Source organism: Mixophyes fleayi, chromosome 1 (assembly GCF_038048845.1).
Source record: "Mixophyes fleayi isolate aMixFle1 chromosome 1, aMixFle1.hap1, whole genome shotgun sequence".
Taxonomy (NCBI): Eukaryota; Metazoa; Chordata; class Amphibia; order Anura; family Limnodynastidae; genus Mixophyes; species Mixophyes fleayi.
The window spans coordinates 38,439,416-38,511,504 of NC_134402.1; the positions used below are offsets into that span (position 1 = coordinate 38,439,416).

Consider the following 72,089-nt stretch of genomic DNA (forward strand, 5'->3'; position numbering starts at 1 on the left):
CTAAAGCCTTCTCAGCGTCAAGAGAGAGAGCCACCACTTCTATTTTAGAGCTTGCCACCCCTTCTAGGATATCAAGCACCCTTCTAGTATTGTCAGAGGCTTGACGCCCCAGCGCAAATCCCACCTGATCAGGGTGGGCAAGTCCCGGGAGAAGACTATTTAGTCTATTCGCTATAAGTTTGGCGTAGATTTTTATGTCTGAATTTAAAAGGGCTATTGGCCTGTAGTTAAGACACGAGGTAGGGTCCTTCCCCGGCTTAGGAATGGTAACTAACTGTGACTCCAACATCTCAGGAGGGATTGAACCTTGAGATGTGCCTTCATTGAACAATTGTTCAAGTACTGGAAGGAGGTCTTCTTGGAATGTCACATAGAAGCCATTTATATACCCATCTGGCCACGGGGCTTTATCTGAAGGGAGATTTTTAATAACTTCCTGGATTTCAGTTCGCGACCATGGAGCTGCCAGAGCTGTCCCTGTCTCTGAGTCAATTGTCGGAATATTTAGGCCATGTAAGAACCCCTCTATGTCTGCTGGGCTAGGTTGGTGGGTAGAGTCATTGACTTTTAAGTTATAGAGCTTCGAGCAATATTGTGCAAACAAGTTGGCAATGTCCCTGGGATTATAGACTTTCTTACCTGACTCATCTATCAAAAATTTGATTCTATTCTGCGTCCGTTGGCCCCTCAATTTCCTCGCTAGAAGCTTTCCTGCTCTATTCCCCGCCACATAGTAATTTTTTGAAGTCTAGTTAACGCTAATTGGGTCTTGGACAGTAGCATTTTCTGAAGTTGGGCTCTAACTAAAGTAATTTCTTTCTTCAGTTCCTTAGAGGGGCAAGTTTTATTCTGAGTGTCTAGTTTAACTAACTTTTCTTCGAGTTCTTTTTGCAGAAAAGCATTAGCCCTTTTTAACCGAGCGCCCGTCTGGATCCCCACCCCTCTCACAACTGCCTTTAGCGTACACCAGAAATAAAGATGTTTGTGTCAGAAGGAGCATTAGTTTGGCAGTATTGTTCAATAGCTTTTTTGATATCCAGTCTAGCTTCTAGTTGAGAAAAAAGATATGGAGGTAAATGTATCAATATCCTTTACAATGCAGCGCCGCTTGAAATTTAATCGCGGAAGAGGCTGAACACGCGGGTGTTGAAGAACCCGCATATTGATACATTTACCCCCTGATGGCATACGCCACGGCCTAGGGGGAGTAAAGATGTTAGTGTCCTTCCACGTCCACAGTACTCTAGCATGGTCCAACCAAGTTATCGGAAGGATCCTGACTAACTTGGTAGCCTGAAGTGACCATTTATCCGCCAAAATCAAGTCTATACGCGAATATGAATTATGGACAGGTGAGAAATATGTAAAGTCTCTGCCATTAGGATCAGCAGTTCTCCATACATCATACAAGTCAAATTCCCCCAACAACTTAGAAAAGGCTAGTGAGGGGCCCGATGAACACATTCCCACCGCAGGAGACGAAGACTGAGAGGATCTATCCAGTTTTGGATCTGCTACGACATTAAAGTCACCCATAACTATCAGTCCACCTTTTTTGTGTTTCTCTATTTCTTGAAGGACCCCCTCAAGAAAGGAACCTGTCTAGAGTTAAGGGCGTACAACGAGACTATGGTGACAAGCTTATTGTCTAGCGTGGTGGATTTATGAATGAATTCGACTTTATTGCTGAAAAGATGGCTACGCCATTCCTTTTATGAGGGCCATTAGCAGTGAAACATAGTGGGAAATGCCTATCTCTCAATACCGGGGGAACTGCAGCCTTAAAATGCGTTTCTTGTAGGGCCACTACATCCGCTGTGAGCTTATAGAATGACGAAAGGGCCAGTCTTCGTTTATTAGGGGAATTTAAACCTCTTACATTTTGTGTTAAAAACTTAACCATTTGCAATAAAAGTATGGGCTATACAAAACTCTCCACTGACTACATACTATTGACCAGCTATTCAATCTAGCAAGTACCAGACCATGGCTCGACTTGGTGCTGAAACAGCACGGGCGGCCAATTGTTTGTGTTAAAATGTACCCTGGGCAAAAAGGAAAGTAAGGGAACAGAGGTTTAAAGAGAACAATAAACACGGGGGAAAAAACCCCAAAATAACCCTAAATAGAGGGTTAGAGTGTTTGCTGGAAGGGGGAAGAAAAAACACCAGCAACATATAGATATGGGGGGCGCACTAGGACGCAAACAGGGACCATTCGACCCCCACCTCCCACCAGAACCATTAAATACCAACATATGTTAATTTTAAGCAGAATAACTCTCTCTAACTAGTCACAAAAACAAAAAATCAACATAGAACTTGTGTATATAAACATCACCGCTTGGCATGTGAAAGCTTAAAACCTCCAGTCTTTGTGCCGTCCACCGTCCCGCAGCCTGTTGATCTTCTCATGTTACATCTAGGACCTGTAGGGAGGAAGAAAACACACACGCATACGGACAGTGGGGAGATTGTATAATGAAAATTTTCCTCTTCTGTATCTTGGAATAAGACCGCCACTCCTGTCTCCACCTTCTCCCAACATAATAAGACCGAAAAGATGTATAAGGTCCTGATACAAGTTAGCAAGACTTGGGCCGTAACCCACTGTCCAGGTGTAAAAGACTGGAAAACAACAGAATCTCTAAACAACCTCCAATTACTTTGACCATTCTTGTCTAAGGCGCAGGCTTGACGTAGGAGTCGGTTCAGGCACCGGAATGTCCCAGTAGTTCAATAAAGCCAATTCTTCGGCTGCTGAGGAAGCAACATGCGAAATATTGTCTTGTCGAATAATTAGCTTGAAGGGGAAACCCCATTTGTAAGGAATGTCCCGATCTCTTAGAGCCTTGGTTATACCTTGAAATGATCTCCTCTTGGCTAAAGTAGCAAATGAAAAGTCCTGAAAGAACTGGAGGTTGTGCAAGTGCTCAGCATTATCCTGCATTCTAGCTGCTCCTAAAATCCGCTCTTTTATAGGGAAGAAGTGAATCCTCATAAGTGTCCCTAGGTGCATTCTCTGGAGCTGATCTCGGCTTAGGAAGCCTATGGATTAGATCTAGCATCAGGTCTTGCTCCGTTGCCTCAGGTAGAAGTTTGTGGAACAACTCCGTAGCGAATGAGAGCAACTCAGAAGGGGCTACTGTTTCTGGAATGCCTCTGATCCTGATATTATTTCTCCTTGATCTGTCTTCCATGTCTGTAAATTTATCACGGTGTGAGTAGACTTCATCTCGCAATTTTTCATGTTCAGTTATAAGATTGTTGTGTGAGGCCGCCAGTTCTTCCATTTTATCTTAAATATGGATGGTGCGTCCACCCAAGTGAATGACTTCTTGGTGTAATTCTTTCATGAATGCTTTAATTTCGAACAAGATTTCGGTTTTAAACAGAGCCAGCATATTCTGCATAGACTTAACCGTGAGGGGACCTTCAGGATCTCCCTCCTCTGGTTGGTTGTCGACAGTAGTTTCTTTTCGTTTCTCCGCTGCAGCACCACCGGCCGGTCTATCTTTCTTGGCATATCCTCTACTGGGAGAAATATTGTGAGACTTGAAAAATTGAACTGGTGACGCAGAGGTAGTAGCCTTCACCTTTTTAGGAGCCATTACACCGGTAACTGGACAAACGATGACTTGAAATGAAAAACAGACAGAGGATGAATAGAAGAGGACTTTCCAGAGAATATAATTGCCAAGCGCTAGGCTGTTAGATTATTCACACGCTCTTGACTAGCATTTTCACAGATTGTATAAGGACTGGGGATGGTGAGGGTATCGGGACCCTGCTGGGTTATTCCATGGTTTACATTCAGCACAATTATTATCTTCTTTAACCTATGTCCTTAGCTGTGCAAAAGGGTGGGTTTTCAGAGAGCCACAGCCCCGTCACTGATAATAAGCCGGAAGCAGAATAGCGCAGACTATTTGGCTGCTAAAATTTGGTATATCAAACAGCTCTGAAAATAGAATGAGAGGCCAAAAAGGAATTGTGGCAAAAAAATTCCCTCACAAGCAGGTCTCCTCTCCCCTTTCTTACTTGTATGATACCAGGACCCAGAGGTTGCTTAAGTGCAGCGTAGAAATCTCGGTCTCATCCTCCTCCAACCGATAACACTCCCAACTACGACTCCGGCGTGGCTGATAGAAGTGCTGATGGACTCCGTAGTTAAAGCAGCAGAGACAGCAGGTGTAAAGTGGCTAGATAGGGACAGTTCCACTTAGGGTCTCTGGGATATGCACCATAAATTCAATAACCGGAAGTCAGGCGCCGCGGGCCGGCGGTTATCCAAACTGGCGTCTACTTCACTCGATACCGCGGCTATGAAGATAGCTGTGTACCTCAAAGGATCAGAATAACATCGGTAAAGTTAAGACCTCACAGGGGGGGAGGGCAGACCTAAGAGCTGGACGCTATCTTCAGTGCCCTTATTCACCAAGACCGTCAGGCTGTGCCCAGGGATAGATGCTGTGCATCCCTGACTATCCGCTGGATGAGGTCAGCGGGGATGAGCACTCCAAATACTGCCACGTAGCTCCGCCCCTTCCGGAAGTCCTTCGTCAGCAGTGTGATATCTACTCGAGGCCGGGGCTTCCGAACCGGAAGTAGGCCTTCGATCGGACCAAGGCGGGCAGCGGTGTCCGTGGTGACCTGTCTCCGGCAAAGGCTCTCCCGCAGGTAGAATGTGTAGCGGGCGGGGGTCTGCTGCAAGGGGGGCACCCCAGCTGGGTAGAAAAGAACAAAGCTCACCGTCTCCCAAATCAGCGGGTCTGAGGAACACACCTGAGCCCAACTGTGTTCTTTCACCTCCCGGCTCTACCAGAACCCGACCTACGTGGAAAAAGAATGGGTTTTCTTGGGGGAAAAGGAGTATTTTCTAGTCAGCACGAGGAGCTCTTACAAATTGCTGAGAGCTACCATGGCATCCAAGCTACGCCCCCAATTCTCCATATTTAAAGAACTCCAACTTATTTTTTCCTGATAACTTAGATTTTTCTAACCTGGAAATTATAGAACTGACTTGTTGGTAAATTATTAAGGAAATCTGAGAGATGTATATCTGACTATATATATATATATTGCAACAGAAAAACAAGCAGGGCGCCTCTCAGTGATATATCAAATATCCAACGTGGAATAGAGCAATACCATGCGTACCGTGAGGTAAACGATGATGGGTCTTTTAGGAGATAGTGGAGTAGTCTTTGCTGTACTTGTAGTCCTCCAGATCTCCACCGATCAGTACCAAAATGTAGAAAAAACAACCATAGTATAACTCTCCAGCTCCAAGTAGATAATAGCGATCTATCTACTTGGAGCTGGAGAGTTATACTATGGTTGTTTTTTCTACATTTTGGTACTGATCGGTGGAGATCTGGAGGACTACAAGTACAGCAAAGACTACTCCACTATCTCCTAAAAGACCCATCATCGTTTACCTCACGGTACGCATGGTATTTCTCTATTTCACGTTGCATATTTGATATATCACTGAGAGGCGCCCTGCTTGTTTTTCTGTTGCAGTAATCCATTCCGTCCGGACTAACCATCTGGCGTCAGGCTATCGAGGCTGCCACTCTTACAAGAGTCAAGTGATTTTTTATATACTGTGGATACGGGACTTAAGTGTCATATATTGTATATTCATACATTTTCCATCTTACTATTTTAAATTAGTTACGCTGTGGTGATCAGCGCCAGATATATCCTTTATTTGTTTATAATATATATATATATATATATATATATATATATATATATATATATATTGTGGCAAGAGCCCGCTACTGCTGAAGCACACGCGAACAACTTCTTCCTTTTTATGTAGTTTTATTGTCAGGATGGTAGATGTTTTGACACCGTACAGATTTCACAGCAGTTCTTGGAGACCCTAAATGCTAGCTAGACATAGCTCAGCTCTCTCAAGACATGCCAGCTTTTCCAGCGTTGATCTCAGTGCACAAATGATACAAACAAGCTTTTATACCTGATACTCCACCCGCAGCCTTAGCTTGATGGACAGGTGACACACCCACCTTCTCTTTAAAAGGAAACGCCCCATCACTGCCTCTGTTTGCACTAAAGAGACACACCCTGTATGTTTGCTGAGAGGAAGGATTTCTCTGCATGTAAGTTAACCAAACTTAAACTATTGTTTGTTACACATAGGTCTTTACATTTAATCTAGGTGCATTGCTGCACAACTGTTTTACTTTACTTCCCTGCTTTCTCTGCATATTGCCACCTAAATGCCTCCTTTTGTTACATATCCCTCCCCCTAGCGTCTCCAAGTAGGGGGACGGGGACTTCGCGAGGAGCGCATATTTTCGTGACAATGCATTTGCATTTTTGTGTAGAATTCCAGGTCTATGTTCTACTGAGAACTTGAAAGGTTGCAGTGCCAAGAACCAGCGGGTTACCTTGGCATTTACCTCCCGGTTGTTCTGCATCCATCTCAATGGTGCATGGTCTGTTATTAAGGTGAACTCTCTGCCTAGGAGATAATAGCGCAGAGCTTCTGTAGCCCATTTTATGGCAAGACATTCTTTCTCCACAGTGACATATTTTTGTTCCCTTGGAAGCAACTTACGACTTAGGTACAGGACAGGATTTTCTACTCCATTCTTCTCCTGTGACAAGACTGCACCTAAGCAAACACCAGAAGCATCAGTTTGGAGGAAGAACCTCCGGGTAAAATCCAGTGCTTGTAGCACTGGGGAGGAACAAAGAGCTAACCGAAGATCAGACCAGGCAGTTTCTGCAGAGTCAGACCAGGTTAATCTATCTGGACAACTTTTTTTTAACATGTCCGTTAGTGGAGCAGCTCTAGTGGCGAAGTGGCTTACAAACCGCCTGTAGTAACCGACTAAGCCTAAAAAGGTTCTTAACTGCGACTTTTTTTCTGGTCTTGCCCAATTTTTGACTGCCTCTACTTTATCTTGCTGGGGTTTCACCCGCCCTCGACCAACAACGTACCCCAAATATTTGGTTTCTCTCATGTCTATGACACATTTCTCTGGGTTAGCTGTTAACCCTGCTGACCTTAATGAAGCTAAGACCGCCTCAACTTTGGCTAAATGTGATCCCCAGTTTGGGATATAAATCACTATATCGTCCAGGTAAGCGGCTGCATAAGCTGTGTGAGGTCGTAGCAATTTATTCATGGCCCTTTGGAAGGTGGCAGGTGCTCCATGCAACCCAAAGGGTAGGACTTTATATTGATAGAGACCATCAGGGGTGGAAAATGCAGTCTTTGGCTTGGCCGTGGAAGTCAGGGGAACTTGCCAATAACCCTTTGTTAGATCAAGGGTTGTCAAATAATTGCTACCAGCAAGATTTTCCACTAGTTCATCCACACGTGACATCGGATAGGCATCAAACTGCGACATACTGTTTAGGCGCCTAAAGTCATTGCAGAACCTAATTGTCCCATTGGGTTTCGTGGACAAGCACAATGGGACTATTCCACTCACTAGTGGACTCTTCAATCACATCTGGGAATAGGTGGCAGAGACTCTTTTGAGGGAGCTTACCTCGGACGTCTGCGCTTGATGTGGGTTCCTTGGGGGTTGGTGCTGCCGTTACGGATATTCCGGGTGTTCCAGTTCCCGTGTTTGTTAGTTGTTTTGTTGTTTCTGCCGTGGCGCAACCTGGGGTAGAGATAAAGAGGGATGCGGGAGGGTGGGAGTGGGGGGGGGGGGGGAGAGAACACAGTTGGCGGTACAGACAATATACTTAGATGCTTACGGTATTAGCAGTTGTTTATAGCTTATTTTGCAGTTCTGCGTCTATAGCTCTTTTGCCTTTTTTATAGCCCTAATGCGGTGTAAATTGTTGTGATGGTGGTACCATGCCAGTGTGGTGATTGCCTTATAGCTTTGGTGGTTAATCCGGGCGGGGTTGTTTATAGCTTTTTGTTTCCTCAGTGTTTATAGTTCTGGGGGTTATGCCAGACAGGGTTGTTTATAGCCCTTAATTTTTTCAGTGTTTAAAGCTCGCAGGATGGCAGTGATATTATTGGCTTCCTGTTTATAGCTCTCTGTGTTTAGCTTTTAGGCTTTGTGTTGGTGAGTGGTGGAGATGATAATGGGATAGTAAGTGTCTTGGAGCAGGGGTTGCCCGGATGGTAGATGATGCTATGTGTCCTATGGGCAGTCTAATGTATGTTGTGCTGGGATAAGTGGAGACTATGTTTGTGGGTGTTTGGATAGGATGGATGATATATTAGTGGGAGTAAGAGAAATGTTAAATGTTTATGCTCAAAATGGCTCTTATAAGAGCAGTTTACCGATGGGGGTGTCTTCCTGGCGGAGGTTGTGGGTAGGCTTTATACTTATCTGCAGCGGTTGCTTCCCGGGTGTTGTTTTGTTTGTTTGTTTGTAGCGTTGACCGGGCGGTCACTGTAGCTGTGGCTGAGCGGCTTCCTGCTTCCTCTGACGGCACTTGGAACGCATATGCGTTCCAAATGCCTCACTTCCGGTATTCGGATGGAACGCACAGTGCGTTCCACTGCGGAGCGGAGCGGTTCTCACTAGGGCTTAGTTTTCTGCTGTTGGTGGGTTGGTTGGGTGTCCAGATGTTGGTTTCGGCGGTTGCTTGATCAATGGAATATCGGGGAGTTCTTTTGGTCGTGCTATGCGTTGTACCAACGTGTTTCGTCCGAGGACTTCGTCAGGGATATGGCTGGTCTGTGAGTAATCCGTGCTTCTTATCCTGTGTTTTTTGTGTTTCATCCAATGGGATTTGGAGAGGGGCGGGGGAATGAATGTGTGGGCGGGGGATTTGGGCAATGATTGACATGTGATGGTACGTGTATTAATCTATGGAGTAAATTAAATGACAATGTGCTTATTTATTGTTGTTAAGTATTGGAGAATAATGGGATGTGATAAGCCTTCCTTATTTTTTTTTTTCTATGGGTAAGAGTGTTCACTTATGGGGCAGATGGATGAGTGCTGAGCTGGTAGGGGTATATAGTCTGTTTAAGAACAGTGGAAGGACCTTTGCTTATAATTTCTAAATGAACAGTCCTTTAAATGTGATTCAGTACTAAAACTTTAGTACTAGTTATTTAACTTTAGGGGGGGGGGGAAAGCGTAGTTTGAGGCAAGATGTAAGAGGAATATCTAAATGCCATGGGGATGGGGGGGTTGTTTGGGAGTTATGGTTGGCGAAGGGGTTGCATTGAGAAAAGTGGTGCGATGATGTGGGTGCATCTTAATTGTGGGGGGGAGAGGGAGGGGTTTAAGTGTTCTGGGGTGTATCAAGGGGGGATGGGGGTGTGAGTGTCGTGTACGGGATTATGGCGTGAGTATGTGTAGGGATGGTTACGGGGTTTTTTTTGGGGGGAGAAATATTTTGGGTGGGCCTAGGTGGAGGGAGTAATGCTATGCTGATTTTGTTATGCGGTGGTATATTGTTTACACGCACATATAGTATTGTATGTAATATGACCAAATTGATCGTATGGAGAATTAATTTCTGGTTGGGTTTATGGGGTGTTTAGGACTTAGTGGGCTGAGGTGTTAAAAATGGGGGGGGGGGGTCAGCAACATTTGGTTAGGATTTTTATTTTTTATTTTATTTTTATTCATATTTTATTTTTATTTTCTCGCTTTTTAGTTCTAAGGGAGGGGGAGGTTTTGGGGGGGGGTTAGGATTAATTATGAAATTGGGGGGGGCAGGGGCTGTGGCCGGATTGTGGGGTATTAATGTTGTGGAGCGGGAGGGGGGGGTTTGGGGGGGGTAAATTGAGACGGATATAGGGAGGGTGGGAGATACTTACAGGAAGGTTCCTAGTTCGAAGTCTATGTTGAGGCCTTTTGGCGCGAGGGTTCCTAGTTTGTGGATCCATCTGGCTTCTTCTTTTGATATCAGTTTGATGTAGTCGCCTCCTCTCCATGGTTTTGGAACTTGTCTGATGCCCATGAACTTCAAACCTGTGGGTCTGGATTATGGATCAGTCTGAAGTGTTCTGAGACACTATGGTTCTGTACTCCTTTCTTTATGTTTCTGATGTGTTCTGGGATTCTTGTTTTCAGGTTTCGGATTGTTCTTCCTATGTATTGTAATCCACAGGGACATTCGAGTGGGTATATTATTCCTGTGGAGTCGCAGGTCATTTTATCTTCGATTTTGTGTGTGATTCCGTTGCAGTATGAGGTGAAGTCAGTGGATAGTTTGGTGGAGCTGTGTTTTGTTGTCCTACAAGCCAGGCATCTGTTGCAGTGGTAGAAACCCTTTTTACCTTCTCTTATCCAGGTAACTTTGTTCTTCTTGTCTTTGTTGCTTGTGGGGATGAAGCTGGCCATTATCATGTTCTTCAGGTTTCTTGCCTTTCTGTACACTATTCTTGGTTTATGTGGTAGGTATTCCTTTAGTTGTTCGTCCTCAAGTAGGATGTGCCAGTGTTTGTGTAGGATGTTTTCGAGTTTTCTGTGGTTACTGTGGTAGTTCGTGATGAAGAGGGGTGTGTTTTCTTCTTTTGTTTCTTTAGGTTTGTATGTGAGGAGATCTTCTCTTTCTAGGTTCTCTGCTTTTCCAAGTTCTTTTTCCAGATGGGCATGGTCGTAGTCTCTCTCTAAAAACTTCTGTTTCATTGTTTCCGCTTGCTCTTTGAAAGATGTCATGGTGGAGCAATTTCTTCTTATCCTCCTGAATTGTCCTCCTGGGATGTTCTTTAGCCATGTCTTGTGGTGGTTACTATTTGCCGGGATGTAACTGTTGCAGTCGACTGGTTTCATGTACGTTTTGGTCTGGATGTTGTTGTTCTCAACGTAGATGGTGAGGTCCTGGAAATCTACTTTATTTTTGCTGAAGTTGGAGGTGAATTTTAGGTTGAGGTTGTTGATGTATTCTAGGAAGGTGTGGAGTTCTTTGTCATTGCCTTTCCAGATGAACAGAATATCATCTATGTATCTTTTCCATGTTGCTATGTTGTTGTGGTGGGGGTTGTTCTTCCAGATGTTGTCATCCTCCCATTTTGCCATGTAGAGGTTCGCGTAACTTGGCGCGAATTTTGTCCCCATTGCGGTGCCTGTAGTCTGCTTGTAGTAGTTGTCTTCAAACCAGAAGTAGTTGTGGTCAAGGATGAAGTTGATGGCTTCTATGATGAAGTCGGATTGGTTGATTGGTATGTCTTGGTTCATTTCTAGGTAGTGTTTGCTGTGCTCACATCCTTTCTTGTGATCAATGATGGTGTAGAGGGAGGTAACATCACATGTGACTAGAGTGTAGTTTTCTTCCCAATTTATCTCGTTCAGAGTCTTCAGGATCTGTGTCGTGTCCTTGAGGTGGCTACTTTGTGTGTTCACTAAGGGTTGTAGGAAGTGATCAATGTATTCAGAGAGGTTGCTTGTAAGTGACTCTATTCTGGATACTATGGGCCTTCCAGGTGGTTTTTCGGTATTCTTGTGGTTTTTTGGTAGGTAGTAGAACACCAGGATCCTTGGGTGTGATATGGAGATGTAGGTGTGTTCTTTCTTATTTAATATGCCTTCCCTTTAGGCCTCTGTTCAGTAGTTTCTGCAGTTCTTTGTGGTATGTGCTTGTGGGGTCGTATTCCTGTTTGCTGTATGTTGTTCCGTCGCTGAGGAGTCTCTTTGCTTCGTCTAGGTAGTCTGTTTTGTTTAGGATGACTATTCCTCCTCCCTTGTCGGCTGGTTTCAAAACGATGTCCTTATTTCTTTTGAGGTCTTTCAGGGCCTGTTTTTCCTGTGGAGAGAGGTTACCTTATTACATTTTAGTTTCTCGAGATCTTTCTCAACTAGAGCTTCGAAGCTTTTGATGTATGCTCCTTTCATGTGTTGCGGCAAGAAGTTGGACTTGGTGGTGAGGTTGGTGTGGACATATGGGGAGTCCTCCCCCTTGCCATCTTTTGGTTCTTTTTCTTTGTTGCATCTGTTGAAGAATTTTTTCAGGCACAGTTTCCTCGTAAATTTGTGGAGGTCTATATAGGTGTCGAATTTGTCGATTTGGTTTTTCGGTGCAAATTTTAAGCCTTTGTTTAGAAGTGTGGTTACGTGGTTGGTCAGGGTGAGGTCACTGAGGTTGAAAATTCCTTCTGGTTTTATCTCTTCTTTTTCTGTGCATTTCCTGGTTCTTCTTTTTGCGAGTAGTCCTCCTCTTTTTCCTCTTCTGAGTCTAGGGATATATACCTCCTCTGTATAGGGGATCGGTGTATATATATCTCCTCTGTATAGGGGATCGGTGTACAGATATCACCTCTGTATAGGGGATCAGTGTACATATATCTCATCTGTATAGGGGATCGGTGTATATATATCTCCTCTTACATCAACTATACTGGACAGTGTAGTGAGAGGAGAGCAGATCCTTGTCTACACACGCTAAATGGAGTACACTTTGTGGTTATCAGCCCGCCTGCCATCTGCTGACTTGGACCCGCCTGGGTCGCCTCGTGTCTCCCACTGCCTGGACTCGCCTGCTGTCTCCTGCCGTCTTCCCCATCCATCCTATACACGTGGCTCCTCTCTGACCGCCGCCGCCGTCTCTGGTACCGCTTCCTGCTCACCCTTATCCGTCCGCTGTCTCCTGCCGCCTGAGCTGCCTGTGTCTCCTGGTCACCGCCTGGTCACCGCCGCCTGGCCTTCCTGACAAGTTCCCCTGGACACCCACAGCCTTGGCCTGCCTTCCACGCTGCCTGCTGCCCGCTGCCGTTCCTGATCTCTGGCCCTCCTGAGGACTACAGCCACCTGTGGTAATCGGCCCTGCACTCCTCTGGACACCCGCTGCCTGAAGCTCCTGCTTCTAAGTCTCCTGGCAATCACAGACGTCACAGACTTTCTTGCAGCGACTTTGTCTCATCTCAGACTTCACAGACTTTCTCCCAGTGACTTTGTCTCATCTCCCGGGTTTGTTCTCATTCTCATTCTCCTGTTTTCACCCTAGTCCATATTGTACTGTATTTATTGTTCTCGGCTTCCTTTGTAGGCCTTATTTTTATTTTTATTCCACTTGTATTTCTTTATTTATTTCTTTATTTATTATATTTTTATATTTATTTTCTCCATTCTTTTTTTTTATTTTTCGCTCTCTGTTTTTATTGCATTTACTGTATTTATCTCTATTTGCATTTCTTATTTACTTATTTACTGTATTTAATTATTTCTATTTGCTTCTCTTATTTACTGTATTTAATTATAATTTAATTATTTCTATTTGCATTTCTTAATCTATTCCAACAGCATTTTATTTCTCCCTTGGTACTCCTCTGCTCTCCGTCTATTGGCCTTTCTTGTCTCTTTGTTCCCCGTTCACGCCTCTCTGTCTCATTTAACACGGCTTGCCTTGCCTAGCCTCTTTGCCACACCTCTCCCCACCATCATTGTCATTGTTGGCTATTACTTTATTTAACTCACTTATCTCATTTCCTCTTGTCTACCTTCTGACTCCCCCTGTCCATTGTCATTGTTGGCTATTACTTTATTTAACTCACTTATCTCATTTCCTCTTGTCTACCTTCTGACTCCCCCCTGTCCTCCTCTTCCGCGCCTCTGCTTCAGACGATTCTTTGGTCCCCCCTACTTCTTCCACTCCTCCCCCACCCCTCCCTCACTTCACCATGCCTCCCTGTTCACTTGCCATACCCATACTCTCACCTCGCCCAACTTCACGCTCCTGTCCCCGCACTCCCCCGCGCACCGCTAACCTTGCCAACCTTATCCCCATCTCCCCTCTCTCCCTTTCTCCTGTGCCCTCTGGAATGCTAGATCCGTCCGCAACAAACTCCCCTCTATCCATGACCTCTTCTTATCTAACTCTCTTAACCTTCTTGCCATTACCGAAACCTGGCTCACCGATTCCGACACTGCCTCCCCAGCCGCTCTCTCCTATGGCGGCCTCTCCTTCACCCACTCCGCCAGACCTGGAGACCGCCCAGGCGGAGGAGTGGGCATTCTCCTATCCTCCACCTGTACTTTCAGACTCATTCCTCCTGAACCCTCCCTCTCCTTCTCCTCTTTTGAAGTCCACTCTATCCGTCTCTTCTACCCCATCCATCTCCGCGTCTCTGTCATATACCGCCCCCCTGGGCCCTCCTCCCTTTTCCTTGACAACTTTGCTGCCTGGCTCCCACACCACCTCTCCTCTGACATCCCCTCCATTATCCTTGGCGACTACAATATCCCTATTGACAACCCCAGCGACCCTGCTTCCGTCAAACTCCTTGCCTTTTCTTCCTCCCTTGGCCTCTCCCAATGGACCTCCTCTTCTACACACTGCCTTGGTCACTCCCTTGACCTTGTCTTCTCCCACCGTTGCAGTCTGTCCGACTAATCTATCTCCCCCTTTCCACTCTCGGACCACCATCTCCTCTCATTCTCTCTCTCCTCTACTCCTGCACCCCTCCCCCCACCCAAATCTACCCGGTCCAGGCGCGATCTCAACACCCTTGATCCTGCTATTCTATCCTCTTCTCTCGAAACTCTCCTCTCTCCCCTTTCCACCCTGTCCTGCCCTAATCAGGCGGCCTCCCTCTATAACCAAACCCTCTCCTCCACCCTTGATGCGGTTGCCCCTGCCCAGCCCATCCACCTTCGCTGCTCCAATCCCCAACCCTGGCATTCCAAACTTACCCGTTTCCTCCAAAAATGCTCTCGTACTGCCGAACGCCACTGGAGAAAATCTCGCTCCCTGGCTGATTTCCTCCACTTCAAGTTTATCCTCTCCTCCTACAGCTCTGCCCTCTCGCTCGCTAAGCAATCCTTCTTTAAATCCCTCATCTCCTCCCAGTCCTCCAACCCCCGCCGCCTCTTCGCTACCTTTAACACTCTCCTGTCTCCCCCACCTCCCCCCCTCCCTTCCTCCTTATCTGCCACTGACTTCACCTCCTTTTTCTCCTCTAAAATCGCGGCCATCATACTTGAAATCTCCTCCTCCACCCACTCTTCCACCACCCCCCCTCTCGCCCTTCCTCCCCCCTCCACTCTCCCCCCCTCTCCCCCCAGCCACCAACTCCTTCTCTCCTTCCGTCCCACCTCGGGTGAGGAAGTCCACTCTCTCATTTCTTCTTCCCCCCCTTCTACCTGCCCCCAGGACCCCATCCCTTCTCACCTTCTTCGCTCCCTTTCCACCTCCACCTGCTCCCACTTCGCTCACCTCTTTAATCTGTCCCTCTCCACCGGCATCTTCCCCTCCGCCTTTAAACATGCTCTCGTCTCACCCATTCTCAAGAAACCCAATCTTGACCCCACCTCACTCTCTAATTACCGCCCCATTTCCCTTCTACCATTTGCCTCCAAAATACTTGAGAAACTTGTCTGCAACTGTCTCTCCACCTACCTCTCTGAACACTCCCTCCTTGACCCTCTCCAATCAGGCTTCCGCCCCCTCCATTCCACTGAAACTGCCCTGGCTCAAGTTACTAACGATCTCCTCTCGGCTAAAGCCATGGGCCACTACTCCCTCCTGATTCTCCTCGACCTCTCAGCGGCCTTTGACACTGTTGACCACCCCCTCCTGCTTCACACCCTTCAGTCCATTGGCCTCTCCGGTACCGTCCTCTCCTGGTTCACCTCTTACCTTGCCGACCGTTCCTTCTCTGTTTCCACCTCTGATTATCTCTCCCCTTCTTCCTCCCTTCCAGTCGGGGTCCCTCAGGGCTCTGTCCTTGGACCCTTACTATTCTCACTATACACCTCTTCTCTGGGTGCACTCATCAGCTCCTTCGGCCTCAAGTACCACCTTTATGCTGATGACACTCAACTCTACCTTTCCTCTCCTGATCTCTCTCCCTCCCTTCTTTCCAGGGTATCCGCATGCCTCTCTACCATCTCCTCCTGGATGTCCTCTAGATTTCTTAAACTCAATCTTGCTAAAACTGAACTCATTGTCTTTCCTCCCTCTCGTACCTCCTTCCCCTCTGGCCTCTCCATCACTGTTGACAACTCATCTATCTCCCCTGTTCCCCAACTCCGCTGCCTAGGTTTCATCCTCGACTCCTCTCTCTCCTTTGCCCCTCACATTCACTCTCTCGCCAAATTCTGCCGTTTCCAGCTTCGCAACATTGCCCGCATTCGGCCCTTCCTCTCCCAGGATGCCACCAAATCTCTCGTCCACTCTCTGATTATCTCCCGCTTGGACTACTGCAACCTTCTCCTTATCGGCCTCCCCCTCTCTCATCTCGCTCCCCTTAGATCTGTACTTAACGCCGCTGCTAGGCTTATTTTCCTCTCTCGCCGTTCCACCTCTGTATCCCCACTCTACCAAGCCCTTCACTGGCTCCCCTTCCCCTACAGAATCCTTTTCAAGCTCCTCACTCTGACTTACAAGGCCCTCGCCAACTCCACTGCTCCCTACATCTCTAACCTTATCTCTATTCACACTCCCCCCCGCTCACTGCGATCGTCCAACGATCGTCGCCTCTCTTCCCCTCTGATTATCTCCTCTCACGCACGTATCCAAGACTTCTCCCGCGCCACTCCCCTCCATTGGAACAAGCTCCCCCGCTCCATCAGAACTTCCCCTAATCTGTCCTCTTTCAAACGAACATTAAAAACCCACCTTTTCCTTAAAGCCTTCCAGTCTCATGCCTAAACTCCCACCGGTCGGCTACCTCTCTTTCTCATCCCTTCTTCCCTTCTCCCCCTTCCTCCCGTCTCTCCGTCTCATCCATGTGTCTGTCTGTCTTCCCCTCCCTTTAGATTGTTCGCTCCTTTGAGCAGGGCTCTCCTACCTTCTGTTTCCATCACTTTTAACTGCGCTCTCCAGCTACTCAGCTCACCTCCTCTCAGTCCCTCTGCCCTCTGTCTCCTCTCGCTTCTCTCCGCTCCCCTTAGTGACTCTCAACCTGTCATCCGTGCCCACCCTCTTGGGCCATAGTTACCTGCCTATACTCACTTTTCCCCTCCCTCCCTCTCTTTCATGCTGTGCCTGAGCCCCCAGAGTTATAGTGCTTACTGTTACTTGTACTGTGCTGTTTCACCTTGTACTGTGCCATTGTTTGTCCTTGTACGGCGCTACGGATACTTTGTGGCGCCCTATAAATAAAAATTAATAATAATAATAATAATAATAGGGATATTGTTTTCCTTTTTAGGGCTGGTGTGTTCGGTAGTTGGTATGGTGTGTCTGGTTGCTTTTGGAGAAATTCTAAAAAATGCTCCAGGCTTTCTTCTACTTCTGTGTCTTGGTTTTGGCTTGTGTGGATAGTGAGGTTCATGTCTTGGATTGTGTTCATTATCTTCTCTTGTTCTGATTGTAGGAAGTTTTCGTGGGTTTTCTTTCCTTCCCTGTATTGGTGTCTTGCTGTTTGATGGTTTCGGGTTCCGTATGTGAAGTTTCTTGCGTTTGGTGGTGGATATGTTCTTTTCTGGTTGTTGTTTCTTGGTAGTGTTGCGATGAGTGGTGGTCTTGGTTGTTTTCCGGTTTTCGGGAGAGGTGGGCGAGGTGTTGCGGTGGGTGGTGGTGTCGCTCTTTGGTATCTTTTGATGTTTTGGGTTTTTCCGTGTGTGTTTCCTTCTTGGTAGTCTGTATAATCTCTGTAGAACTTCCTCTGTTTTGTTATGATGATATTGTCTTGCAGTTTGTTGAGTTTGCTCTGGGTGATTCTTTCTAGTTGTTTGTAGTCTTCTAGGTTCTCCAGGGGTTGAAATTCTTCCTGTATTTTCTCTATCTCTTCTTCTGTCTTTTTTAGGGATGCCTGTCTGTCCTTTATGATGAGTTCTATCAGGTTTCTTGAACATGTATCCAGGATTTCATTCCATTCTGTTTCAAAGTTTTTGTTGCAAGGTGTGAAGGTGGGTGCTTTCTGTATTCTTAGGCCTCTTGGTATTCTTTTTTGTTCTAGGTACTTGTTTAAAGTTGACTGGTCCCACCATAGTTTGATTTCGGTTGTGAGTTTTTCTAGTCTCAAGAATTTGGTGCAGAAATTGTCTTCTATTGGGGTTTCTATGGGGTGTCTTGTGGTGTGCTGTGTTCAGTTTCTGTGTTCTCAGGAGTCTTGCGTGTTCCATGTTCCAACTGCAAAATAAGCTATAAACAACTGCTAATACCGTAAGCATCTAAGTACATTGTCTTTACCGCCAACTGTGTTCTCTCCCCCCCCCCCACTCCAACCCTCCCGCATCCCTCTTCAATAACATCTAACTGGAGCGTCTTCTCGACCTCCTTTCTCATGTCCACCCATCTGGCTTCGGGAATACGATACGGCTTCTGCTTTACAATGACTCCTGGCGCAGTGACAATGTCGTGTTCAATTAAGGTAGTGCTCCCAGGAATGAAAGAGAAGACATCCCTGTTCTGGCAAATTATTTCTTCAGTCTGTTGTCTCTGCTGAATGGACAAAGCTGGCTCTATGGGCACTTCAGACTTTTCAATGGCAGTACTCACTACCTGAGGAGAGGTTTCCTCATCATGCCAGGGTTTAAGGAGGTTAACATGATATATTTGCTCCTCCCTTCTCCTACCCAACTGGCGGACTCTGTAATTGACAGGACCAACAACCTCTAGAACTTCATATGGGACCCTGCCAATGGGCAAAAAGTTTGCTTTCCTGGGTGGGAACCAGGACTAGGACCTTGTCCCCAGGCTTGAAAGATCGAACAACAGCACTTTTATCATAACTTTTTCTCTTTCAGTCCTGAGCCTCTTTTACATGTTGCTGCACAATGGGCCCTATCTTTCCTAGCCTCTTATACATTTGGGACACAAATTGTATCAGATTTGGCTCCCTGGGACCTTGCTGCTCCCACCCTTCTTTTAACATATCCAAGACACCCCTGGGCTGTCTCCCAAACAATAACTCAAAGGGACTAAACAATGTTAAAGCTTGAGGTACCTCACGGATGGCAAACATCAAATAGGGAATAAGAGTGTCCCAATCTTTTTTCTCTTGAGCCACTGCTTTCCTGAGCATGTGCTTTAAAGTGCGGTTAAAGCATTCCACCAAGCCATCTGTTTGTAGATGGTATACAGAGGTGTGAAGCGTCTTAACCCTAGCAACTGGCACATGTCCTTCATCAGTTTAGACAAGAATGGACTACCCTGATCTGTGAAAATTTCTTTGGGTATTCCCAAGCGTGTAAACATCAATACAAGTTCTCTAGCTATGGTGCTGGACTTTATGTTTCGTAGGGGAATTGCCTCTGGATACCTGGTGGCATAGTCAAGCACCACTAGTATATATTGGTGCCCACGTGCAGATTTTTCCAGTGGCCACACAAGGTCCATAGCTATCCAATCAAAGGGAACTTGTACTATTGGTGTTGGAATGAGAGGTGCCCTGTACATGGGTTTGGGACAGGTTCTCTGACAAATGGGACAGGACCGGCAATACTTTTTCACTGCCATGTGTACCCCAGTAAAACCTAAGCAGAACTTGTTCCCGTGTTTTATCCTCCCCTAGGTGTCCCCCATGTGTGTGTGCGGCTTTTAACACTAGGGTTAAATGGACCTGAGGAACCATTAATTGTTCTACTTTTTCCCCCTGCACATTAGCAACTCTATACAGGAAATTATTTTTAACAATAAAATATGGTATACCTTCTGCAGGCTGGGTGGCTTTCGCTACCCCATTTACCTCAGTCACACTTTTAAAGGCATGTTCCAAAGTGGCATCATTAAGTTGGTCTCGAGCAAAGCCCTGCAGAGGAAACAAAATTGGTATTGCGAACCAGTCCGTATCCTCACTGACAGGTGGGGTGGGCTCATCTGCGACATCACCGACCAATGCTAGTTTGGACTGTCCATGTTTCCCCGCAGGTTGATGCTTTTGTGGAACTCCTGCTGTGACTCCCAGAATGGCATTCCGGTTTGGCGGTTCCCAAAGATCGATGTCCAGATGTTGGGGATCTGTAGGCGGTTCCTTTAAGACCGGGCTTCCGACCGTTGCATCAGTTGCCGGCATGTCCGGCCGGATCCGCTCACCAAGGACATCATTAAACAGTGGGAAGTCTCGCCCCAAAATGAGTGGATATGGGAGTTTAGGTGCTATGGCAGCTACCACCATAACAGTTTTGTCTTTGAGTGTGACTGGTAGTATTGTTCTTTCATACTCTTCTGTCGTGCCATGTACGCAAAGAACCTTCACCTTGGGCAACTGAGAAGTTATGGTTTCGGGTAAGGCAGAGCTCGAAACCAATGAGAGTTCACTCCCCGAGTCAACCAAGGCCAGAACAAGGCTCTAGTTGATTAGCACAGTCACCCGGAACAAACAAGGACTTCCTGATGTGGAACTCATGGTAAAACAGCTTGGAAAAGCAAGCCCAATATGTGTCACGGAACAGTCCATGGGTTCCCGTAGTTTAGGACACTCTGCCTTAAAGTGGCCTGGCTCACCACATTCAAAACACTTCAGATTAGATGGCTTTGCACCTGGCCCTCTGTCCGTAGCAAGGATTGTCAAACCTGGCTTTTGGCGTGGCAGCGGCTTTGGCACAAATGCAGGTTCTTTAGTCATTTGCTGTAGCGCACAAAACCTTTCTACCATGGTGGCAAGCTCTTCATAAGTTTGTGGGTCTGATTGCAGAACCCACCTTTGCAAATCGCGGTTCAGCCCCCGGATGCAGTGATCTATCGCCAGAACTTCAATAATCCGAGAAGGCGAATTCTCCTCAGGCTGCAGCCACTTCTTTAAAATTTTAGAAAGCTCAGCCACTTGCGCTCTGACCAGTTTTTCTTTAACATAGCGCCATTGGTGATAGCGCTGGGCTCGGCCTGGCCCGGAAACTCCAATGCGAGCCAATATCTCAGACTTTAGGCACATATAATCAGAGGCCCGTTCCTCATCTAGATCCATATACGCTTGCTGAGCTTCACCAGTCAGCCCAATCTTTAGGAGGCCATTTTGCCTTTTTTGCAAGTCCCTCAAAGGACACCAGATATGCTTCTATGTCATCACCTGGCGACATTTTCTGGAGAACAGGACCAAGTGGTTCATTTCTGTCATGTCTCACCTGGCTTAACTCTTCTCTTAAGAGCCTTGTGTTTTCCACCTGTGCCTCGGCAACTCGTAGCATCTGAGCTTGCTGCTGTTGCTGTACAGTGGCCACATTCATGAGGGTTCTCAGTACTTCCTCCATGTTGACGTCCGCGCGGGTTGGGTAGCGGAAACTTGCTTCCCGAGTATCCCACTCCTGACACCACTTGTGGCAAGAGCCCGCTACTGCAGAAGCACACGCGAACAACTTCTTCCTTTTTATGTAGTTTTATTGTCAGGATGGTAATTGTTTTGACACCGTACAGATTTCACAGCAATACTTGGAGACCCTAAATGCTAGCTAGACATAGCTCAGCTCTCTCAAGACCAGCCAGCTTCCCCAGCATTGATCTCAGTGCACAAATAATACAAACAAGCTTTTATACCTGATACTCCTCCCCCAGCCTTAGCTTGATGGACAGGTGACACACTTACCTTCTCTTTAAAAGGAAACGCCCCATCACTTCCTTTGTTTGCACTAAAGAGACACACCCTGTCTGTTTGCTGAGAGGAAGGATTTCTCTGCATGTGAGTTAACCAAACTTAAACTATTGTTTGTTACACATAGGTCTTTACATTCAATCTAGGTGCATTGCAGCAGAAATGTTTTACTTTACTTCCCTGCTTTCTCTGCATATTGCCATCTAAATGCCTCCTTTTGTTACAATATATATATATATATATATATATATAATTAGATTGTAGACTTCATATAATATAGCTGTGTCCACTGTGACCTCATCTAATATGACTGTGACCACCATGACTTTATACAATATAACTGTGATACTAATGCTTTAAGTACTATCCACTGGATTGGTCAATACATAATCAGTCTGAAGCGGCCAGCTAGAGAAATTACAATGTTGACAGCATATCTGGTGGGACATGGACCCGACACCTGCTATCACGTTAAACGCATATGATAACAATAGTGTTATCAGTGATTCTCCGAATTTCTCATGTAGCACTTTGGACTCTAACTACTGCAAACTAGCCATCCAATCCTTTGAAAGCGGATGGCTTCAAGATCTTACAATACATTCTGAGTCTAATATTGCAGTAGATCCTCCGCCTAAGACTCCTTCTAAATTGAATTCAGATGCATTACCTTTCTCTCAAGATCAAAACAAAACTCTATATTCAACACCACAATTCAAACCAGGCAATATTATAAGTACCTCAAACACAGGGGACATACACATTGGTTATAAACAAACAACAAAAAATGAGTGGGCGCTAGTCGACCTTATAAACTGATATCAAGCAGCAGCTGATCTGCTCAGGTTCTGGAACCTGCTAAAACACAATAACAAATAAAAAGTGCAGAAATAGCGCAAAGCTTGGTATCTAACAATTTATTAGCTTATGCAAAGCTTGTAAATACATGGATAAAAACTGATACTGCAATATATTATGGTAAGGACCAAAAATACAATTAGTTGATGGCATATGACTCGTTAGAGTACCAATAGAATAGTGAAGATATGCATATTGATAAACATTATAATGTGGTAATAAACAGCCAGTTGATCAGGCTGACTGCAATATCATACATTTATATTGGTAAGCATGCACACCGGGATAAAAATAAAATGCCAGAAAAAATAATGATATACAACCTATTGGATAAGTATAAAAAACTGTTTCATACCATCTCAATCGTGTGTTTAAGACACAATTGATATATTGAGCCTGTAAAGATGTTCAAAAAATACAGGAAAGAACAGTCTCCAAAGTTTAAAATTGAAAAAATATTGATAAAAGGTGTATGTTATTCCAACCTGTATCACAGTTCGAAAGGATCCTACTGAAGTCCACCCTCAGATTCCAGGTTCCATATGATAAAGAGGCAGGAAAAGGATAATGAAAGAAAACCACGGAGTTAATATATTGGTCTGTGAAACAATAATCCAAATGCTGCAGTTCAGATTTCAGATGTCCTGACGCGTTTCTCGGCGTTCAACTGCCGTTTGCAAAAACAAGGAACGGCCATGGGTACCAGGTTCAAACCCAGTCACGCGAATCAATATATGAGCTTCTGGGAGAATAGATTAATTTGGTTTTAGCATAGCTGGAGTGCGAACCTGGTACTGTGGAAGCGTTATATCGATGATATTTTAAACATTTGGGAAGGTACAGAATCCTTTTTATTTCAATTTTTGACATATATTAACGTTAATGAATACGGGTAAAAATTTGTGGCCAACTATCGATACAGTTCCTAGACCTTGAGATTTATGTTAGAGAGAATAAAATCATGACCAAGACATACCGGAAAGTGGATGATGTCAATAGCTTTATACTGGCAGATAGTAACCATCACCCCAATTGCTACGCAGTATACCACTCAAAGTCAATTCACTCGAGTGAGACGCAACTGTACAGACGTAGAGGATTATATCCTCCAGGGAGAGGAGATGCAACAACAATTTCTTGACAAAAAGTACGATCCCGATCTGGTGGGACAGGCTTTTAATAAACTCAAGAATACCGATAGGGACCAGCTGCTTAAATATAAAAAGAAAAATGGAAACACAGGGTTAGCAGAATCTTCCCTACCACATAAAGAGAGGGTCTATTTTGTGTCCAATTACTCACAGGAATCAGATTAAATCAGAAAGATTATTCAGAGGCATTGGCACATACTAAAGCAGGACGACATACTTGGTTCTGTTACCTGATAAACCTCACATGGTTTTCAAGAAAGCTCCTGATCTCAAACGGACACTGACATCTAGCTATATTCCCAAAAATTCCATCACAACAAACAACTGGTTACGTAATAATAAGAAGGGTTTTTACTAATGTGGACAGTGCTCTAACTGCACCAGATTAGGATGTAGAAGCACTAAGCCACTTTTAGAATATCGATCTATGGTTAATGGGAAAACGTACAAGATTCAGGAATTCATTACTTGCACCATTACTAATGTTATCTATTTAATACACTGCAACTGCGGTAAGCAGTATGTAGGGAGAACCATCAGACAGTTAAAGAAAGAATTAGAGAACACCTTAGGAATATTAAGATAGGGTTTGATAAACATGTTTCAAAACATTTTAAAGATACACATACTTGTGAATATGACGGTATGACCTTCATGGGAATCAAGAAGGTTACTAGTAATTGGAGAGGAGGTAACCTTATGCAATATTTGAACAAAGAGGAAACTAAGGCTATCTATCACCTCAAAACACTAGCCCCACTAGGCCTTGATTTGTCTTTATAAGACCCTAAGGCACTGTACATATCGAAGATAGATCATGGACTCTACACTATGGTGACTGACATTGTTGATGGATTATTTTAGGAGGTGAGGACGATGTACCTACAGTCATACCTCTCTGGTTATGCCCAATCTCAACTGAACTTGGAAGCGAAGCAGAGAGGGCCAGGTAAGTAGCAGGATAGGGGACTACCTGAGAATACCTGGTACTGTAAGTCCTGTTTCTCTAACCCTGACATATCCCTGTATTCTATGTGCACCCCTAGAGGATCCGATATGTACAAGTGTCTTAATGGGCTTGCTGTGTTTCTACCTGTTTATATTGAGAATAATATCTCATTTATCAAAACTATAGATCTGATTTTTGGATTCGAATACTGCCTATAGGGGAGTAACGTTTTCTGTCCATATAAGTATCAGGTTTCCTCTGCTTACACAAACACCTTATCTTAACAATCTGCGTATGTTTTTTTAAAAGATATATGGTATATATTAATGAATTAAACAATGGTCATTTTGCAATACACAATAGATTTGATATTGTTAGATGTAATTTGGTATGAATATTGCCTCCTGTTATATCATCATTATACCTATTCTTATATATATTTAAACCATTTCTTTTTTGGTGTACATAGACCACTGTAACTTGTACTTATTATCACTTTACATCCTGCTGCTACGGAGTATTTAATATGGACACCAGGTACTTATGATCACTTTACGTCCATCCGCTACCGAGGACTTAATATGGTCACCGGGATATCTAACAACCAATCACTACAGGTCACTTTCTAGTTAAACCTCTCATACACGATCGTTCATCTAAACCCTTGAGAAAGTCCTGTATAGTACCTGCCTCAGCGTCACCCTTGACTCCTCCCTCTCCTTTGCCCCTCATATTCTCTCTCTCGCTAAATCCTGCCGCTTCCAGCTGCGCAACATCGCACGCATTCGGCCCTTCCTCTCCCAAGATGCCACTAAAACTCTTGTCCACTCTCTTATTATTTCCCGCTTGGACTACTGTAACCTCCTCCTTACTGGCCTCCCCTGCTCTCATCTTGCTCCCATTCGCTCCATACTCAATGCTGCCGCTCAGTTCATTTTCCTTTCTCGCCGCTCCTCTTCTGTCTCGCCCCTCTATCAATCCCTCCACTGGCTCCCCATCCCCTACCAAATCGTGTTCAAGCTCCTCACTCTTACTTTCAAGGCCCTCTCCAACTCCACTGCTTCCTACATCTCCAACCTAATCTCCATTCACGCTCCATCCCGCCCTTTGCGCTCCGCTAACGACCGCCGCCTCTCCTACCCCCTGGTTACCTCCTCCCATGCTTGCATCCAAAACTTCTCCTGCGCTGCCCCCCTCCACTAGAACCAGCTCCCCCGCTCTATCAGAACTTCCCCCAACCTGTCTAGCTTCAAACTGGCCTTAAAAACCCACCTCTTCCTTAAAGCCCTCCAGTCCCCCACCTAATTGACCTCCTCCCAGTCTCCCCCTACCCCCCTACCACTCCTTCCCTCCCTCCTGTCCCCCTCTTATCTCCCTCCTTTTCATTCTCCTCTTCCCCCCTCTCTTTCTCTGCCTCTGTTCTCCCCATTCTCTCTTCCTACCATTGCGTCTCTGTCCGTCCTACCCTCCCCTTAGATTGTACGCTCCTTCGAGCAGGGCCTCCTCTCCTTCTGTTCTCCACCACCTTAACTCTGCTCTTCAGCTCCTTGTCTCTTCCACGAGGTCCTCCTGCCCTTCTACCCCTCTCTCTACCCCGCTTGGGACTCTCACCTCTCATCTAGCTGTACATTGAGCTTCGGAGTTACTGTGCTTTTTGTTAACTGTACCGTGCTGTCTCACCCTGTATCATGTGTCTGTCTGTCCCTGTACGGCGCTACGGATAGCTAGTGGCGCCATATAAATAAAAAATAATAATAATAATATAGGACGAAATGCGTTGGGGGCCCGCCTACCATCCTTACCATCCTTCATTGACCAATAGCGATCACAGGAAGTGACATCACTACTGAAAGTGCGTTTGTGCTTCACCGGTGAAACGCATCATCAGCTCTCCGACAGTAGCGGCATGATCACCCGCTACTGTCGTCCCTGCTCGGATCTCCCTCAGATACGTTAGTTCACCTATGGGATGGACACATTACCCGGAATATCAGGCAATCTCCGGACATATTGCCTCGCACGTAAATCGCAAGTATTAACTTTTATCCTGGTGCGACATCTGCATTTCTATTTTAATCTCACTTTTAAGGAACAATAGGCTGGATTTTTATATACACCTGGCATACCATTTAACCGCATGGGACATTCTCTATTTGGAATTAACAGTTTGTCTTCCTCAATCTGTTCATCTACGCTATAAACTGTCAATTTAGACCTGATTTGGTTCATACCTGTCACTCGACGGACTGTTAGTGCCTCTAGGTTGGGACATGGGTCTCTCTCGCTCCTGCCGGCGCCTCTCCTGAGCCGAGGCCGTCCGCCATCTTGACTAAGATTGCGCATGTGCAGAAACCCTGAACTGTTAATACCTCCCCTCTAGTCTCATTGGTTAATTAATCACCTCTCAGTACTTAAGGCACCTGTTGCCCTATTACCTTTGCCTGTTCTTGGTTCTCATTCCTTGAGACTCTGAGGTGTTTTCTGTTTTTGCTCGTGTTATCCGTTTGCTCTGGACAAGTCTCCTCTCCACATCGGTAGTAGAACTTACCCGCTGCAGACTACTCTCGCTACCTCCGTTACCTGCCTGCTCCTGGACAATTCTCCTTTATACATCAGTGGTACAACTTGTCTATTGCAGACCACCCACGTTGCTCCGTTACATGCCTGCACCTGGACAAGTCTTCCCTTCACATCAGTGGTACAACTTGCCTATTGCAGACCACTCACGTTACACCGTTCCACGCCTGCACCTGGACAAGTCTTCCCTTCACATCAGTGGTACAACTTGCCTATTGCAGACCCCTCACGTTACTCCGTTCCGCGCCTGCACCTGGACAAGTCTTCCCTTTACATCAGTGGTACAACTTGCCTATTGCAGACCACTCACGTTACTCCGTTCCACGCCTGCACCTGGACAAGTCTTCTCTACACATCAGTGGTAAAACTTGCCTATTGCAGACCACTCACGTTACTCCGTTCCATGCCTGCGCCTGGACAAGTCTTCCCTTCACATTGGTGGTACAACTTGCCAATTGCAGACCACTCACGCTATTCTGTTACACACCTGCGCTGGACAAGTCGTCTCTACATATCCGTGGTGAAACTTACCAGCTGTAGACCATTCATGTTTCCTTGTGATATAGCTACTACTCTGTATGGTACCTATTAGCTGGACTAAAGTCTACAAGTGCCTATGTATTGTAGCTGCAAGTCACTGACTCTTCTACAATATTGTTGATTGGTCTTTGCTTAACGTTATCCAGTTATCAAGTACTGGCCTGCTATATGCTACCTGCGTGCTAAGGCACTTGGACTCTTTCCTCATTTTATCCTGTTTACTAAACTGCTGTACCATCACAGTTCCATGGTGCCAAGACTCAGCATTTATACTATTGATCCAAACACTCTGTGCTCCCCTTCATCCACACACTCTGTGCTCCCCTTCATCCACACACTCTGTGCTCCCCTTCATCCACACACTCTGTGCTCCCCTTCATCCACACACTCTGCCCCTCTTCATCCCCACTCTGCCCCCTCCTTCATTCTTTTGCTCCTCCATTGCTGTTTCCTTTCATCATTTCCCCTACCCTTTCTTTACTTAGCATACTAGGCCTTCTTTTTTCTATCTTTTCTTCTATTTTCTTACCAATCCGGCGGCGCCCGGGACCAATCATCTACCTCTCTCCTGTTGCTTCTCACTGAATATGTCAGCGTGACGTCATCATCAGGTGCGGGCTGGCAGGTTTCAGCCCGGGGGGAGCACAAGCGGCCGCATTACTGGTAAAATTAAGCAATTACTGCATCCACGGCGGGGATGGGGGGGTGGCCCCCCACTGGTAAAATTAAGCAATTACTGCATCCACGGCAGGGATGGGGGGGTGGCCGGCCGGCCCGAACAGCCGTTAGACTGAGCGGACCGGGGGCCCGATGCCCCCCTGCCCCCCAGTCCAGCCCGCCCCTGGTCATCATGACAGTGAGAAGTGAGGAGGGAAGAGGATGCTGGGTCCCGGGTGCTGCCGGATTGGTAAGTATTTTTTTTTAATTTCCTGGCCACAGCGGCACCCCTGTGACAGCGCCGCACTTTGGGAACTGCCGGGTTAGCCAATAAAGGTATCACTACTATAATACTTTTGTCTTTTTTGACACAAAAGTATTTAACATCACATTTTGAAGCAAATAGACTTTGCTGATACATCTTTATCTGACTCATATTCAGTAGCAGGTGAATATAAAAGGAACCTTTTATTATCCAGAAGCTAATATTTCTTGTTTTATTGAACCTACTTTTTACTTTGTTGCATTAACAAATAAGTACTCTGCCAACCTCTTTATATAGTTTCATGGAATTTTGTCCTATTTCACTTCCACAACAGACACACCTTTATCAATTTTGCCAATCATCCTATAATTTAAATAAAAACAGGAAGGGCTTTAAAACTAGATTTAGCTAAAAACAAGAAACAAAACAACAACAATTCCAGTAAACAATACTGGGCTCTCTGATAATGCTTACTTGTGAGAAATGTGATTTTGCTAAGCTGACGCCATCTTGTTCTGCCATTTTGTTCTGTTATAGCTTAAAGACAGATTAGATGCACCTGTTTTGTAGGAGAAATTCATTATTTGCAAGGCTATGCTTATAACCTTGGACATAGCAGACAGGAGATAAGCCAACCCCCCCTGGGGAGTTTTCCTGTGTGATAATGACAGAATGTACTAACATCTGTGTAAAGGGAGCATGAGTGGTTAAAACCTTTTGGGGCATGGTTTTCTGTAATACGTGATCTTTGCTACATAGATAGGGACTTGTAACTAATAAAACAGAGTTTATTGTACACTCAAACTATGCAGTGTATTTAATTCTCTCCAGCTGATGAGCTCATAACTGATAGACTAACACTTACAGGTGAACAATCTGATATAGATTTGACAGCATTGGAGGTCGACACCGAGACTGCTGCCCTGAACTGAGGGCAGAAAAGTGGAGGTCGCCCTGGACACAGGACTCTGACTATAACCCGGGTGAGTTTTCCACTTGTCAGGCTCCTCTGTTTAGAGCTTCCTCATGTCCGTCTAAGGTATCAGGCACGCAGATCTGTAAGTCTCAGAATTATACAGTTACTAACAATTTGTTTATTGTAATTGTATTGGTAATTAGATTTCTGAAAGATGAGTGAATTTTGAGTGCATGTGTGATACACCATCCCCAGAACTTTGTCAAGAAGTTTAGAAAGAGTTTTCAGACTTTCGTCCAAGATGCTGTCAGGCTATTCTGCACGGACACCCAGTGTAAAGAGTCCAAAAGGGACATCCAGTGTAAGGAGTCCAAAAGGGGCATCCAGTGCACAGAGCCCACAGAACCGGACATCCAGTATAAGGAGTCCAAAAGGGGCATCCAGTGTATGGAGCCCAAAAGGGGCATCTAGTATATGGAGCCCACAGAACCGGACATTCACTGTTAGGAGTCCACAGAACGGGACGTCCACTATTGGGACAACCCACAGAAACTAGACCAGAGTCTCTATTGGGACTCAAAAGTACTGTCAATATAGGGGAATATAGACAGTAAGCAGATAGATGACAGAAACCCCCCATAGAAATGATGCGCAGATTTCTATGATGTGATTTTGGAGTAGAAGGTCTGCAAGTAATTTGTCAAGAAAGCGGGGATAGCCAAAGAAGGAATTGATATGTGTTAATGAAGAAACAAGGGTGTTGCAAGTGGTAATGTGACAAGAACAAAGGGGTATTGAGACCAAACCCCAAGAGATAGTTTGAGGTGGCAAAGGAAAGTTAAGAGATCTGGAAAGTCGCAAAATGTGTGAATAGGCTAAATGTATCACAAGCTAAATGATATAATGACTAAAATAATGAATTAAGTAGGTTGTGTGCTAAAAATGTATGTTTGATGCTGCACAGCTTAAAGAGTGAAATGTGCCCTTCCCGTATTCTGTGTAAAAGATTTCAGTGTGTTGAGATAAGAAGGACTGTATTTTGTTATCTGGCAATGTATATAACATTGATAAAAAGGTTCTTCAAGAATACTTCAATATTTCAAGAAAAAATGTGTCGAGTGTAATAGTGTTGAAGCTAATTTGTATTTAGTCTAATGCTGGGACTTGTAGTTCCACAGCAGTAGGCTGGAAGATAACAATTATTCTCTCTCTGTTTGTGAGTTTTATCTCCGTATTACTGCGTGTGAGGAAGATCCATGTTTGTCTGAATTTACTGTTTTAAAAGAAACATGTTTCAAGCTTGAAAAAGTTGTGCATTTGTAATTGTAAGCTTTTGAAGAGATGATAAAGAAGTTTTAAATATTTGGTCTGTCACTCCACGATTCAGTGGACGGACAAGACTGTAAATAATGTACATTATCACTATTATTACTGGTGTTAGAACAAAGCTGGCTGGGATCCAACAAGCCGTTTCTGTATTTGAACAAAGTAATTTTGTTTCTGAAGTTGAGAAAAATAGCTTTCTCTTTAATGAAATTGAGAATTTTGGGAGTGAGCCTTTACATGCAGATATATTACAAGCTGTTTTTATATGTGTTAAAATGGCTCTGGTCTCAGAAATCAGGAGGGTTTGTTATGCTCATAAAGAAATGTTACGAGATAAAATATCGTCTGTGAGCGAGAATTGTGAATATATATTTGTACTTTCAACCTGGAAATCACAGAATCTGGAAATATATGTGAATATTTGGTCACGGGAGATTTTGTTGAGAAAATGTTGAGTGATTTACAGACACAATGTGAGGTGTCTAATGAGAATACTATGATTTATAAGAGAAGCAGTGTTGCTTTCAAATGGCTGAATGCCTGGAACCAAGATTACAGATTGAATGTTTGTAAATCAGAAAAACATATTAGTGTCATTCAAGGGGGCTGTACTAGGTGATGATGAGAAAGGAGTGGCTTTGAATGCCCAGGCCTCGTCACTTTGACATTCCCTGTTTGTGAGATTAGGGATTGCCTCTTTGAGTAAACCATGGCATGGAACGCATAGCATCACAGTTAAGCTTTTAGCAGCTGTTTACTGCACAAAAATGTTTACTGGTTACCTGATAACGGTGTACTGATACTGACAAGCATGATAGTTACTGTAATTCCTAGTGAATAAATGTTAATCTCTATGCAAAAGTTTTTTTTTATTCACAGGTCTCCAGCTAGAAAAACCCTTTAGGCAATCCAGATTGCATTGATCCAACTTCCAATGAATAGAAGTTTGCAATATGTTTTGGTCTACAGCCACAACAAACATAAGTAGAAACTAATGAAGGATTTAAAGAACGTAGACTGAGTAATGATTACATTGTTTTGGAAAGAGATATTAGAGTTTATAGGCTATTCGCATAGCAAATGCATGAACTAGGTGGTTTTTCTGTATGTCGTAGAAGGTGAGAAGGTATGTTTTTAAAGAGAAAAGGAGAAATGGACTAACATAGTTGAATATGAAATAGTGTTTAGGTTTATATTTGGGTTTTTTTTAACCAAATTTTATATCAGATGGTTTGAAAGAAAGTAATGCAATGTAATGTCAAATTATGGTAGATAACTAAAGGTTTTTATTTTTTATCCTCATAATAGTTTTGAGTCAATCAGTGTTGTAAAGACATTCACTGCCCTTACTTACTGTGCTATAATCATCATATACTTTAAATACTTCTTTGTATCATGGGTGTGGTAATGCATTGATAGGAGTTCAATGTTTGTACATAAATGAAAAAAGCCTTAAGACTTTAAGAGCTATTATCTGTGCGCCTGCGATAGCACTTCTGGATTATAGCAAGCCATTTATACTCTCCTCTGAGCAGAGCCAAATGTTTAACCAATTTTAAGCTGAAGTAACTTCAGCGCCAGCACTGACTTTGCCAGATTATGACAAGCCTTTCACATTATTTTGTTATAAAGTAAGTGCACATGCACAAGGAGTACTGGCACAGATACATGGTCGCAAGCTAAGGTCACTTGCATACTACTCTGCACAATTAGACCCAGCCATACGAACAGCGGCTGCAGCGGCCATAGTGGTTGGAAAAAGTACAGATATTGTGCTAGGGCACCCAGTAACCCTAATGGTGCCACATGAGGTAACAGAAATTTTAAATCAAGCACAAACAAAACACTTCTCAGCAGCCAAACTAAGTAGCACTGCTAACTCCCTGTAACGTTTCACTTAAGTGGTGCACAATGTTGAATCCTGCTGCCTTATTGCAGCAAGTTTCAAAAGATGGGAAAAGTACCTGTATATATCGGGGTTCCCATAGGGGTCTGGGGGAATCCCATCCCAGCTTGAACAGGAAGAAAAAAATGCAAACACAAATTTTTTCTGAATATGATTGTGTAGAACTAATGAGACAAGGATCTTTGGTTTTATCTGACATAGATACACCACTACCAAATGCAGACATCTCACACTACCACATAGATGGTGTTTCTTATACAGGGTGTGATGTAATCACGTACACAGAAAGAGTGATTCAATAGACTCTACTGAGTCACATGTCAGTGCAAGAAGCTGAATTAAAGGCCCTGACACTTGCATGCATATATGCAAAAAGACAAAGACTAAACATTTACATTGATTCAAGTTATGTGTTTGGAATTGCACATGTTTATGGCCCTATATGGAAAAGTAGGGACGTATAGGTTCAGCAAGCAAACCAGTCAACATGCTGAACATATCATGCACTGTTCACTATATTCCAGCTGCTCTCCAAACTCAGTGATGAAGATGAAGACACACACAGAGACACACAGAGAAGCTAAGGGAAATAGACTGGTAGATCAGGCCGCGCGAGAAGCCGCCATAGCCCCACTACCCCAAGGGGAGTCTATTTACATGGTGACCCCCTGACCCCAAATTTGACCATTCCACACTCCAACTTATGCAGAGACAAGCAACAAAGAATGAGAAAAAGACTTGGGCAAAACATGAAGCACTATAAGTGCAAGGAGAGTGGTGTTAAGGTCAGCAATTGTGTCTGCCAAAAGCACCTTATCCCAATATAGCACATGAGAAAGTGCATCTAGGGAAAGATGCTATGGTTGTACTCACTAACAGGTTATGGATAGCACCAGGGTTTGTCCAAACAGCACAGGTGTTAGTGGCAGGATGCTTAATCTGTGCATAGAATAACCCGGGTAAGTCTGTCCTATGGAAAAGCACACCCCATACACAGTATCCCGATAAGAGGATACAGATAGACTTTATACACCTTCCCAAATGCTCGGGCTTTGAGAATGTGCTAGTCTGTGTCGACTTCTTTAGTCACTGGCTGGAGGCGTGGCTGTATAGGAAAACAAATACTAAAGCAGTAGCCAAGAAAATTATGAGTGAGGTAATCTGCTGATATGAGGTACCAGAGGTCATTGAATATGACAGAGGGACACACTTTACAGGGCAAGGTTTCCAGGAACTGTTAAAATACATGGGAATCATATCTGCCCTTCACACCCCTCACAGACCCCAAAGTTTAGGATGTGTGGAACACCTTAATGGTACTCTAAAATTGAAAATGCAGAATATAATAGCTGAAACAGGCCTGCCATGGATCTCATGTTTACCTATGGCCCTGCACTGAGTAAGAAACACTCCTAGGAAAGACACAGGTTTGGCACCAAATCAGATACTGTTTGGCACAGCACACAGAACAGGCTGTTACTTTCCATAGCAACTACAGCATGTACATGGTGATTTGTTGAACTATGTTGCTTTATTATAGAAACAACTAACTGAAATACATGGTCAAGTGATTTCTTCCATTCCAGGCCCTGATTTTGATGCAGGTACCCATAAACTGCAACCAGGGGACTGGATGGTCATGACAAAGCACGTCAGGAAGAGTCTTGAACCCAGATATGAGAGTTCTTTACAGGTCTTATTGATGGCTCCCATGGTAGTGGAAATACAGGGAAATGACACCTGAATACACGCATCTCACTGCAAGATCTTCAGACAAGAGGAGTCTGAGTAAAATGCATTTTACAAGTTTTTTAAAGGTCCAAGGGAGACCAGAGAGTGGTGTTCATTTATTATTAGCAGGAGGAATATTGAGTGCATGTTATGTTCCTTTACTGTAGGCTGTAGATGTGTACTAGTCTAGAAAGGAAAGCTAGGTCTGGAGGAACCAGAATCATGCCAATAGTAATGTAGAGATCATTATACATAATGAGAAAAATTCTAATATTAAAGTTTAACCCAACCAAATAAGAAAAAAGCAACCCATGACTATAGGGGTTTACATCCAATACAGAAATGTATTTGTGAGTATTGTGGCCCAACACATTATTACATTTACACCAGACAATAGGTTAATATTGCACTACCTGACAGTTTAGTCTGGAGGGTACTGCCTAACCCTAAATATGTAAATTGAAGCCCAGGGTTGCACCTTTTTAATAGTGACGCAGATGATCCAGAGAAAATGTTTGATGAACACTTCCAAAAAAATTAAGACATGAAATATAAATTTTTAAAGGAGCACACTGGAGATGCTTATCTAGAAGGATAGTTTTCATGACTCTAACTGGCCTATTGGTTCAAGGGTATAGGAGGATGGTTATCAGGTTTTATACATGTTGCACTTCAAGGACTGTTACTAATCCTTATTATAATATATATATATATATATATATATATATATATATATATATATATATATATATATATATACTAATAAAATTGATGATGTTTATTAACAAGTGTAGTAAAGCTAAGTGTTTCTCTTCCAGAAAAATTAAAGTTACCACATCAGTCTTAACCGCTGTACTGTACACCCCATCTAATGAGTGTGAACCTTGTGGAACTCTCAGTACTTCTGCCAGTTGTGATCAGTGCAGAAACCAAGAACCTTTTCCTTTGAATCCACATGGTCGTTACTGAAGCCTATATTTATGAAGATATATAGCACAATGGACAATGCCTTCTATTGTGAAATAAAAGACATATAACACTTGCCGAGCGCACTGTGTATTTTCTCCCCCCCTTTCCTTTTTCCTTCCCTAAGAAATCCATAGTTAAAAGACAAAAAGGAAGCACAAGAGGCCCCAGAGTCTCTCATGTTCACTGATATATGTTAAGATCTGACATCAGGACATGCAGTGGGTGCAAGACGGTTGTCGACTCATTGACCATCTATCAGCTAGAAGAGGGAACATGGACTTGCTATTGGTGGGGGATGGGTTGTTCTATGTATCCAGTTTTAGGCAATCCTATTCATATGTTTTGTTAGAAGGGTGTATGTGTATAAGTACCCATTAAAAGCGACAGCAAGAATGTGATCTCTGATAGGTAGTGTTAGGTCAAATAATGAATAAAAAGATGGGAAATGAGAAACGTAATTTTGCTGAGCTGACGCCATCTTGTTGCCTTATAGCCATTTTGTTCTGTTATAGCTTAAAGACAGATTAGATGCACCTGTTTTGTAGGAATAATTCATTATTTGCAAGGCTATGCTTATAACCTTGGACATAGCAGACAGGAGATAAGCCAGCCGGGGAGTTTTCCTGTGGATAATGAGAGAATATACTAACATCTGTGTAAAGGGAGCATGAGTGGTTAAAACCTTTTGGGGCGTAGTTTTCTGTAATATGTGATTTTTGCTATATAGATAGGGACTTGTAACTAATAAAGCAGAGTTTATTATACAAAATGAAAACTTATTCTAGCATTAAAGATGACTGCTCAGACAAGGTACCACCGCTGGGGATCTGCACCCCAAAAAAAATATATATAAACACCCAGGATAAGCGATGGGATACCAAGTCTGCCACAAAAACACTCATGCACGGTATATATCAAAAATACATTTATTAAAACATACTAAAAACCACATGTGCGGTATATGCAATATAATCACATATTGGGAAACCTTAGTGCCAATCAGAACAATAGCAAAGTAGGTGCACCTACATGCTATGATTAGTCAGATGATGATGGTATAACCATTCCAGCAACTTGTATAACCACTCTTCTTAACTATATGTAGCGCTGTATAGTAACTATTACATAGAGACCAAGTTCTCAATTGTCATAGATAGATGGTGTGGAGCTGTGCCACTATAAAACGGGAGGGTCAACTAAATAGGTGGTCGCGGGGTTCCAATTGTTGTAATCAAGATATATGGAAGTCTCTTACCAGATCCCTGGTATCATGTCGCAAGACCAGTCCCTTGTGGATGTAATCCAATAACTATGTTGCATTGACCTCCTCCAGATAGTGGGTTAGAAGATGTAAAACCGAAGCTCCAATGTTGCTCCTGATCGCTCCACGTTGTCAGTGGGCGGTAACGCTATGATGCGTACACATCCAACCTCATAGAGGTGCGCACCCGTCTTCAGAAAGATTCTCTAGACAGTGTTAAGGAATGGTAGTTGCCAATAAAGATGCACTGAATAGTGAGGCACTCGGTATCAACAAACAGAGTATGATGTTCATCTAACGCGTTTCATCACCGTATAGGTGATTTCCTCAGAGATAGACTTCATACTGACCCTAGACGTCTTTTAAATTCACAGTCAATTGAAAACAATTAACACATGGTGAAAGAATTCCTATTAACTCTTCATTTCCCGTGCATGAGTGTTCAGTCCCTATCATAGATAATGTTGAAGATCATAAACCAATATAAACATTATTAAAAAGAATTACAACCGTATCATGATCATATATCATCCCAATATTAATGAGATATAAATCTCATATCATAATATTCATCCCCCTAAAGAAAAAGGATTCTTTTAAAATATAAAAACAGAGGTAATAGAGAAAGACATAGCTGAGTTTATTATACACTCAAACCATGCAGTGTATTTAATTCTCTCCAGCTGATGAGCTCATAACTGATAGACTGACACTTACAGGTAAACAATCTGATATAGATTCAACACTTGTATAGGTTGATAATATTTGATGTGTATATATGTATATAGTATATTTACAAAGAAATAAATTAACAGAACACCACTCCCTATTGATTATATATAAAAAGCCACAGAACAACCCACAATTCCAATTCCAAAATGTGCGAGATAGTAACTGAGGATGATGGATGATTCCGCAGCATTCGAAACAGCAATAATGTATAGATAAATAATACAAAAATAGCATGAAATCATTTGTCTGTTGCCCACAATATACATAATGGTTTCATGGCAAGTAAATGTGTTCCTTTTAACCATATTGCAGATTTAGAATTTACAAAATGTTCGTGTGATATTTGATAATTATCAGGTAGTTGCAACACTCAACATTAATGATCATCTATCACATGACCAGGCTCCCATGTGATCTGCCACCTGACATAACCTACAATGCACAGACCAACTTGCTGCAGCCCGGTGGCACAGTCTATGCATGACCTGGATGAATCCACAACCTTAAAGGAAAATAAAAACAAAACAGATTTAAATAGACATACATAAATAAAGCATACTTGTCTACTTTTAGGCACTGAAGTCCGGGAGATCCCGGACAGGGGGCGTGACTAGAGGGCGAGAGGGGATGGGGCGTAGTCAATGGCGTAATTTTGGCCCCTCCCCCGCGGGGGCAGGGCCAAAATTACGCGATTCACCGCAAATCGCATTATTCTGGCCCCTCCCCCGCGGGGGCAGGGCCAAAATTACGCGATTCACCCCAAATCGCATTATTCTGGCCAGATATTTGCTGGATGCGAGAGAATTACTTGCTCTCCTGGGAGTCCGGGAGACCGACTTGGATTTCGGGAGTCTCCCGGACATTCCGGGAGAGTTGGCAAGTATGAAATAAAGCTCTCTACTCTCAACAAAGTCAAAAATGAACAATATATTGAGCATTTTGGAAAGGAATTAAAGTACACTCAATTTTTCTCTAGGTTATTTTCAGTATTATCCAATATACCATTGAACATAATTGTTTATTATAATTCTTTTCAATGGAATTTTTTTTTTCATATTGATCGCTTTGTCCAGATGCAGATCATCTGTAGTGTGCTGGGTGGAGAGATTTAGGGAAAGATTTATCAAAGGGTAAAAGCCCTATTGCCAGCGAATAACATATTAAAATATTTTTTTTAAAAAACTTTATCCTTTCAATAAAAAAATTGTTTTAATAAAGTTTTTAAAATATCTGATGTTTTAAAAAAAATAAATTCAGGGCTGTTGCTACCACTAAGTGAACCGGGATGGTTGCCTGTGGCCCCAGGGTTTAGGGGGTGCCTAAAACAGTGAATAAGTGAAATTATGTCACTCATTCAGTGTCTTGGTTGTCTTGGGTATTAGAGTTGTCATTTACAGCTCTCCAACAGGTAACATACCCCCCCTTCCCAAGAAAATATTGATTCCTGACAAAATTCACGTCAAATGTCCCGTACACTGATAAAATTATCTATAAATATAACTTGGTATAAATTTAGTTATTCAATTGAGTTGAGCACTAAAATACCCATTAGGTCTTCTTTATTTAATTTGATTATCCAATATTTTGCATAGTAAATAATCCTCTTCAATAGAAATTATGTTATAAAGCCGACAGAATAATTTAGATTGTAAAAAGAATGTCTAACATGTAGAAATTCAAACTCTTTTTGTAGTACCGAAAAATAAGGACAAACCCTTATGACCTGGAAATGTCCCTGCCAATCAGGGATAATTGACAACTACACCTTTTCTAATAATCATGCTGTGGTCCCACCCAGTAAATTCTGACTCCATTTAGTGAAGCCTGACACCTATTTCACATTAAGGCCCAGGGAGCTTCCTGATATATAGGTGTTGCACTCTACTGAATGCCATAATTGTGCAATAATTCTTTATTTATTTTTTATAAATGTCCCTAATTGTTCTTTTGTACGAAGGGTTTACAAATATGGCTGCGCCCCTCAGTAGTCCACTAACTTTACCATTTAAATTACTGTATCCTATACATAGGTATTCAATTGTGGATAACTCACCCACATTCAGGCTCTCAAATCGCTTGCAAAAATTTGAATGCGACTTATGCCATCTTGTCGAAAAACTATAAATATATTTTTGAATCCTGTATGCAGGCTTAAAGTGTCTGTAATGCAAATCTGATACAAAATGACAGCATTCCAGGTTAATAACATTTTGCAAATGGAAAGAATTTGATTATTTATCTATTGTCTGTCACCTACACACAGCTGCAAATAAAAGTATCTGAACAGTCAGCATATAACTAAACATATATTGCAATTACTATGTGTTACAGCTGTAAAGTTTCTTGTTTACATGTCTTCATGAAATAGGGTTTCCATCAATTCATCTCCCAAATAAGTAACGGGGTAGAGGAGATGTTATGGTGGCAGTATGTTCTATGCAAACATTTAGGTGTCTATATTTGTTGATATACAAATAGATTTCCACACATATTAAAATTATTGCAGTCAGGAGGTATTGGCCTGTCCCTGATGCAGTACCTGTGTTATGCAATTAAAGTGTTGTGTTCAAACTTAGCTTAAAAATACTACATTGACAAAGAGGTGAACATGAATTTATGTAACTGAAGGTAGAAAAAACCCATCTCTCACGGTTGGAACTGTTCACCATTACATTTACTGCCAGAAGTTATTTTTTTTTCACAGCAAATTAGATTAGAGATGAATGTGAGAGATTGGGAATTTTACTTAATATAATAATAACAATTTGCAATCTAATGAGCCCAGAGAGACAGGAGAACAGGAAATGTTAATGTTGTTAAGAACCAATGTTTTAGGCACCAGTCTTACTAGTGCTGTTTGTTCATTTGGGGGGTTTATTTTTTAGGTGGACTCTTTATTCAGCTGCTGAGGTACTGGTGATATATTTAACATTTTTATTTACATTCTGTGATTGATCATGGACAAGATATCACTGTAAAGAGCGGATGATTGCACTGAACTTATAGTGTACTGCACATCACACACTGTAGATGATACAAATACAAAGATAAGATCACTTCCAAACTTAAAACAAAACAAACTTAAAAATAATCTAAATATATTTTTAATGTAAAACATTTGAAATCAATACCTAATATTTTATAGTTGGCAATACAAATGTTATGTTAATAAAAAAAATTGTTCAAACAGAGTAATAAGATTTATTACCCTCACATATGGTTAAGTGATTAGGAACTGGTGGTCAGTTCAGCTGCAGTTTAACTATGTATGGTATGTATGCATGCATGTATGTATGTATGTATGTATGTATGTATGTATGCATGCATGTATGTATGTATGTATGTATGTATGTATGTATGTGTAAATGTATATGTGTGCATATGTATATGTGTGTATACATATATATGTGTGTGTGTGTGTATATATATATATATATATATATATATATATGTATGTTTGTTTAACTTTAGATGACTTAAGATTTCTTTATGGTAGTGACATGAGGGTAGCAACATTCTGCTATCTGACAAAAATACAGATTAGAGATACAGATAACAATTTGGTAAACCCCCTGGGACATCCAGTATTCTCCGGCATTTGTTTCAGTATTGGACTCCAATGTACATGATTCTATACATGTTCTACAAATATTAAATGATTTTCAGTGGAAGACAAGATTTTTCATGAATGATTATATTATTAAAAGACATTCTGATGGGACTTTGTATATTTATGTGCGTATCCTTGATTGCCATGTAGGTAGAGTATACTTAGATCTATATTCAACTAGAGGCATATCTCGAGATACTATCCTTATTGAATACGGGCGTACCTGCTTGCATTTTCTGTCCATTTAAAAAAAAAAAAAAGTGGTAGAGATTGTGAAAAATGTCTTGGCACCTAATCCCAATTAAAGTATAGATTACAATTGTTATTAAAGTGTATTGTATTTGTGAGCATAATTATTTCACTCTCCTGGACAGATATTAAACCTATGGTACAGCCATGGGTACAGTATTAGCACCCATCTACACAAATTTATATGTTGGTGGCTGGGAAAGTGAAGATTTTTTACACGGTAATCCCTTCTCTAAACATAAAGTCATTTATAAAAGATTTCTCAATCATATTTTATTAGTTTGGGAAGAGTCTAAAGATGATTTTGAGGCCTTTTTGGAGGATTTGAACATAAATTAATATTATCCAAACTTTTCTGTCTAATTTAGGGAGTATAACATTGAATTCCTTGATATAGTTTTGCACACAAGTCACTTTTCTACTAAGAATAATATCTCTACATATACACATTTTAAAATGGTTGATATCATTAACTATCTTGAATATTCAAGTTGTCATTACAACAGCTGGAAATTGAAAATCCCATACTTGCATTAATCTAGATTGAGAAAAAAAAGTGTTCTTCATTAGAAATGTTTTTATAAACAATCAGCAGAATCAAACATCTGTGTGTCTCACTAAGAGGAATCTGGGAATATTCCACATTGCTAGAGACCATGTGATCTAGTGAGGTAAAGTCAGTACCTGGAGGCTTTAGAGTATGCTGATGTGACCACAGCTGTAATGAGAAAGACAGAGTAACATAGGCAAACCAAGGGGGGGGGGGGGTTCCTTGTGCCTGGAAACCCCCCTCCAAGCCTGGGGCACTGTATAATTGAGGTGGCTGCACCCTGTCCCTGCTTCACACAGCTCTGCATGCAGCATTGCCCAAGTATATTATGGGGATAGGAAGAGTTAGAGAGCAGCCAAACACTGTCATACATTATAGCCATGCTTGCATGCATGCTGGTCACACCCACTGGTGGCATGGTGTGGAAACGCCGAACTACAAATCCTGTGTTTGCCCCTGGAGTAAGTATCCCACCACGCTTTGAGAGTGACAATCTGACTATTTAACCAACTACACTTTGAATGTGTCCACACTTATGACAAGAGAAATTAGTGCCTCTATGAGTCACCTGCACTTGAAAGTAAAGTTTGAGATTGAGATCTACCTTTTGTATTTCATCAAATGAGATGAGTGTGTGGTCCATACTTGTCCACTCTTCCTCGTTGACTTCAGGGAGATCCATGGGGAGGTGGGTGTGTAGGGGCAGGGCTTGATGAATTGCATCATGTTGGCCCCTCCCCTAAATGATTGTCACACTTTTGGCCAATTACAGCAGAGATCTGGGCTAAGATGACACGATATTTGCATCATTAAGCCCGCACCCAACTTATCTATTGCAGGGGCAAAAACCTGGAGGTTGCCCTGCTCTCCCGGGAGCCTGGGAGGTCTCCCAGAAATGCGGAAGTCTCCTGGACATTCTGGGAGAGTAGGCAACTATGCGCTAAAGAAAAGCAGCTAATGAATCTCTAGAGACTGAAGTGTCTTTTACATTTCTGTCTCCATTACTGAAGTCATGTTGTCTTACCTGTCAGTCTTTGATTGAATCTTGGTCTCCATGAAAATGGCCACCTCCATAGGCATTAATACATGGACATAGGACACAATTTCTGAAATGTGTCATCATGCTGTTACGACAACCAATGCGGCATAAACTTATAGAACAGATAGAGGAGGTCTTCACCTTTAGCAGCCGCCTTTCCCGTAGAGACAGGTTATGCTCACAGGTACTCAGATGCCCCCAGGTCTTAAACTCAAAGTAGTATAAGTTTATACTCACATGGCTGCACACAGGTACGGAAGATGACATATGGAACAGAGGCAGGCCAGCCAACTGCAGACTGGATGGAGCACCGGAGGAGAAGTCAGGTATCAGCACGGTCTGGGTCACAGGCAACGGTTCAGAATCCGGGGACAGGCAATGGATCAGGATCAGAGGCAATGGTTCAAAGTCTGGGTACAGGCAATATGTCAATGTCACAGGCAATGGTTCAGAATCCAAGGACAGGCAATGGGTCATACACAGGTAGGCTAGGCTAGGCAACGGCGGGGATGAAACACAGAAGTGACGTCCGGGTCATCATAGCGACTACCGGGACGCAGGTGAGGGAGTCGCGGCGGCTGGGCACACATGCCACAGATGGCGAAGTCAACCACCTCTTGTACTGGCTTATCATCAGGGAGAATGCCAGACTCTTCAGGGAGTGAGGGAGAACACCCCTATTTCAGGGAGTCTCCCTGAAATTCAGGGAGAGTTGGCAAGTATGGTGTGGTCTGATCTCCCTAGTTGTGCCCCACGTGTGTGGCCAAGTTTAACTGCTCATTGGTTGGGCCAAGTGGCTGGTTCTGTCTGTGTATCTTAAGAAGTCTGTTAGATACCATTTTAGTAGATTTTTTTAATTTTGTGGTTTAAAGAAAAATGACATAAAGCAGAGAGTCATGTTACAGTGTATGATGTACTCCTTCACCTGACTTCTCTTCTCCCTGACCTCCGACTGACCTCTGTTTACGATCTACGCTTGGTTAGGTTTACAGATCTTTACATCAGTAAATCTAGCTATTCCTGTTCTGAGCTTCAGAGCTCTCTGAGGTTTACATTTGCATTCCATCAGTTGCTACTTACATTGGCAGACAGTACAGAATCATTTCCCAGATTGACAAGCTTTACTACAGAAGATAGGTTTCTTGAAGGTAAATTGCATTAAGTGGCCTTCCTGAGACGTGTATTCTGTTCTTGTTTTGGAGCTGTTTATTTGCATATTGTTCCTGGGAAGTGTACCATGGAGAGCTCAATTACTCTTCTCATTGTTTTAGTGAGGCTGTCCCTATAGTGCTTCACATGCTGACTAGAGATCATCCTTTTAGTGGGGCTGTCCCTATAGTGCTTCACATGCTGACTAGAGATCATCCTTTTAGTGGGGCTGTCCCTGTAGTGCTTCACATGCTGACTAGCGATCATCCTTTTAGTGGCACTTTCCCTATAGTGCTTCACATGCTGACTAGAGATCATCCTTTTAGTGGGGCTGTCCCTATAGTGCTTCACATGCTGACTAGCGATCATCCTTTTAGTGGGACTTTCCCTATAGTGCTTCACATGCTGACTAGAGATCATCCTTTCAGTGAGGCTGTCCCTATAGTGCTTCACATACTGACTAGAAATCATCCTTTTAGTGAGGCTGTCCCTATAGTGCTTCACATGCTGACTAGAGATCATCCTTTTAGTGGGACTTTCCCTATAGTGCTTCACATACTGACTAGAAATCATCCTTTTAGTGAGGCTGTCCCTATAGTGCTTCACATGCTGACTAGGGATCATCCTTTTAGTGAGGCTGTCCCTATAGTGCTTCACATGCTGACTAGCAATCATCCTTTTAGTGAAGATCCTGTCCTAGGAGGGAGCATTTGTAAGCTATGGACAGCCTATCTTTGTTTTCTGGTCAGAATATCACCTGCTAGTAAGCACACATTTGCTTGGTTATCTGCATTTGCTATCAATTGCTCTAATCTTCAGGTTGGACAAGGGATTTTTTTTATAAATCAAAGTATATTGACCTAATTACCATTAACCCTCTAAGGTGTTCTAGTGCGTTTGTACATGCCAATGTCATTGAGAGCCCATAAGAGCTTACAATCTAAAAGGTTATGCAATTAATTGTCATATAAGTATTGTTTAAGGGAGATGGTGTAGAAGGAGCTTGATAAGAAATCATCAACTCAGGCAATAGGCTCTACTAAAGTGGTATGCTAGGTTGGAGAGAGTGGGGCAAGGTAGACAATAAATTATAAGTGACATTTAGAGGAGTAGGTCATTTGAGAAGTGCAGCAAAAGTGGACTTTGTAAGTATCAGATAAGATAATTAATTTAATTCAGAAGGCTGTAGGAAGCTAGTGCAAGTGCTAGCACAGAGATGATGATGATCATCATTTATTTATATAGCGCCACTAATTCTGCAGCGCTGTACAAAGAACTCACTCACATCAGTCCCTGCCCCATTGGAGCTTACAGTCTAAATTCCCTAACATACACAGACAGAGAGAGAGACTAGGGTCAATTTGATAGCAGACAATTAACCTACAAGTATGTTTTTGGAGTGTGGGAGGAAACCGGAGCACCCGGAGGAAACCCACGCAAACACGGGGAGAACATACAAACTCCACACATATAAGGCCATGGTCGGGATTCAAACTCATGACCCCAGTACTGTGAGACAGAAATGCTAACCACTAAGCCACCGTACAGCAAATGTGGTACAGCAAGAAGTGTGGATGAGTCTGGTAGCAGCATTAAGAATGGTCTGCAATGGAAACTTTGTAATGGAAGGCCAGAAAAGAGAAGGTTGCCATAATCAATATAATATATTGTTAATGCTGAATATTATGAGAGGGAAATAGTAGTTTATTAGAATTCTGTGTAAGGGATGTATTTTGGTGAGGAGTTTTCATGGATGTAACAGAAATGGGAGATTGACTATGTGGGCAGCAATGGAGAATGTCAAGGATGTCCCCATATGATGATATCCCCAAAAACAGACCTCCCAACATCATCAATTCCAAAAGCACATTACACCCCTCGCCTTCCCCCCCCCCCCCCACTAAATCCACCAGAGGAAGACTACCTCTCCAAGATTCCACGGATTTCTTCACTGACTTTAGAAGGAAATAGAATATTCCTATCTGTATATAAATAAATGGTGATGATGATGATGATATCTTCTACTCACCACACACAGTAAGAGGCAGACTATCACAGAAGGTGACCATCCATTTCCAGGAGGAGGCTTGAGGGAGTTGGAGCCTGATACACATGTTTGTTGAGAGTGAGGGTTGAGTTCTGTTTTCTCAGATGTCAGTGCAGGTCTTAGTTTAATGGTCATATAATCACTAAGCTTGCCTACATTTCAAAATGTGACTCTTAACTAGAAAGAAGGGTGAATCATATGACTCCTTTATAAGGAGCAGGAGGCAGCATGTGGGTTCCTTAGTACATGTATGTCTCCTGCCCTAACGACAGAGGGCCCCGTGAATGGGTACCGACGTTGTTACCTTCCTCTTGTAAGCGGTGATCAGGGTGTACTAACTTCATTATCGGATCAACATCCACCATCTAGTATCTTGTTCTGCGCATGTGCTACCAATTACCCTCTCTTATGACCTCCCATCTGTTCCCATTGGTTCTAGCATTTTGGAGCACTATTTAACTCTCCCATTTTCCTTTGTCCGATGCCTGTTCTTCAAGTTACTTCCTTCGGTCTGACTCACCTGTTGTTGCTTTGTACGAACGTCCTGGATCAGCTGAACTCCTCTCTGTCGCTGCCACTAATTGAACTGCTTGCTGCACCTGTACTCACCTGCTACTGCTCTGAATCACCATCTATGGATCAGCTAAGTTCTACTCCACTACTGATTCTATATTTAAACTGCCGCTGTACCAGTATCTCACCCGTTGCTCTGAATCACCATCTACGGATCAGCTAAGTTCTATTCCATTACTGCCTCTGTTTGAACTGCCGCTGTGTCAGTGATTCACCTGCTATGCTTTGAGTTACCATGTACGGACCAGCTAAGTTATACTCCACTACTGTCTCTGCCTGAACTGCCGCTGTATCAGTGATTCACCTGCTGCACTCCGAGTTACCATTTTCGGATCAGCTAGTTCTACTCCGTTCCGTTAGACTCTGCACTCCTGAATGAGCTCTACACTTTGGCAGACACAAGGGATCCACTAAATATCATCCGGATTCGTGACAAGGCTCTTTATTTAATATTGCTGTGCAATGTTGCTAAGAGCAGGAAGAGGCACTGGGGGGTGGGGTGGGGCGAGATCACCACCAACTGATCGTCTTTGTAGACTGAGAACATCAGGGGACCCAGGAATGAATCTTATGAGGTGCAATCTATTCCAGAAAATGAGACACTTAATGACTGGTTAAAAAAACAGGGGAGGCTTATTTGAAGGAAGCCAAAAGAGTGGAGGATTTGCAGCCGTAGGACATGTTTGCCAGTGTCAAAGACCAGGGAAAGCTCTGGATTTTATATAGGAGGTGAAGAAGGTGTTGAAGTCTAAAGGGGTGAAGGAGAGGGGGGAGGGCACAGAGGGAGTTGAAGGTGTAGATTGGAGAATTAGGAGAATAAGAGACAAAAAGAAGGATTGTTTGGCAAGGGAGAGGGCATAATTGTAGGAGGAGAGAAAGAATATACAGTGAAGTCAGCAAGAGACAGGGCCATCTTTTCCATTGGGCATGATGGGCAGGTGCCCGGGGGGCCCACGGGCAAGGGGGCCCCATAGGCATGGCTCTTAATGAGAATAAATAATCCTGCCAATGAAAAAAACCTGCAAAAAAAACCTTCAAGGGTCACTGAGCAAGTACATCTATCTATCTATCTCTATATACCTATATCTATATCTATATCTGTATACATCTATATATCTATATCTATATCTATATTTATATCTAGGGGCCCCGGAGCACTGCTTTGCCCGGGGCCCATAATGTTGTTAAGATGGCCGTGGCAAGAGATTGAGATTTCCTACACCAGCGTCTAGCAGTTCGAGAACATCTTTGCAGGAATCAAGTTAGATTGGAGGGTTTCGAGTACTGGAGGCTCACCAAAGGGGTAGTGCGAAAACAGAAGTGAGAGTATGGTTGTAGAAGGTTAACAGCCTGGTCAAGGCAGTCCAATGCGGTAATAGGAGAGAGGAGTGTTTAAAGCAAGGAAAAGAAGGTAGTGGATTTGGGGTTGACATGATTGTGTTTGATGAGCAAGGATTTAGGTGAGGGGGATGGTGCAGGGGGTGAGGAGAGGGGGAAGGAGAGGAGGTGATGTTTGCAGAGCTTTTTTTTTTCACTATTATATGGGATTCTTTGTATCCCAGCAAGTTCTCCAAACTGCAAATGGGATTTGAACCTTTGTGGTTTTGTTTCATGCGATTTGATATTTGGTTTTGCTTGAAGTAAATAACAGGGTTTACATAGAGCACATAAAATCAAGTAAAGAGTAAATTTCATCCTTACGGTTTCTACTAAGTAGTTGGAGATGGTGCAGGAGGCAAGAGGGGGGTAAAGGAGAAGGAGTTGGTGGTTGGAGAGCAGGAAAGGAGAGTTGGAGTGTTCAGAAATGATGCAAAGATTAAATAAAACAAGGTCTAGGGAGTGACTAAGGCAGTGTGTGGTGGTGGATGTCTACTGAGAAGGACCAAATGAGGAGGTGAGGTTGAGAAGTTTAGAGGCCGATGTCACAGAGGGGGTGTCAGTGAGAATGTTGAAGTTGCCCAAGATGAAGGACAGAGGACAGGGAGTGGGGTAGCCAGGTCAAATGTTGTTGAAGAAGTGAGAAGTGGGGTCCAGAGGGTGGTAGATAAACATGACATGAAGTGGCAAAGGGAAAAAGAAATGAATGGAGTGGACCTCAAAGGAGGAGAATGAGAGTGAGGGTTCTGGGGGAGTTAAGTGGAGTCACCTGGTCAGTCACCAATCCCAATTTAGTGGGTGAAGAAGAGGTCCCACATAGGAGGGGCAGTGGGAGAAGTGGTATCAGAGAGGGGATGGGGTTAGCTTAGTTTCTGGCATGGCAAGAAGGTTAAGGGAATTAGATATGAAAAGGTAACTGATGGAGGCCTGTTTATTGCACATGGACTTGGCATTTCAGAGGGCACCGGTTGGACAGATTGGAGGGGTGAAGAGGGAAGTGAGATTTGGGGACAGGAGCAATGTAAGTATTGCTTATTAAAGACAGGTAATAAATCAATTGGAAGGTCAAATGTAATATCTGTTTTGTAAGGCATTAGCTAATCCTGAATAGGTCATGTATGATTAAAACATTTGTTCTTCAGTTTTTAAATAATATATATGTTGCAGAGCTATTCTTATTGATTAAGTGGTGAATTATTCACATGTTATCAACATACTGTGTATATGTAAGACACTTTTTTCACTTTATAGCCTGCAGGGGTCACTATTTTCACTTCTGAGTTTGAAGAGATTTAGCTACAAGCCAAATACTTTCTAAAAGTAGCTATTGTGTAGGCTAAAACCAGGCTATTGCATTCTATTAAAAAATTAATACATAGAAATTGGAAAACAATAGATATATAGCAAAATAATAAATTCATTATTTTCTCAAAAAATTAGTGCAAGTTATTTTACATTTCATTTTACACAAGCCTTATAAAAATAATATCTGTTCCATGTAAACAATCTCTACTTCACATCATGAAACTTCGTTTTTTTCTAAATGCCGGGTGAATAAGATGAACATATGGAATTGGTAAATGTAACATGAAATATGAATAAATAAGTAATTCACCCACCATATTCCACTAGTCACAGTGTGTGACTAACCTGCACACAATATAACTGCGGAATCAGTGGCACTATGTAAATAAATGGTGATGATGATGGTGATAGTGCTCAGAAACATAAGAACTTATGGCGCTTTAAAATGGGGACTCCATATAGAAAGAGTGAGCAAGTGGAGAGAAACTTTCTTCAGGTCCAGGACACCTTGTTGGAAGCTGTCTAGAGCAGATCACAGTGGATGGAGGTAGACAAAAAGATGTGGTTCAATAACTATCCGGCACTCAGAAAAAGGCTGGGTCTTGTGATCTCTGAAGCACTGTACTGTAAGGGCATTGGCATCTGGGAAACTCCTGAGCTGTGCAGGGCTGAGAAGCAGGGAAAATACTTTTTAGGGTTAGATCAGTCTAAGACCGTTGGTAGTGTCAACCATGGATACTTCTGGTTTCTTACTGAGAGAGAGAGGTTAGTTGATTGGCTGAAGACTATGTATAAAATGGCAAGAATTTCACTCTCATAAATGGCTCGCTAGGTCCTGCTTTTTGGGAGGCTGTTACCTTCAGAAGAAGGATAGATGGCAGTACGATGGTGAACCAGGGCAGACCCCTAAGAGCGGCACCCTATGAAGATGATGTCACCATTGTCCTGTCAGATGTGGATGAATCCAGAGTGGTTGCATCGCAGATCTAAATCTGAAGCACCAGACTTCAAAACCAGAAAGGTAAAGAGTGAAGTTCTTTCGTGGAGGAGGGTCAACAATTTAGCCATTCAGTTGCTTTCCCCAGGGCCATCCAGAGAGTATTAGTGAATATTAAGTATAAAACTTGGTCTGGAGTTTGGTAACTTAAGGTGAAGGCTGCATCTATCAAGGTAGAGAATTGGAAAAGATGGAAAGGGTGGCCTCTAAGTCTTACTTGATCCCATTTTTAATTTATGTCAGTTATGGATATCTTGCTGGAATCTATGTGGGTCAGAGTTAATGTCAGGATTAATTAAGATTTTATTTCCTTCAAAATTGTGTGGGGGAAACAGACTTAACCTTATCAAGCAAACAATGACAAACACACTGATTAGGGAATGTCCAGGGGAAGAGGCAACTCTTTTATTGGTAGGGATAATGATAGGGGAGAAAATTACTCAGAGGAAGATTGTGGACAGGAGAGTTTTCAGATCTCATTGATGTCAACCACAGGCCCTGAGGGAACACTGAGGGAACACCAAGGTCATGTTTATAGGGAAGGTGAAGCTCTTGTGAACTCACCGATAATACTCCATAAATATAGAGAAGAAACTTGAATTATAATGACAATGATCATGTTTGTCGCAAAACACCACTGTTTTGTTAGAGTCTGAGCAGTACCTATCCAGAGACAAATAGGAGGGTGAGTTTGCCTTTGTAACATTGTACTAGGCAAATGCACTGGTCTTAGTGGGTGTCATGTGCCGTCTCCACACTTGAACTAGGTGCAGGAGTAGGGCGCCTGCGCTTCCCCGACAGCCGCGTCCCTTTGCCCTGTGTGTGAGCATGCCCAGCTGACTCGCGTCCCATTGCTAGGCAATGGGATGCTCAGCTGTCAGACCGCCGAATCTCCTTCACCCAATCAGGGTGCACCTTACTGTTTTTATAGCCTCCTCTGGCACCTCCTGCGTCTCCTGTTATTTCTGATCCAGTATTCTTTGGTTCTGACTCGGCTTGCTCCCTACCATTCTCCTGTGTTACGATTTGGTACCTTGTTGCTCGGTTGGTTTGATTATTTGGCTTAACCTGACTATTCTCTGGATCCTCCCTGTGTACCACTCTGCTCATTTGGCTTTGACTTGGACCGTCTGACTACGCCTGTCTACTACTCTTGCTACACCGGTGACTGATTTGGAACACAGTGAAATGCGTACCCTCTGCAGCTAAGCCCATACTCCCTTGCGGGGGTCCTTGGTGAATACCGGGGGTACGTTAGACTCCGCACCTTCCTGTTTAGTTGCGCTAATACCGGTTAGCGGACATCCCTGCAATTCCATGATAGTGGGGTGAATCTAACTCTTCATCTAGATATTACACTGTTTCATCCCCACAATCACCATCAACAGCGGCATGAAGAGCAAAGGGCCAGATAGAGATCATAAGCAAAAGTAGGAATCAGAGGGAGACAATTTCATTTGTCCTTGACAGAACAATGTGTGATGCTGTTTGCGTACTGGCATTCATGGGTTGTTACATTTCTGTTAGCCCGGTGGAAAAGAGTCGACTCAGCAGCCTATTAGGAACATTCTGAAACAAAAAAAATACAGGTAGCCCAGTGACCCAGCCCAAGGTAGCTGTCTATGGGACCGGCCCAGGCAGTGGCAGATGCAACCTGCCCTAGGAGACAACTGAAACTGTTTGATGAAGTTCAAAACTTGATTGGACCAAGTTTGATCATGACTTTATTCACGGTTCGACATAAATTCCAGAACTGGACTTAAAATGTCAGATGGTCATGGTTGTGGGGGACACCTGGATTTGGTGTATGTGGGGGGTTCCTCCATTCATGGCGTGGCTCTCCGGTGGCACTGACAGTGTTAGTTGGGACAGGGAGCCAATCAGGAGTCCCCACTTAGCCTGCTGAATTTTGGTGCCATGGTGAGTGATGTCACTTAGCATCGGCGACTATTTAAGCGGAGATCATCGCGATAGGGCAGCACAGAGCGGCTGGGAAGACAGCAGACAAGAAACAAAAGAAAGAAGACCCAAAGATGTCCGGTAGACTTCAAGTAAGCTGTCGGAAACAGGGAGCCCTTGTAAGGGCTGAGAGTGCCCCTGCTCAAGAATAGAAGAAGATGCCAGGGATCCGGACGAGGAGTCAATGGCAGCCTGTAAGGATGGCGTCAGCAAGGCGGAGCAGAAGGGGACAATAGGAGAAAGATAGAGCCCTTCTGGGCCCCCTCTATATCGGGACCCCGCCCACAGCTCTTTTGCTTCCTCCAAACCACAGCAGACACCAACACGAGCACCAGACCGGGCACAAGGCCCGTGCAGCAGTTAGGGTTGAGGCATTAGGAAAAGGGCACAGGGCTCTGTGTGTAGAGGGCGACAAGGCTCTAAGTATAGCAAGCCACAAAGCCCTGAGTGTAGTGGGTCACAAGGCCCTGAGTGTAGTAGGGCACAAGGCCCTTTGATTCAGTAGGAGGGTTCCAGGCGCTTGGATTTAGTAGGGTGCTAGGCCCTTGGTGTTAGTAGAGTGCTAGGCCCTTGGTGTTACCAGGGTGCTAGGCCCTGTATAGTTAGAAGGGCGCAAGGTCCTTTATAGTTAGAAGGGTGCTAGGCCCTTGATCTAGGGGGACGTTTGATCCCTTGGTAGCAGTTAAATTAGTTGGTTGAGGGTGGCATACAGATTCCCACAATTCGGTCCAGAAAGGTACCAAGAAAACGCCTGAGTTCCTAAAGTACAGGCTTAGAGGCTGAGGCTTCAGGCAGAAGGCCTGTGATCCAGCGAGATATGGGGCGCCTCGTAGCTATCCCTTGGGATCAGGTGAGTAGCATTGGTGCTGGGAATTGGATTGTGTTTTTGTGTGATCTTGTTCCCCTAGGCCCTGTTACAATGGTCTTAATGGGTAGAGCAATTTCATCATTCATTGCACACAAGTCTGAGATCAGCATTTCTTCCTAAGGAGCGAGCAGCAGGCATAAGTCCACCAAGATTTCTATATCATAGAATATCTGTCTGTCTGTCAATAGGCCCCAATCCAGTATCTTGGAATTTTATCCAGACTAGACAGAATTCTGCTACAATTGCTCAAAGTATCAGTACAACTGCTGAATTTCTTTGATTGCTTACATTTTAGTCAATGTCTGTTTTTTACAAAACTCCTTCTGTTTCGGCATATTTAATGAAAGCAAAAATCCCATGAACAAATCAGGTGTATTTATTAAAAAAATAAACCACTGTAACAGTCTACAAGAAGATTGTCGGTATTTCTTGTCTTCTGGCTGCTATTAATGATTTTTGATTGTGGACTACCATGGCAACCACAGTCATATGGCACATGATGTAGTTAGCAGAGAAGATTTTGGAATGCCCCTCTGAGTTGTGCCTCCTTATCCCTCCTCTGCCATCACATAACATGCTGAGAGCTGTGAGACTGTGTCTGTGTGGCTGACTGACTGTGTCTGACAGCCATTTTTATTTGCCAGAGAGCTTTTGAAGGGGAAATAATGATTTGTTAGAGGATAGTTGAGAAAAATAAATCTTCTATCTGGGATTGCTTATTTACTATTATTATTACTTATCGAAAAAACAAAGGGATATACTGAAAGAGAGCACTGAAATAGGCAACAATGGCTGCCAAATATCATGCAATTAATAATTACAAGCCATACTTACCAACTTTCTCATCTTGAAATCCGGGAGCCTGCGGAGGAGGTGGGGTCATTTTGGACCCGCCCCCATGACGTGATGACGCAAAACGCGTCATTTGACAGCGGGGACGGGGCCAAACGCCGCGATTCACCGGGAATTGCGGTGTTTGGGACTTAATTCTGCCCACTTCACTAGGAAGTGGGCAGAATAATCCAGATGCGGGAGATTGCCACACTCGCCCGGGAGTCCGGGAGACTCTCGCAAAATGCGGGAGTCTCCCGGACATTCCGGGAGAGTTGGCAAGTACGTTACAAGCTAGTGATAATTATAAAATGTAAATGTAACAGGACAGAGTATTTCTAACTAGGAACAATAGGTGTGTTCAGTAGTATCTAGTGGGCCAAAATATAAATAAGAAGGAACAGTGCCAATATAAATTCTGTTGCGCCAAATCAAGATCAACTGTGTGTATTTGTGCTGCAGTAGTTATTGATCTTGCAATGCTAGGCTGATCTCGTCTTATCCCTACCTCAGCCACACCACAGAGAGGAGTGTAATGACCACAGCTCTGATTTGTACACTATAAAAACAGTAAAATTAAAATGTAGACATTCAGTATGAAGTGGCCTTTCTACAGAACAAGGGTGCAAAAGAGGAACTGGAAGATTGTATTACGGGAACTTGGCACCTCTGTGAAACCACCTGTTTCCCCGTGAAAATAGATGTGTGCAAATTGTCACCACAGCATCTCTCACCTTACTCTAAGTCAATGTGTAGAGTCAATAGTTACATGAATTATTAAGATAAAATTATTGGTGTTAAAGGAGCTGATTCCATTTAACAAATATAAGATTCAAGTACACATTCCAACCTCCGGGTCTCATCATCATCAGCTATTTATATAGCGCCACTAATTCCGCAGCGCTGTACAGAGAACTCGCTCACATCAGTCCCTGCCCCATTGGAGCTTACAGTATAAATTCCCTAACATACACACACACACATACACACACACACACACACACACACACACACACACACACAGACACACAGACACACAGACTAGGGTCAATTTAATAGCAGCCAATTCACCTACCAGTATGTTTTTGGAGTGTAGGAGGAAACAGGAGGACCCGGAGGATACGCACGCAAACACGGGGAGAACATGCAAACGCAACACAGATAAGGCCATGGTCAGGAATCAAACTCATGGGATCGAACCTGGTTTCCCGGGTATCTAAACCCAGGAAATAGTAGCAGCTGCTAAATTCTTAAAAATTTGCAAAGTCAATCGCTTTCAAACATAAATAACATATGTAGTCTAATTTCTCCTGACAATTTTGTGCTGGCTATTGGGGTCTCTGTTGCCCAGGAGCCCCTGGGTACAGCCCAGTGGCGGATCTAGGGGGGGGGGGCGATCGGGGCAATCGCCCCCCCTACCAGGGGCTTGCTGCCGACAGCTGCACACTGTGCAGGCCCGTTCAGCAGTGACAGTGTGCTGCCCGGCTGATCTGATTGTGTTTTAAACACAATCAGAGCAGCGGGACAGCACACTGTCACTGCTGAACGGACCTGCACATACTGTGCAGCCGCCGGCAGCCTTAGACATCAGAAAGGGGGTGGGGCCTAAATCGCCCCCCCCAAAATCGCCCCGGGTAGGACAAATGTCTAGATCCGCCCCTGGTACAGCCCCTGTCACCCCAGCTTAGGTATATCCCAGTGTGTGACATGAATAGCAGATCAGTCACCTACACTCTCTCCTTATTTTATACCATATAAAGCTACAAAGATTAAAAGATATGTAGCAGGCAAGAAGGTAATTAAAAGAAATATATGGTCTGACTAATATAACTTAGTTATATCTTTTTGGCTCACAGGTAACCATTACACCATATCATATTTACTTTGTGAAGTAATGCAATTCAATACTTTAAGCAAACAATAAAACGAGTGCGTCCAATAAGGAGTGCTGGTGTTTAAACTACAGTTTGCTCAGGTCACGCTTGTATAATCTACTGACCGTACTTATTAATTGGCTTCAACAGATTAATCACCTCACCTATCTGTAATCACAGTTCTGTAATTTACAAAAAAACACTACATCTAATTAGAGCCGGTCTTATACAGATACGCCAATGCCAGGTAGCACTCACATAACGCTTTAGTCTGACCTGGAAAACCATGGTGAACCATGAAGGATTGTGGGACTGTGCGCCATGACCACAGAAGGGTTCCATTTACAGTAGCCCACAGCGGCATACTTACCATGTTCATGTCGGTTTCCTTCTTAGGTCCGAAAATACAGAAGTTGGTTGGTTTCCGATAAAAATTGTTCCATGTATGTGTTTATATGGCTGTTGTAAGCAGGAAGTGTTATGCCTGAATATAAATCTATGTACAATACTGCAAAATATGTTACCACTATATATATTGTGTCTCTGACACCCGGCAGATTAGAGACACAAGCACTTCTTACTAGGATAACTGTGTATTTATTGTCCACATCACAAATAACACAGCATTTTGGATGACACCAGGTGACCCTAACTCTGGCTAGACACAGACCTCCTGCCTAGTCACCGGACAACTAGATGACATCGGTCACACTGCGCAATAGAACCATACAGGTTTAAATACAATAAACCCCTCTCTTTGGTCTAATTAACTCATTAGACCCTGTCCTCTACCTGTGTATGGATTCTTACTCTGCAAGAACGTAACCCTGTCTGCAGCCTGTATCTGCAGACTATTTTTTATTTCCTCTGTCCCTATGCAGGAGAGGTGTGGTAAATAACAGTCTTTGTCAGATACCCCTCTCCTTTGCATCGCCAACCTCTGTGATGCAGACAGTGTATGTTCTTGGGATAATGCACATATTTAGAAAGTGTCGGTGCTCACATTAGTTGAACCAAGTCTGTGTTCTAGACCTGTGTTTCTTAAACCTGGTTTTTAGGACCCCTAACAGTGCATGTTTTCCATATCTCCTTGCTTTAGCACAGGTGTATTCTTTACTGACTGACACAGATCCACAGGTGATATAATTATTTCCCTTGTTACCCATACTTACCAACTTTTTAAGTTGGTGTCCGGGAGACTCTCTGTAGCAGGTGGGTGTGCGGGGGGCGGGGCACCGAAATCGCATCATTTTGGCCCCTGCGACGTAATGACGCAAATCGCGTCATTTGACAGTGGGGGGCGGGCTAAACGCCGCGATTCACCGGGAATCGCAGCGTTTGGGATCTAATTCTGCTCACTTCACTAGGAAGTGGGGCACTTCCTAGTGAAGTGGGCAGAATTCGGGAGTCTCCCGGACATTCCGGGAGAGTTGGCAAGTATGTTGTTACCTGGAAAACATGCACTGTTAGAGGTTCTGCGGACTGGGTTAAAGAAACACTGTCCTAGACCACCACTGGTTAGATCAGTGTTTCTCAACTCCAGTCCTCAGGACCCCTAACAGTGCATGTTTTCCATATCTCCTTGCTTATGCACAGGTGTATTCATTACTGACTGACACATTCTAACAGATCTACAGGTGGTATAATTATTTCCCTTGTCACCTGGAAATCATGCACTGTTAGGGGTCCTGAGGACTGGAGTTGAGAAACACTGGGTTAGGTGGTGCCTATAACACAGAATAAATGATGTCACTCATCTAGTGTTTTTAATGTCCTCACGATGCCCCCACATGAAGTGCCAGCTGCAGACATTGAGAAAAGACAGCCGGAAACTTCTCACCTTTGAAGCTGTCGGCTGCGAGTGTGATCACACAGCCCAGTGACACACACTGAGGAACTGGAGATGTAAAACATAGATGAGGAAAATAAAAATATGGAAAATGGTAAACTGAGGGGTGTAATCAGAGTTTGGGAAGTGATCTGCAATCTTTAATATCAGGATCGCATTTATAGAATAAAAAATAATAATTCTATTTTCTTAGTGTAACTTTACAATAAAAACTTTAAAACGGTTAAAAAAAAGATTTTTAGGAGCTATTCTGCATCCCATGTCTGCTTTTGAAGACTATAACTCTGTCAGAGTTGCCATAGGCATCTGGTGGCCTCCGTAACAAGTGTCCTTCTTGGTCAGTTCTGGAGATGGATCTGTTCTTGACAAATTCACAGTTGTGCCATATTCTCTCCATTTATTGATGATGGACTTGACAGTGCTCTGGAGGATATGACCTTTTCATAGATTTGTTTTTAATGTTCTTTGATATTCATGATAAAGCTCTTGTTTGTAAGTATACTAACAAACTGTGGATTTGATGTAATTATCTTGTATTCAATGGAATTTTTTAATTGTACACAGGTGGACAACAATCAATTAACTATGTGACCTCTAAAGACATCTGCTTGCTCCACGATTTATACATGTACGAATGCTTATTAAGTGAATACTTATACAGTAAACGATTGACGTCTACTTGTAATTCGGTAGGAAAAAAATGGTTTTATGGATTTTTCTTTCTGTTTATTTGATATTAGAGCATTTTGTTTTGATCAGTGGTAAGGATTCCTGAATAAATTAATTTTGGTTCCAGTTGGAGCAAAATTGGGGTTTTCACATAGTTAATATTAGAGTTGGTCACTGACCCCCGTGTTTTGGTTTTGTTTTTGGATCTGGATTACCATCGTGTTTTAGTTTTGTTTTTGCAAAACCGCCCTTGCGTGTTTTGGTTTTGGTTTTGTTTTGCAATTTTGGTTAAAAATCAATGTTTTTGGGCATAAAATACCCGAATTTAGTGCTCCACCTGTTTCTTGGATAAGTAAGGTAATTCTAAAGCTAATAAATTAGGAAGAAAACAGTTTAATCCCTGGTAGGCCATCCTTAATTCTGCACACAAACCTGTTAGTCTTCCTCTCCATCTTAGCCTATTGGCAATGCAGCCATCGTCTTTGGGTGTATATTACACCCTACACTTATAGTTAAATATATAAAGAAATGGACAAATTCAGTTTGGTTTATGTCTCTATAGCCCCCACCTCCACTTGTAGTTGAATAGAAAAAAAGCAGCCTGCATAGACTGAACAATATAAAATATAAATGGACTAAGGTAGTTTGGTGGCTGTTTATGACTACCCCCCCCCCCCCCCGCCCCCCGTCCTCCACTTGTAGTTGGATAGAAAAAAAACAGCCTGCATAGACTGAACAATATAAAAAATAAATGGACCAATGTAGTTTGGTGGCTGTTTATGACCCCCCTCCCCGCCTTCCACTTGTAGTTGAATAGAAAAAAAGCAGCCTGCATAGACTGTAGAATTAGAATATAAAAAGAAATGGACAAAGGCAGTTTGGCAAACCTGGTTGCTCATTTTGCTCATATGTGGACTGCTTTGAATCCATTCTAAACCCAAAGCACTTGTAGTGCTACAAATTGTTTTGGACACTGCTGCCAAAAAGGACTTTTTTGACAGCCAGATACATTTCTGCAAAAGTATGGAGGACACCCCCAAAAGCAAAATGGAGTGGAAATATATTTTTTTAACACTGCTGCAAAATAGGACTTTTTTGACAGCCAGATAAATTTCTGCAAAAGAATGGGGGACATCCCAAAAGCAATTGGCAGTGCTAAATATATTTTTTTGACACTGCTGCAAATAGGACTTTTTTGACAGCCAGATAAATTTCTGCAAAAGAATGGGGGACACCCCAACAGCACTTGGAGTGCCAGAAACTGAACAAAAACTCTCCTCTCTTCTCCTCTTACTGCTATAACAACTGGTATTAAGATTACAATGGTATGGAATACAATCAATAATGTGTTCAATTACTGCACTGTCCCTGCGCTGATATAGCCAGTGTGACCTAACCCTGCTTTCTCCCTCTGTCAAATGGCGATGGAATGCTGTTGAGGCTGGTATTTATGCTTTTCATATCTCTCGAGAACCGAGCTCAGAAAAACTAATACGTCACAATTAGGGATGTGCACCGGCGACTTTTGAGGTCTCGTGTTTTGTGTTTTGGATCCGGATTTTCGTTATTTTTGGGGTTCGGATTTGTCTCGCAAAACACTTGACGAAAGGTCTCGGTTCGGATTTAAGGTTTTGGATTCGGATTTTTTTTGAAAAAAACATAAAAAGTTTAAAAATCAAGTTTTTGGGCTTATTTTCACTCCTACGCTATTATTAACCTCAATAACATTCAATAACAAGCATTTCCACTAATTTACAGTGTATTCTGAACACCTCACAATATAGTTATTAGTCCAAAACGTTGCAACGAGGTATCTTTCTGGACTGCGTAGAGGAGTGGATCACCACAATATATATAATAAGAAAACCATCAACTTGTATGATTCGCACCAATAAATGTACCTGGACTGCGTAGAGGAGTGGGTCACCACAATATATATTAAAAACCCTGAACTTGTATGATTCGCAGCAATAAATGTACCTGGACTGCGTAGAGGAGTGGGTCACCACAATATATATTAAAAACCCTGAACTTGTATGATTCGCAGCAATAAATGTACCTGGACTGCGTAGAGGAGTGGGTCACCACAATATATATTAAAAACCCTGAACTTGTATGATTCGCACCAATAAATGTATCTGGACTGCGTAGAGGAGTGGGTCACCACAATATATATAATAAGAAAACCATCAACTTGTATGATTCGCACCAATAAATGTACCTGGACTGCGTAGAGGAGTGGGTCACCACAATATATATTAAAAACCCTGAACTTGTATGATTCGCACCAATAAATGTACCTGGACTGCGTAGAGGAGTGGGTCACCACAATATATATTAAAAACCCTGAACTTGTATGATTCGCACCAATAAATGTACCTGGACTGCGTAGAGTAGTGGGCACTGGGCACCACAATAAAAAATATAGAAAACCTTCAACAGGTCTGAATTACACCCAAAAATAGTATCTGGACTGCATAGAGGACTGGCCACTGGCCACCACAATATAATATATAGAAAACCTTCAACAGGTCAGAATTATACCCAAAAATAGTATCTGGACTGCATAGAGGACTGGCCACTGGCCACCACAATATAATATATAGAAAACCTTCAACAGGTCTGAATTACACCCAAAAATAGTATCTGGGCTGCATAGAGGACTGGCCACTGGCCACCACAATATAATATATAGAAAACCTTCAACAGGTCAGAATTACACCCAAAAATAGTATCTGGACTGCGTAGAGTAGTGGGCACTGGGCACCACAATAAAAAATATATAGAAAACCTTCAACAGGTCAGAATTACACTCAAAAATAGTATCTGGACTGCATAAAGGACTGGCCACTGGCCACCACAATATAATATATAGAAAACCTTCAACAGGTCAGAATTACACCCAAAAATAGTATCTGGACTGCGTAGAGTAGTGGGCACTGGGCACCACAATAAAATATATAAAAAACCTTCAACAGGTCTGCATTACACTGCACATACGGCTGCTCCTCCATCCTCTCCATCATATACATATTGGAGTTTCAGCGTGTGACAACCTCTTGTTTTTGATAATGTCAGTGCATTTTGAATATTTTTCAATTTGCCCCACACCACTGAATGTACTTTATCTATGATACTTGACTGCGTATCTATCTATCTTGACTGCGTAGTGTGGAGGCCCCGGTACACAATTTGGTACCGAGGCCACAATATAATTAAAAAACCCTCCACGGGTCAGAATTCCACCAAAAAAGGGTATGGACTGCGTAGTGTGGTGGCCCCGGTACACAATTTGGTACCGAGGCCACAATATAATTAAAAAATTGGGCATCAACTGTCACCGTTGTTTAATATCTGATACACCTAAATATGGACTGCACAGTGGAGTGGCCCCGGTAGTAAATTTGGTGCCGGGGCCACAATACCTCCTCCTCCAACTTCCAAGTGTAGTGTTTATAAAGACAGACAGCGTCGAAGTGTTATTAGTTGACTTTCTTAACCCTAAAATTGTCCCTGTTGCAAATATTCGTGCAATGGACAGTTACATTTTTATTGAAAGACTCAAGCTTTCAAGTGTAGTGTTTATAAAATATAAACAACAATACAGTAGTTTTAGAGCACGTCAATACCTCTTGTTTTAAATTATGACAGGGCATTTTACTTTTGGTTTAATTTCTTGAATTTGTTTAAATTTGGTTTTACTTTTTGAACATGGCAAACGACTGTTGATTGGTCATATAATGCAAAAAAAAAAGTTCCAACATGGAATTGTCCTTGGGCCCTCACACCCACCCTTATGTTGTTGAAATAGGACATGCACACTTTAACAAACCAATCATTTCAGCGACAGGGCCTACCAAACAACTGTGGCTGAAATGATTGGTTTGTTTGGGCCCCCACACCAATAAAACAATTCATCTCTCCCTGTACAAACTAAACAGGCTCTACTGAGGAAAGATGTGGTCCTCATCCTCAACCTCTGATTCCTCTCCCCCTACAGTGTGTACTTCCTCCTCCTCACACATTATCAATTCGTCCCCGCTGGACTCCACAACCACAGTCCCTCTGTACTGTCTGGAGGGCAGTGCTGTACTTCATTGAGGAATTGATTATTCAATTTTATAAACATAATTTTTTCAACGTTGTGAGGAAGCAACCTCCTTCGCCGCTCACTGACCAGGTTCCCCGCTGCACTAAAAACTCTTTCCGAGTACACACTGGAGGGAGGACAACTCAGTTAAAAAATAGAGCCAGTTTGTACAGGGGCTTCCAAACTGCCTTTTGGAGTTCTACCACGTCACTACCTCTAGTTAATTTAGATTGCAAGGCTTGTAAATATAAATACTTTGAAGATAAAAAAAGCAGGCTGCACAGACTGTGGAGCTAGAAAGTGAAATTAAATGGACCACGTTACTTTGGTGGCTATCTATGCCCCCCCCCCCCCGCGCTACACTTGTAGTTGAATATAAATAAAGCAGCCTGTATAGACTGTAGAACTAGAAATTCAAATATACAAAGAAATGGACAAAGGCAGTTTGGTATCTGTCTGCATCAGATCCCCTCTCCAATAGGAGTAAAACAGAAAACTTTTCAGCCGTTATATAATCTAGAATATAAATAGAAATTGAGAAAGGCAAATTGGTATCTGTCTGCATCATAATCATCAACATCCTCCTCAGCGCCAGCTACATCAATATCCTCCTCCCAGTGTACAACATTCACACCTTCATTAGCCAAATCTGTAACTGGACTGTGGGTGATCCTTCCAGCATATGCAGAGGGCGTGCTGCAAATGCTGGATGGAGTCACCTCTTCCCGTACAGTGATGGGAAGGTCAGGGTTCACAACCAACAACACCCTTGGACTCGCCTTGGGGATTTGTGATGTCATCTGTTTAGAAGGCAGAGTTTTTTGCTGTTTTGTTGTTGTTGCTGACAGCATAACTCTCTTAAATTATTTGTAGGGGGGGGGAGGAGGGCTTAGATCCTTGGGTGAAGCTGGACCACTAGTCATGAATACGGGCCAGGGCCTAAGCCGTTCCTTGCCACTATGTGTCGTAAATGGCATATTGCCAACTTTACGTTTCTCCTCAGATGATTTTAAGTTTCTCTTTTTGCTATTTTTTGAGAACTTGGGCTTTTTAGATTTTACATGCCCTGTACTAGGAGATTGGGCATCGGGCTTGCCAGACGACGTTGATGGCATTTCATCGTCTATGTCATGACTAGTGGCAGCAGCTTCAGCATTAGGAGGAAGTGGGTCTTGATCTTTCCCTACTTTATCCTCCAAATTTTGGTTTTCCATTATATGTAGCACAAGAGAGCGTACCCCTAAAGCCACACACACTCGGCAAAGCCTTTAAAAATTATATGCGGCACAGGAGAGTAGCACTGGACTTATACTGCTGAATCAGTGAACTTTGTAATAGCAGTACCACTGGACTTATACACTGCTGAATCAGTGAACCTTGTAATAGCAGTACCACTGGACTTTTACTACTGAATGTGTGAACTTGGTAATATTGCAGTACCAATAGGCTTATATACTATTGGATTGGCTTTGCAAATTTGGTTATAATTTTTTTTTTTTTTAATTTTTTATTTTAATTTTTTTTATAACTTTTTTGTTATTTTTTAAAAACTTGGGAATAATGGGGAAATATTTATGCCCTTAGAAGCACAGAGCACAGGACACAGCACCACTGGACTGAACAGGACACAGCGCAGGATCCAGCAGCACTACTGAACTCAGCAGGACAGAGCACAGGACACAGCACCACTGGACTGATACTGCAGCATGTGTGAACTTTGTAATATTGCAGAACCACTGGACTTTTACTGCTGAATGTGTGAACTTGGTAATATTGCAGTACCAATGGGCTTATACTGCAGGATTGGTTGTGCAAATTTTGTTGTAATTAAAAAAAAATGTAATTATTTTTTTGTATTTTTTTTAAATAACTTTTTTTTATTTTTTTTAAACACTTTGGAATATTGGGGAAATAACTATGCCCTTAGAAGCACAGAGCACAGGACACAGCACCACTGGACTGAACAGGACACAGCACAGGACCCAGCAGCACCACTGACATCAGAAGAACAGAGCACAGAACACAGCGCCACTGGACTGAGCACAGCACAGCACAGCACAGCACAGCACTGAACAGCACGAGATATAGCAGGACAGAGGACCACCTAACACACCCTCCCTCTACCCTGATCAATGCCCGAGTGAAGATGGCGGCGACTAGCGGGGAATTTATAGGATCCGAGTATCGCGAGATCCGACAACGGGATTATGAGTCAGAGCCTCAGTTTCAGATTTGAATTTGGCGCCAATACCCGGATCTGTCTCGGATCCGACTCGGATCGGCAACGTTTGGGTGGGCTCGGATTTCAAAAATCCGAGTGCGCTCATCTCTAGTCACAATGACGCTTTGCCTCGATTTCGAATCCGAACGGGCGGGAGAGTACCCAGGGCCGCCTTCATAAAAAATCGGGCCCAGTACGGCCCCCCGTGCCACCCGGGCCCCCACATGAGCGCCCCCCCCATGAGCAACACATACTTACCTGGGGCCCGCCGCTGGTCTGCGCTATTCTGTCTTCAGCCTGGCTGTCACCGTGACAGCCAGGCACCAGGATCCGATCGCAGGGGTGGAGGAATCATTCCCCCTGCGATCATGTGATCTGTCACAGGCAGAGCACATGATCGCAGGGGGAATGAATCCTCCACCCCTGCGATCGGATCCTGGTGCCTGGCTGTCACGGTGACAGCCAGGCTGAAGACAGAATAGCGGGGACCAGCGGCGGGCCCCAGGTAAGTCTGTGCTAAGCTGTTGTATCGGGCCCCCTGGTGAGCCCGGGCCCGGTACAACAGTACCCCCCGTACCCACCTGATGGAGGCCCTGAGAGCACCGAGCGTGCTTGGCTCGTTACTCGGATAGGTTAAATTCTGTAGGATTCGGATCTCGGTGAACCAACCCCGCCCATCTCTAGTTAATATACTTGATATCTTAATCCTCTTATAATATGTTATGTCAACGTTTGCTATTGTAGAACTTGGTATTAATATTTTATCTTCCAATCTAGGACTATCAAAGGTATTTGAACTTAGTATCACATATAATATGTTGACATTAACAATAAAGTAATCAGAGCACTTAATTATTAATAGTGCACTATAATGTACTAAAATATAATCTAAAAATTATAATTAATAATGTAATAGAATCATAAATGATTATATAGCTATAAAAAGAAATAATAGTATCCTGACCAAAAACATGATGTAAATATTCCTAACCTAGAAAAATATATAGATGACATATGTGAATTTAGATGAATGAAAGACGATAAACAACATTAACAGAATAACTGAAAGACGATACACAACATTAACAGTATAACACCTTGATTATCACTGTGTCAGTAAAAAAGACTTTCAAAGTGGCAGAAGAGGAATAATCAATCACTGTGGGAATATACAAATTATGACACATTAATAAAAGTGTAAACAGAGAAAAAACAAAGAAACATGTCATTATAAAGGACGCTAAGTAAACAGGTAAGCCTGTAGGATGTAGTGGTAATAGTAATAGATGAACTTCTAAAATGAAGTGCCAGTTTTACTTTTAATAAACTAAACCAGTGAGAACAGAAATCCATTTTCAAATATAAATACTTATAACCCAGGAAAATGTACAAGTGATGTATATAAGTTTATAAGATGATAAATAACATTGGTAGTGTAATTCTTTGACCTTCAAGATACCAATGAAAAATGCAAAAGAGATAAATATTATTTACAGTCACTCTACCACGTTACAACCAACCCTCACATTAAATTACTTCTCAAATTGTTCTCTGAAAGCATTACTCCATTCATAGTCATTTACGGCTTTAATTGATTATGAGAGTTAGGGGACATCAGGACTGCCAATATTACATGGGGCACGTTTGTGTGTTGAAGCTTTGTCTTTTACATTGTGCAACAGCGCCTAGAAATGCACCTTTCTGCCAAAGTAAAACGGTAAGGTTCAATGTGCCTTCTATTAATCTCTTCTTTCACGGTCTGTGCTAGCATCTCTCCATCCACTGTCTGTGCTAGCATCTCTCCATCCACTGTCTGTGCTAGCATCTCTCCATCCACTGTCTGTGCTAGTATGTCTCCTTCCTCTGTCCACTCTCTGTACTAGTATCTCTCCTGCCACTGTCTGTGCTGGCATCTCTCCATCCACTTCTATACATTAGGGGTCAATACAGAGAGCTTTCATGGGAACTTTTTACCCCAAGGACCATACACAGGACACGTGGCCATCCCCTAAGGTTAGAGGAGAGGAAATTTCACAACCAGCAAAGGAAGGGATTCTTTACAGTAAGGGCAGTCAAGATATGGAATTCATTGCCAGGGAAGGTTGTGATGGCAGATTCAATAGATATGTTTAAGAAAGGGTTAGACAAATTTTTAGCGGAAAGGTGTATCCAGGGATACGACCGTTAATTTAAAATAAAGGATAGTAGTGGATATAGGGTAAAAATTGGATTGCAATATTGAGTCTGGGGGGATTTTCAAAACTGAAACAGATGGGCGGTTGCCTACTCTGGATTAATTTCAAATATAAGTGCAGGATCACAGGAGATCCAAAATAGGTTGAACTTGATGGACTGGTGTCTTTTTTCAACCTCATCAACTATGTTACTATGTTACTATGTTATACTCGCATCTCTCCTTCCACTCTCTGTACTAGTATCTCTCCTGCCACTGTCTGTGCTGGCATCTCTCCATCCACTTCTATACTCGCATCTCTCCTTCCACTCTCTGTACTAGTATCTCTCCTGCCACTGTCTGTGCTGGCATCTCTCCATCCACTGTCTGTGCTAGCATCTCTCCTGCCACTGACTGTGCTGGCATCTCTCCATCCACTTCTATACTCGCATCTCTCCTTCCACTCTCTGTACTAGCATCTCTCCTTCCACTCTCTGTACTAGCATCTCTCCATCCACTGTCTGTGCTGGCATCTCTCCATCCACTTCTATACTCGCATCTCTCCTTCCACTCTCTGTACTAGCATCTCTCCTGCCACTGACTGTGCTGCCATCTCTCCATCCACTTCTATACTCACATCTCTCCATCCACTGTCTGTGCTAGCATCTCTCCATCCACTGTCTGTGCTAGCATCTCTCCATCCACTGTCTGTGCTAGCATCTCTCCATCCACTGTCTGTGCTAGCATCTCTCCATCCACTGTCTGTGCTAGCATCTCTCCATCCACTGTCTGTGCTAGCATCTCTCCATCCACTGTCTGTGCTAGCATCTCTCCATCCACTGTCTGTGCTAGCATCTATCCTTCCACTGCCTGTGCTAGCATCTCTCCTTCCACGGTCTGTGCTAGCATCTCTCCTTCCACTGTATGTACTCGCATCTCTCCTGCCACTGTCTGTGCTAGCATCCCTCCTTCCAGGGTCTGTGCCAGCATCTCTCCTTCCACTGCTTGTGCTAGCATCTCTCCTTCCACTGTCTGTGCTAGCATCTCTTTTTCCACTGTCTGTGCTAGCATCTCTCTTACCACTGTCTGTGCTAGCATCTCTCCATCCACTGTCTGTTCTTGTATCTCTCCTTCCACTGTCTGTGCTAGCATCTTTCCTTCCTCAGTCTGTGCTGCCATCTCTCCTTCCACTGTCTGTTCTTGCATATCTCCTTCCACTGTCTGTGCTAGCATCTCTACTGCCACTGTCTATGCTAGCATCTCTCCTGCCACTGTCTATTCTAGCATCTCTACTGCCACTGTCTATTCTAGCATCTCTACTGCCACTGTCTATTCTAGCATCTCTACTGCCACTGTCTATTCTAGCATCTCTCCTGCCACTGTCTATTCTAGCATCTCTACTGCCACTGTCTATTCTAGCATCTCTCCTGCCACTGTCTGTGCTAGCATCTCTTCATCCGCTTCTATGCTCGCATCTCTCTTTCCACTGCTTGTGCTAGCATCTCTCCTTCCACAGTCTGTGCCAGCATCTCTCCATCCACTTCTATGCTCGCATCTCTCCTGCCACTGTCTGTGCTAGCATCTCTACTTCAACTATCTGTGCTAGTATCTCTCCTTCCACCAGGGCCATCTTAACAACATTATGGGCCCCCGGGCAAAGCAGTGCACCGCGGCCCCTAGATAAAGATATAGATGTATAGATGTATACAGATACAGATATAGATATATAGAGATAGAGATAGATAGATGTTCTTGCTCAGTGACCCTTGTTGGTCGTTTTTGCAGGTTTTTTTTCTTTTGCAGGATTATTTATTCTCATTAAGAGCCGTGCCTATGGGTCCCCTTGCCCGTGGGGCCCCCGGGCAGCTGCCCATCATGCCCAATGGAAAAGATGGCCCTGCCTTCCACGGTCTGTGCCAGCATCTCTCCTTCAACTGTCTGTGCTAGAATCTCTTCATCACTCTTCTATGCTCGCAACTCTCCATCCACTTCTATGCTCGCATCTCTCCTTCCACTGTCTGTGCTAGCATATCTGCATCCACTTCTATGCTCACATCTCTCCTTCCACTGTCTGTGCTAGCATCTCTCCTGCCACTGTCTGTGCTAGCATCTCTCCATCCACTTCTATGCTCGCTTCTCTCTCTCCACTGCCTGTGTTAGCATTTCTCCACCCACTGTCTGTGCTAGCATCTCTTCATCCACTTCTATGCTCGCTTCTCTCCCTCCACTGCCTGTGTTAGCATCTCTCCATCCACTTCTATGCTCGCTTCTCTCCTTCCACTGTCTGTGCTAGCATCTCTCCATCCACTTCTATGCTCGCTTCTCTCCCTCCACTGCCTGTGTTAGCATCTCTTCTGCCACTGTCTGTGTTAGCATCTCTTCTGCCATTGTCTGTGCTAGCATCTGTCCTTCCACTGTCTGTGCCAGCATCTCTCCATCCACTTCTATGCTCACATCTCTCCTGCCTCTGTCTGTTCTAGCATCTCTCCATCCACTTCTATGCTCACATCTCTCTTTCAATCACACGGCACTACAGGTCGTATCATCAAGCTGCTTGTTGTTCTCTTCTCTGGATGAACTGTTCATGTATTTATGAAAGTATTAAGGCATTATATGGTACCGGATTCCTGCCGCATCTATTGTGCATATATTGCTACCTGGACTGTTAATCTCTCTTCTGATGTGTGCTGCTCTATTGTGATACCATATACCTGCTGCCTTATTCTTTCCACCTTATTGCTGGACTGTTCATTCAATGCCATATCTAATTACATGCTGATTGTTCATATTGCCTATGATATTGCCGGTGGCTCCGCCCACCTTGTACTACGCTCCTAGGGCTAGATTTACTAAGCTGCGGGTTTGAAAAAGTGGGGATGTTGCCTATAGCAACCAATCAGATTCTAGCTTTCATTTATTTAGTGCTTTCTACAAAATGAAAGCTAGAATCTGATTGGTTGCAATAGGCAACATCCCCACTTTTTCAAACCTGCAGCTTAGTAAATCTAGCCCCTAGTGTCTATATATATATATATATATATATATATATATATAGATATATAGATATATATCAAGACTTTCCTATATATTCATTCAGTCATCATTAAACCGCTGATTGTACTTTTATCCTGCATCAGTCATCTATTGAACCTCGGGCTACTTTTACCACTTGCCAGTGTATTACCTCACTCCCCGAGGATCCGTTCCCATAACATCTATGAACGGATCCAGAGTCCAGAATACCAAACCGTGACAGTATCAACAGGGCCACAATGGACTTTGCTGGGGAGCCTTCAGCTATTGATATGTTACTACATTTAATTACCCGGGTTGAACAACAAGATGCTGGTCAGCGACAGTTATTGCAATGTTTTCAAACATTAAGCACAAGAATGGATACTATTCAAATTGTTCCCTCTATTTCTCCTCCGGTTGTGCCTGCACCAGAATTACCCAGTAATTCCTATTCTACTCTCCGGATTCCGTCTCCTGCTAAGTTTGATGGCGACCCCAAAGTTTGTAGAGGTTTCCTCAATCAGTGTTCGATTCAATTCGAATTACAACCTCCGAACTTTCCTACTTAAAGAACTAGAATTGTTTACTTAATATCATTATTGTCTGGCCAGGCCTTGGCCTGGGCCTCTCCTCTCTGGGAGCGTGATGATCCTCTCCTTTCTGACAGCTCTGCCTTTATAGCCACATTCCGGAAAATTTTTGATGAACCTAGTCGTGTTACCTCTGCAGCTTCAAGTATTCTCAGGCTTCGTCATGGGTCACGATCAGTGGAGCAATATGTGATCTCTTTCCGCACTTTATCATCAGAACTACGTTGGAATAATGATGCTCTAGTGGCTACTTTCTGGCACGGCTTATCTGATAAGATTAAGGATGCTCTTGCCTCTCAGGAACTGCCTGCTACTTTAGATGCTCTAATTTCTTTGTGTAATCGTGTGGACTTACATTTCAGAGAAAGATCTGCTAAAAAGGATAACTCCCGTCGTCCTGTATCTACAACCTTAGCTCGCTATTTTTCTCCTATTTCTGAAGAAGAATCAATGCAACTTGGATGATCGCGTCTGACTCCGGAGGAGCGCGATGGAAGATTTAAAAATAAATTGTGTATTTACTGTGCCGATCCAGGGCATATCCTTAACAAGAGTCCCAAGAAACGCCAAAGCTTAATTTGTTCCGGGGAAGTCAAATTAGGCAAAGTCAAATCTTCTCCTCAATCATCTTTACCCACTGTGTGCTCATTTCCAATTATATTATATGGCCCTTCTGGCCCTGTTCATTCCTATGCCTTGTTGGATTCAGGAGCTGCTGGGAACTTTGTTTCTTCTTCAGTCGTGTCCCAAGAGTCCTTACCCGCATTCTCCCTAAAGCATCCTGTATCTATTTTTGCAATTGATGGATCTCGTATCTCCAATGGTCTCATTAAGAAATGCACTCAACCTTTTCTGTTACAAATAGGAGCATTACATAAAGAGATGATATCCTTCCATGTTTTGCCATCTTCTACTAGTCCAGTCATTCTGGGATTACCCTGGCTCCAACAACATTCTACTCAGATGGATTGGACCACTTCACAAGTTTTATCCTGGAGTTCCAATTGCTTTAAAAATTGTCTTTCTTGTGTTCATCCCCTGGCCTCTACTAGCATTTCGTCTGAATCTCAATCAAGCTGCCTTCCAAGTCAGTATCTGTCGTTTCGGGATGTACTTGACAAGGCCAGATCTGAACATCTTCCTCCTCATCGAACATGGGATTGTTCTATCGATCTGTTACCTGATCAAGTCCCTCCGCGAGGTCGTGTGTATCCCTTATCCTTGTCAGAGATTCAAGCTATGTCCGAATATGTCCAAGAGAATCTTCTTCATGGATTCATTAGACCGTCATTTTCTCCTGCTGGGGCCGGTTCCGGTTTCTTTTTTGTTAAAAAGGAGGATGGGGGGGGCGTGGCCAGGACGTCATACCAGGCAGACATGTTTTGCAGGAGCTCCCGACATTGAGCCCGCAAAAGCCCCCAAAAACTCAAAAGTGAGCCAAAATCTAGTCCCCGCTTTCTCCCTCAATACACCTGGGAGGCGGGGGAGTCGGGGAGATTACCGGAGGGACCTCCGGTCACATCGCGAGGAGTGCCTGGAGGAGGTGCGGGCCCCATCTGGCGTGACTGCGGCATCCTGCCACCGCTTGCCGGTTAGTGCCCTCTATATAAGCGGCCCCCACTGTCCACCGGCTGCGGCCACCTCTCTTCTGCCCTGCGTGGAATCCGGAGGCTGCTGTCTACCCCGCTGTCCGCTCAGTCCGCTCAGCCCCCCCCATCTTGACACTTACCTGGTGGCCGGGGACGGCGTCTGCTGTGTGGGCGCCTGTGTCTAGGGCTGCAGAGCTGTGTCGGGCTGTCCTGAGACGTTCTGGAGGAGAAGAGGCCTACTTCCGGTCA

At 43.3% G+C, this 72,089-nt stretch overlaps 1 pseudogene; it reads left to right on the plus strand.

Annotated features, from left to right (window-relative positions):
* The first annotated feature begins 24,267 nt into the window (after positions 1–24,267).
* Positions 24,268–24,385, plus strand: LOC142133047 (5S ribosomal RNA; annotated as a pseudogene).
* Positions 24,386–72,089: the final 47,704 nt, after the last annotated feature.